A 72,089-nucleotide genomic window follows, 5' to 3' on the forward strand; every position below is an offset into this window, starting at 1 on the left:
ATTTCTCATTTTCCAAGAGAGGTAAAGTAATTTGTCTAAAGCCATATATGTATTAAGCAGCATTGAACCTCATTTCTCTTATGCTCTTTCCATCATAGAAGGCTGATGTGAGGATAAAATTAAATAATAGATTTGGAAAATTAAGAACACTATACAAATGTAAGACATTGTTAATATGGAATTTGTTTCAGTACTCTCACCACTGAATTTGTAACTCTTTTCTATTTTATTACAATGCCCACAAATGGAAGGAACTGTGGCAGTTTAATAGCTTTAAGTGAAATGACAGCACATTACTTTCTCAGTTCTTATTTATTAAATTATAGATTTAATATTAGATTTAATATTTATATAGCTATTTATTAGTACAACTTTCTAGTTTTTAGATGGAGAAACTGAGTACTTATATCGTCAAGGTCATTAGTCAGTGACACAGTTAGAATCTGACTTCAAGTTATCCAATTTCTTTTTCTACTATACTGAAATGATATTTTCCTCATTAAGAGATTTCTTGATCATCTATACTACTTATAATATTTTCAACCTAGGCTCATTTTTAAAGATCACGATTAGCAGGCAATCAGGAAGCTTAGTATGCACAGTGCCTTTTTTCTCAATAATAACATGCTAATAAAATAAATATAAAACAGGCGTTATTTTTTTCTAAACAAAATAATTTTTTTGACTTAGAGTAATTAGGCAGTTTTTGGTTCAAACAATAAGAGTCCTGTCAATGAAAAGATAATTGCCTACACTATCTTATAATTAGACAGAAAAGCAATTATTAGTCATAAGAATAAGAAAATATTTTTATGTGGGCTTGAATGTAGTTTTACATCCTGAAATAAATTTGTCAGAAAACTTGAAAAATATATTCAATAACTGAATAAGTAATAATTTAAATTCATACTTAAAATCAATTTCTCTAAGTTAATAAAGAATAATGTTCCTGATACAAAGGCAGCTGATAATCCTGAAAACATGTGCAGTAGTTTTGAAATGTTTGTAATCTTTTTGGTAATGCTCATATCCTAACATTTCAAATCGAATAAAATGAATTCCTTGATTCATTGTGATCAGTCATCAAAATTTCCTTTAAAGAAAGTTTTATACAATAAAGTACTTTTCTTAAATCAGGGAGAAACAGATTAGTTTGCTTATTCTCCATCTGATTCTATTTCCACCACTATTCATTCCATCTTAGAGATGGAAGAAATCATTTTCAAGAGTGATATATATATATATATATATATATATATATATATATATATATATATATATATATATATATATATATGTAAAATCCTGAGTCACTATCTGTCTGATTTATGCCTTCTCTGCTTAAAACAAAAAAAAATTAAGGGTAGAAATAAAGTTCATTGGTTTGTTTTAAGGCTTTCATTCAATGGGTTTTAGAAATGAAGAAGGAGAGATTTTGTCTTTGGATCAAGAAAACTATAAAATGTTTCAGGATCTTGAGAATTATTACAGGGACAAATTAAAAAAAAACATTTAATAATGTGCTATACTTATATCCATATTATATAATAAAATGTATAACTGAAAAATATATATATGTACATAGTGTTTACACAAATTATTAAAATATCTTATGTATAATTGGACTGTGCCACTATAATAAAAAACGTTGCACTTCTAAATTTATGGGTTTAGGATTCTAACAACCAAATTAATAAAAGACAATTATATACAACTTAATAAAAAATAATCAAATAATTCCTTTGGAAAAACTAAAGGATTGGAATATCAAGTGAAATAGTGAATAATAACAAGAATAAGAGGTTCATAGTAATCCAGGTGCCAAACCAAATTATAGTGCATCAATCATTAAACTCTTTAATACTGGTTAAAACAAATAAAAGTATAACAGTGGAATTGACCAGAAGACAAAAGGCTCCAAAATAGTCAGATACTGCTCCAGTATTGAATTAACATAAAAACACAAACTACTAGCAGAAAGATTCTAATCTGTAAGAATAGTTAAGTACAATTCAGGTTTAGATCAACAATTTATTCCATGTATCATAAAATATTATAATAAGATGTTTTTGGTGAAAACTATTAACAGGACACTTGCCAATGAAAGTCCAGTGCTAATGATTATGCTATGCATACTCTGTTTGACCTAAAATTTGGTAGACCAGAAGTCCAGTGACTTTGTGTCCAATTCTTTGTGTCAACCATTTTGATTTTAAGTTCACTCTCTCCAAATATTGAGTTGGCATGTGAATAGTGTGTCTTTGATTAGGAGGAATGTATTAATATTTCTGTTCTCAATATGTCGTCTTAGGAATTTTTTTGGTAAAAGTTAATTGATGCTAATTTGTTAATGATATTGAGGATGTGGACATAGAGTCCATTAATGTCATGAAGGAGCTACAAAGCAAATGTATAGATATTCTATAAAGTTTTCCTGGCCACTTTCTACATATGTAAAGAGGAGCCTTTTTATTTCCCACTGAGTTAGAACTCGGGATGCAAGTATTAACTAGCCAAATATGTCTTTATTTCCTGCCTTTAGGGAAGATGGAGTTCTTTAATGTTCCATATGGTTTTGAAGCTACATGGAGCTTCTATCAATTATTCCACTGATGTATGCATTTTTATTCCTCTTAGATAAAATAAAAGATATTAGAGATAAAATTATCTTGGAAGATTTGAAAATTTGGAAGACCAGAAGTCCAGTGACTTTGTGTCCAATTCTTTGTGTCAACCATTTTGATTTTAAGTTCACTCTCTCCAAATATTGAGTTGGCATGTGAATAGTGTGTCTTTGATTAGGAGGAATGTATTAATATTTCTGTTCTCAATATGTCGTCTTAGGAATTTTTTTGGTAAAAGTTAATTGATGCTAATTTGTTAATGATATTGAGGATGTGGACATAGAGTCCATTAATGTCATGAAGGAGCTACAAAGCAAATATATCAATGGCATTATAGAAAACCCATAACTTCACAGAGTTACTCTTAGAGCCCTAAGGAAGACATGTAGCCAGCTCTAGTTATCTGGCTCAACATTGGGTGTTCTAGTTCTCCAGAGCACATATAGCCTACATTAGCAAAACAGGGTTCATTATTTAAATATTATTGCAAGGTATCACATAAACATGCCCATATTCAATATTGTTATGACTTGTCTTAGAGTGAAGGCAGGAGGGAAGGAGGAAAGGAAGAAAGGAAGGACGGAAGGAAGGAAGGATCTAGTTTGACTATCATATAATTTCATCAAATTAAGAGGATTTTTAAATTCATATAACTTTTTCTTTAAGAATTTCAATGTCAAGCCATTTGGTTTTTACTCTTGTCATAAGTTTAATATTAATCCTCCTTTGTAATTCATCTTTCATGTGAGATAATTTTTCCCATTCTTTGTCTTCCACCCCCTCCCCTTCTTCCAGGACATCCTTCTTTCTCAGGCTTCTATTTTTCTTTTGAGATCATCACAATGTAATAGAATCATACCTATATATAATCTGTCTAAGTAGCTTCCTTCTAACTACCCCAATAACAATACAATTATTAAAGGTTATATATATAGCATCTTCCCTTTGGGGAATATAAACTGTTTAACATTATCAATTTCCTCATGGTTTTTCTTTTCTTTTTTATGTTTCTCTCAAGTTTTGTATTTGCATGTCAAATTTTCTATTCAGTTCCATTCTTTTCATTAGGAATGCTTGAAATTCTTTTATTCTTTTACTGTAGGGATCATACTCAGTTTTTCTGGGTAGGCCATTTTTTGCTATAATCACTTCTATGCTTCCCTACTTTCTTTTCTTTCTTTCTTTCTTTTTTTTTTTTTTTCTTTTTTCTTTTTGCTGAGGCAATTGGGGTTAAGTGACTTGCCCAGGGTCACACAGTTAGGAAGTATTAAGTGTCTGAGTCCAGATTTGAACTCCTGTCTTCCTGACTTCAGGACTAGTGCTCTATCTACTGTACCACCTAACTGTCCCTTGTTTTTCTACTTTCAAGAATATCATATTTCAAGTCTTCCTTTATTGTGGTAACTGCTAAATCTTGTGTGAGCCTGATGGTTAGCTCCATGGCATTTAAATGGTTTCTTGCTGACTATTTGCAAGATTTTCTATGTGATCTGAGAGCTCTGGAATTTGGTCATGATATTCCTGGCAGTTTTCATTTTGGGATCTCAGGAAATCATTAGTGAATTCTTTCAATTTGTATTTTGTCTTCTGGCTCTGCTATATTTGGGTAGTTTTCATTGACAATTTCTTGAACTTTGATGCTGAGGGTTGTTGCTGTTCTTTTTAATTGTGACTTTTTAATGATTCTTAAATTTTCTCTTCTTGATCTATTTTCCAGGTCAGTTATTTTTCTGATGAGATATTTTATATTTTAGTATTTGTTTTACTGTTTTTTAATGCCTCATGGAGTCATTTGCTTCCATCTGGCCATTTCAATTTTTTAAGAAGTTATTTTCTTCAATTTCTTTTGTATTTATTTTACCAAGCTGTTAATTCTCTTTTTTGCATACTTTTCATCTCTGCCCCAATTTTTCCTGTACCATTCTTATTTACTTTTGAAAAAATTCTTTTAAAAATTGTGTTCTTTAGGCTCCTTTAAGAATTTTTGTTGGGCTTGTATCCAATCTATATTTTCCTTTGAGATTTTGCTTACAAATATTTTTCATGTTTTTGTTTTGCTTCTGAATTTCTGTTCTGAGCATCTCCATCTCTATTAGTTTTTTATGGTCAATTTTTTTTTAAAATTTGCTCATTTTTATTACCTATTTATTAACTTTAAACTTTATGTTAAATTTGGTCTCTGCTTAGGGTGAGGGAGCTCTTACAAGATTTAGACTTTTTTCCCTTCTGTTTCACAGCTAGTTCTGGAAGCCTGTAAGTTTTCAATACTTCCCATGTGGTATGATCTGGGGAGAGCTATGTTCATTGCACTGATTTGCATTATGTTCTCCCTTCAGGATCACAACTCCTCTCCTCCCAGAGACTGCAAACTAAAACCAGATAAATGATTAGTTGAGTTGCCAAATAGTTCCTAGTCCTATTCACAGTGATAGCACAGGGTCTCCTGAAACTTCTTTCTTATCACTATTTAGTCCCCTTACAATCTGTGGACACTTTTGATATTAGCTGCTGCTGCTGCCACCATTACTTTTAAGGACCAGAGTCGTTGCTGCTGCTTCACTTTACTCAAGATCAATCAGCATTTCAGTACCACAAATTTTTCTTTCTAACCTGCTATGTTTGCCTGGGCTTGAAAAATGTCTTGCTTAGTCCTTTTTTGGGGTTTTGCTTAGTTTTCTCACTTCTCTACAAGTTCAAAAGACTTCTACATCTCCCCCCCCCCTACTTTGCACATCATTTTCTCTTCAACACAGATGACAGTAAGGTTCCAATATTAACTCTGTAATTTTACTTAAACCTACACATGCAAGTTTCTGTACCCCAACTAGAATGCTTTAAAACTTTTATAAAATCATAGAAACCAGGCAGAGCCCAGGAATATCTCTTCCTTTTGTTTAACCACAACCCCCTACAAGATAGATACACACCAAATATTAAACAATGAATGGAAATTTGATTAAATTATACTTATATATTGTATTCTCATACCAACCATTTATTCAATTAATGCAAAGAAATAATACAAAACTCACTGTGCTTTCCCCTAATATAAAATAAAATTTAGATATAACTAAACAGTGACACATTGTAATTATAATTAAAATATACAGCTAAGGTTACTTTTCAAATCACTGAAGACATGATAGTTAACACACAAATTGATAGTACTATGATATGATTAACTAACTTAAATGATGAACAAAATTGATCATTGGGGAAGTTTTACATATATAATCACTTTTGATCTTCACAACAACCTATGAGATTTATATTACTCCCATCTTATAGAATAGGAAACTGAGGCTGAAAGAAATTAAGATACATAGATATAGCTATAGATAAATAGATAAATAATTAGGAAATAATTGATAAAGAGAGGATACTAAAATTAAAAGGCATTGGTAAAGGCTTCCTATAAAACAATGAGATTTTAGTTGAGGCTTAAAAAAAGCCAAGGAACATAATAGGTAAGATGAGGAGAGTCTACATGGCCCTGTGTTCAAGATTATATGATGTCTTATGTATTTGAAGCAGGATTTGAAATCCAGTCTTTTTGACTCAACTCTAAAAGTTTATTTATTGAAACCATTTGTTGGCCCAATTAAAAAAAAAAAAAACAACAAATAATTATTGCTCAGTCATGATGACTCTTGATGACCCTAATTGGGTTTTCTTGCCAGAAATAATGGAACTGGTTGCCATTTCCTTCTCCAGTTCATTTTAGAGAAGAGGGACTGAGACAAGCAGAATTAGTGATTTGCTCAAATCACACAGTTAGTAAGTGTCTGAACTTATGAAGATGAATCTTCTTGATTCCAAGCTCAGTTTTCTATCTTACTGTACTTCCTAGAACTATCAATCAGAGCTTAAAATTTGAAGGACTTATTTCTTTCCAGTCTGACCTACTTTGGGACTACAATTATTCCACTAACCTTTTCTGGCTTGGCTTCCCTCATTGGACTGTAAGTTTCTTGAGGGCGGAGTCAGTGAAATCACAAATTCAATCCCCATCTCTATTATTTATCAAAAAACATTTATCTGTTAAGAAATCTTCAATATCTCTATTTGTCATTCAGGTCTAAATTCTCCATATTTTCATTCTGCCCTTCCTATTTTCCATTTTAAAGGAAGGAAAGAGAAAGAAATCAGTATGCATAATCAATCCTTAACTTTCTCAGGAATCACATTCCTAGAAAATAATACAAAAGAAAAAAGAAACATGAGGGGCAGCTAGATGGTACAGTGGATAGAGCATTGGCCTTGAAATTAGGAGGACCTGAGTTCAAATTTGGATTCAGATCCTATTGCTTCCTAGCTGTGTGACCCCAGGCAAATCACTTAACCTCAATTATCTAAGCAAAAAACAAAAACAAAACAAAAAAGAAACAAGAATATTAATATGCTAAACCTGTGGAAAATAAGTTAGGTTCCCATAACTAACTAAAAATGTAATATTTCATTAGAAATTCCAAAAATACACATTTCTACATGTAATTCTTTATAACAAAACATTAACTCTGGTATTATGCACTTTTCCTAATACAGTTACATAAATGAAGTATATACAATAATACTGATAACATTTAAAAGTTTTTTCCCTTGCCAGTGATTCCCTACAATCCTGTGAACTTTTTTGTATCTCAATTTAATAAAATTAATTTCAAAAAATGAATGTTTTCCATTAAATTTAAAGTACTATATTGTACAGAAGAAAAAATTCTTAAAACTGAAACTTTTTTTTTAACCTATTGTGTCAGATGGCAGTGTAAGAACATTGTATGTAAACTTTGGCCACCTTTTGAAAACCAAAGGAGAGGTTGTAGGGTCTTTAGTAGTAGCTTTCAGAGTACAACCAGACTGGCAAGGTCTCAACATCATTTGATACTAAAAACATTAGAAGGTAATGTCCCCATTATCACCATTTTATAAATAAGGAAACTAAAACTAGAAAAGATTAAATGCCATGTCTAGAATCATAGAGCTAATAAGCATCTGAGGCAGGATTTAAATTTAGTCTTTCTGACTCTTAGTCCACCACTCTACATATATGTCAACTGGCATTGATGGAAGAAAAGAAAAAAAGAAGGAAGGAAGAAAGGAAGGAAAAAAACCAGGAAGCAAGGAAGGAAGGAGAGAGGGAGGGAGGGAAAGAAGAAGAATATAATATATGCTAAGAATACAATATATGATATATACAGTATATCATATTATAATAAAGTGTCATGTTATAATCACTGTGGAATTCCTTCCACTATTACAGATCACAATCTAACCAATTAATCAAGGTATAATCATGTATTAAGTGCACACTACTTGCCAAGGTAACATACTAAATTCTAGAAACAGAAATACAAGTTGAAAGAATTCCTGCATTCAGTGACTTAAGCACATACTTGATGTGATGTAATGAAGTGGTCAATCTAGATGGTGTATACTTAGGGTAATGTGGTGATATGATGTTTTACAGCTATACATGCCCAGTGTGGTATAGTAATGGAGTCATGCTGGGGTTTTTAAGGGAATCCCAGTGACAGAGGGTTCTCTCAGCCATAGCAATCTCAGCCATAGAGATCTTTTTCAGGCTCCAGACTCCAGAGTCCAGACTCCATCTTTGACCAGCTACATGGCTGTTCTCCTACCTCCTTCACTTCACTCCCCCATTGAGCCAAGGCCTCAGGCTGATTCTTTTTTTTTCTTTCATTTTTTTAAAAATTAATTTTATAATTATAACATTTTTGATAGTACATATGCATAGGTAATTTTTTATAACATTATCCTTTGTACTCCCTTCTGTTCCGAATTTTTCCCTCTTTCCCTCCATCCCCTTCCCTAGATGGCAGGCATTCCCATACATATTAAATATGTTACAGTATATCCTAGATACAGTATATATGTGCAGAACCAAATTTTGTTGTTGTTGTTGTTGCAAATGAAGAATTGGGTTAGGAAGGTAAAAATAACCTGGGAAGAAAAACAAAAAATGCAAACAGTTTACTCATTTCCCAGTGTTCCTTCTCTGGGTGTAACTGATTCTGTCCATCATTGATCAATTGGAATTGGATTAGCTCTTCTCTATGTTGAAGATATCCACTTCCATCAGAATAAATCCTCATACAATATCATTGTTGAAGTGTATAATGATCTCCTAGTTCTGCTCGGTTCACTCAGCATCAGTTGATGTAAGTCTCTCCAAGCCTCTCTGTATTCCTCCTGCTGATCATTTCTTACAGAACAATAATATTCCATAACATTCATATACTATAATTTACCCAACCATTCTCCAATTGATGGACATCCATTCATTTTCCAGCTTCTAGCCACTATGAAAAGGGCTGCCACAAACATTTTGGCACATACAGGTCCCTTTCCCTTCTTTAGTATTTCCTTGGGATATAAGCCCAGTAGTAGTATGGCTGGGTCAAAGGGTCTGCACATTTTGATAACTTTTTGGGCATAATTCCAGATTGCTCTCCAGAATGGTTGGATTCTTTCACAACTCCACCAACAATGCATCAGTGTTCCAGTTTTCCCACAGCCCCTCCAACATTCATCATTATTTGTTCCTGTCATCTTAGCCAATCTGACAGGGGTGTAATGATATCTCAGAGTTGTCTTAATTTGCATTTCTCTGATCAATAGTGATTTGGAACACTCTTGCATATGAGTAGAAATAGTTTTAATTTCATCATCTAAAAATTGTCTGTTCATATCCTTTGACCATTTATCAATTGGAAAATGGCTTGATTTCTTATAAATTAAAGTCAATTCTCTGTATATTTTGGAGGTGGACCTCAGGCTGAGAGTGTGAATGGATATCTGAGGCCAAGCAGAAGATGTGCTTTGCAATCTTTTATTAATCTGAGCACCAGGGTTTATATACTCTTCAAAATAGTGTTACATTAACAACAGCTACCTCCAGGTGACACTATATACTTTCTAAAATTAATGCATAGACCATACTTTGACATTTCAATTCACCTTAACTAGAAATAACAAGTTATCTATCATAATAAGGTCATTAATATCAGAAATTATCAATGGCAAAGATATTTGTCAAAACAGACTTGTAAATAACAGTTGTGATGCCATGTTCCTACATTCTCCATCAAGATTATTCTAAATGTATCTTGAGTATCACTTTCAAAGATTGTTAAGGATATGGTGAGTCAATAATTTGAATGGCTTGCCCTAACAGAGAGCAGGTCTCAAATAATATCTTGACTGAATTCTTGCTGTTCATCAACTTATTCAACAGTGGCCTTCTATGTCTTCTCCTTTTTTATTCAGGAGATGAAGTCCATGAACTTCAGTTTCCTTAGTTGACAATGATTATAAGACATACTGAAAAGCACAAGGGGCTAAACCAATGAGTATAAGAATAATACATGCCAGAGGAACAAAATGCAAAAACATAAAAGCCAGATTATTTACAAGATTTATTTATTTTTAAACATTCAAAGATTTAGTTTGGTATGCTGTCTAGATCAATTCCAGGGACGTTACTTTTTGCCTTGTTTTTGCTAAAGCAACTGAGATATTACAAATGAGGTTGGAATTTTGTATAGCTTCATGTATTCTGTTCCTAATTCGAAGCCATGTCACATTGGTGGTATCATTATCCCATCTATATGAAAATACATATATATATATATATATATATATATATATGTGAGTGTATCTATAATCATGCTAGTTGTGATAGATTTTCCAAATTGTTTACATGCTACATGAACGGCATTTACATGAACATTTACATGAACAGCAATTTTATCCAGTAAAGCAATTAACATTTATTTAACATTTGTTGTTATGCTAAACACCTTTGCAATTATGTGATCTTCACATAATTTTTTTATACAGGAGATGAAAGCTATGAACTTTAGTTTCCTTAGTTGACAATGATTGTAAAATTTATTTAACTATAGTTCATGATGAATGAGATGAGGTGAGATCTTTCAAGACAGTTGTGAAAATCGAGTAAGGCTTCATCTACTTCAGAGTTCGAGTAGGCCTGAAGGACTCTGAAGGGCATTGCCTTCCCCTCCTATGACATCTCCCTATTTCATCCAAATATGGGCAACTATGTACTTATTGGTCAAGTTCAATTTCATGGGTAGATCTCGCATTTAGAATGTAAGACTCTCAGCCAATGAGGATGAGGGTCAGTGGTGGGAGGGGGCATTTTGCGTTAGGGATTAAAGGTGCTGTCCTGCCCACAGGAGGCGCTTCCTCTCTTCGATAGTCTACTCGAAGAGTGGGACGCCCTTCTCGCGAGAATGTACAATAAACTTTGCTTTTCTCTAGAGCTCTCTCCAGCTTTTTTAATTAAATGGTGTTCCCTCACCATTTCCGTACCACACAGTTTGGGGGCTCGTCCGGGATCCTTTACTCGGTGAGTAAGTGAACTCCTGGGTGCTAGTGGGATGGCGCCCTGCCTTGATTTAGGCAGCCCGCCAGCTTCCAGGGGCTTCTCCTTGCTCCCTGACGTAGAGTGGACCCGAAGTGGAGAAACTCAGAGAAAAGCAACGGAAACTCCGCGGTGAAAATCCCAACCGGTTGGTGGAGGACAGATCAGTCAAGAAATTTGCTGCGCAGCAACCCAGTGGAGGTAAGCGTCCTGTGAAGCCCCTTGAGTCTAGTTATAGGTTCTGGAGGGGGCTGTAGACGGTAGACAGGAAGAGAGCTAGGCCTTCCTGGGTGACTGAGTTAACCGGTGACGGTTAGCGTGTTTGGGCGTTTAGGAGTCTGTTAAACTCCTTCCAAATTCAATGGGTGTGGCCTAGTCCCAGCCAGCCCTCGCGGAGAGAATTGAGAAAAATATCAGAAAATACCGGTAGATATTCCCTTGGGAGATAAATTAAGTAATTGGAACAAACTGCCAAAATATGAGGAAAAATAAAAATTAAGAAAAAGCAAGGTATTGTTGTTTTGTTGCAGACTGGTGGTGCCAAAAGGATTAAATGGTACCTGAAAGGAAGGACCTGAGAGGATTTAATTCCATTAGCCCTTCCAGGGGCCTTCGGGCGGGGAGGAGAAATAAGTCTTTTGAAGCAGGGGTCATTTCAGCTGACCAGAAATAGCTGTTAGTAAATCCCATTTGGGATCAGAAACCCTGTACATGGGGAAGTTTGTGGGATTGAGCCAGTGAAGATGGTGGCTTCCTTCCTCTTCCTCCCACGTGTACTGACTGCAGCAGGGCCACATGGGCCAGGGGAAAGAAACCGCTATTTAGTGAAGTTCATTGTTTTAAATATGATAGCAAAGTAGTTTTATATTATTGGGAATTTAAAGCTGTGATTGGGATTTTAAGTTAAAACATAGGTTTTTAAAACAAAATGCTGGTAACTTACTTAGGGGAGGTTGTGGTTGTATCTCCCTACTTAGATGGTATGTTTGCTAGAGGTATTGGGTAATTTGTAACTGAGCTATGCCTTAAGTGTTTGTCAGCTCTGTTGGGCATGTATTAAGTTTTATGAAATTTGGGTCAGTTACGTGCAAACATTGAAGTGTAAAGTTTAAAAATATATACATATATATTTACTTAAAGACGGGACAGGAAAGATTGATTTGTAAAAGTAATTAATAGTTTAAATGGAGCTATGATATATTGGGTCGGGAAGCATGGTGGTGTGGGGGAAGGGTGACCACGTGGAGAGGTCCCTCCTCCCATTAAGTATAGTGGGTTTTTTTTTTGTTTGTTAGTTTGTTTTTAATAACTGCACCTCCTTGCTGATTTAGATATTAATTATTTCTACTGTTTAAAGGAACAGCCTACATTTAGATAAAATCTTTTGGGACTGAAGCTAATATTTACTTGGAGTTTTGAATTCAGGTATAACTGTTTGCAGAGGTCGTTAAACTCCACCATCTGGAGGTGGGATGGTTAAAATTAGGACAGCTACCTGAAGTAAAACTGCCTTAAATCATGCCCCTGGTTTTTCCTCTTATGTTTGTAGTCAGAGCCAAGTGGTCAGTGAATTAAACAGTGCTAGGACCGCTCCCACTTTGCCTTTCTTTTTGAGACGAAGCTGGCAATCTCTGGAACCCCAATCCCAAGTTCCTGACTATAGATCTATATTCAGATGCGTTTTTCATGTCTTGCATGATCATGGTGGGGAAAGAACTTTTGACACTCAATCCCCTATTAAATATGCAGAGAAGATGAAATGAAGGGGTATTCAAGTTAGAACAATATTAAATCTAGAGGGCTGGGAGATGGCTCACAGATTCCATAGTGTTGAAACATGAGGCAATACTATTAGAAAAGAATGTTCCATAATCCAAGATCACGATTTTAATCCTGCTTCCTTTTTGTCCCCTGGAGAACAGAACTATTGCTGTATAAAACTGTATGACTATTGCTATTTTGGGAAATTTACTAGTCTGTTGTGTATAATCTGATAATTTCTGTAAACAGGGGGGGGAAGGGAAACTGAGATTTCAACTGGTCAGAAAATTGGGAAAAACTGATGTCTTATTTCAGTTCAGGCCGAATTGGAAACTACTTACTCTTTGCTTACCTCATCATTTTGGTTCCCTGATGAAGGACCTCGAAAAATAGACATAATTTGGGTACTGAATGGAACTCTGGAAAAGGTAAAAGATTTTTTTCTTTTTTGCAGCGGAATCCAGGCTGCTTCTGGCCTGGATCGTTGTTAGAGCTCTATGCTCGGCACAATTCTTTTAAGAATTGCTGTGATTGACAAAAGGTCTCCTTTTGTCTCGCTCTCTTGTCTCTACAGATAAGGGAGAGGCTGCAAAAAGTTGAAAAAGCTCTTTACCTGTCCACTAGCTAGACACACCTGATTTTAGCAGATGCTGGGTTTGGAGAAGGCTGCAGAGACAAAAGACCTTTACAGGGGACTCTAGCTGAAAATTTGCTAGACTATGATTGGCTAGCTTATGTTTTAACTTTGAATTATTGTCCTGACTCAGTCTGCCTCAGTTTCCCTGCCTCTTAGTTTTGCAAACCTCCCCCCCTGCTGCCTCTTTATCAGAATACTTGATAAGACCTTATGTTTCAGAATAACAGAATGTCTCTCCCATTACAAGTTAATGGGAATCTCTTATCAAAACTTCTTGAATTCTCTTGTGTGGAATTAGACATTCTGTATATGATTGTATTTGCATTGGGTGTTTTTAAAAACAAACTGATTTGTATGAATAATGTTCACTTATGAAAGATCTACTTGGATATAAACTCATTGGGACAAATTCCTTATTGTTATCAACACAAGGTTATGATAAATATTTGTTTAGAATTTATGTATGGTTCTTCTAGGATGGTAAATGGGAAAAGAAATGGGTTTGTTAGAACTTACACTGTTACCAAGGGCAGTCTACCTGCCCATTGGTCTGCTCAAACTTGTGAATTGCTGTGAATTGTATGCTTTAAATCAAGCATTAAAATTATTGTGTGACCAAGATGGGAATATATATGCTGATTCTAAATATGCCTGGGGTGTGGTGCATGTATTTGGGAGGATTTGGGGGGAAAGAGGATATGTAAACAGTAAAGGTAAAGAACTGGTTCATCATACACTAGTCAGAGAGATACTAGAAAATATTCTGACTCCTAGGAATATAGCAGTAATACATGTAAAGAGACATCAGATGGGAAATTCTTTTGAGACAAGGGGAAATAGATTAGCAGACCGGGAGGCCAAGGGAGCCGGAGATCAGGAAATCTCTCATATAATGGCTTGATACCTGTACTTCCCCCTAGTCTACCCTCTCCCAGTTTTACTCAGGAGGAAAAAGAGAAAGCCTCAACTCTCGGAGCAGTTGAGAACTCGGAAGGACGATGGCTCTTACCTGATGGCAGAGAGGTACTGACCAAAGCAAGTATGAGGCAAGTCCTTCAGCAACTGCACCAGGGCAGTCATTGGGATGTCCAAAACCTGTGTGATGCTATATTGACAAGGTATGTTTCCCCCGGCCTATATACTATGGCTCGACAACTGGTGGATGGTTGTCTTGTTTGTCGAAGGACTAACAGGGCTGCCCAACGCCAGCTTCCAAAAGGGGGACCACCTCCTGGAATCAGACCATTCCAAAGCATCCAGGTGGACTTTACTGAGCTGCCACCAGTGGGTCGCCTTAAGTTCTTGCTGGTCATAGTGGACTATCTGACCTCATGGGTGGAGGCATTCCCGTCAGGCCGAGCAACTGCCTCGACAGTAAGTAAGGTCTTATTAGAACAAATTATTCCTAGATATGGAATGGTGGAGAGGATAGACTCGGATCAGGGAACACATTTTTCTGCCCAGGTATTGCAGAATCTGATTAGGGCCTTAGAAATCACTTGGGATCTCCATACCCCTTGGCATCCTCCCTCTTCTGGGAACGTAGAAAGGATGAACCAAGAAATAAAACGGCAGCTGACTAAGTTATCTTTAGAGACCCAACTACCTTGGACGAAATGCCTTCCTCTCGCTCTGGTTAGAATCAGGACCAAGCCACGTAGAGATATTGGGCTTTCACCTTATGAATTATTGTATGGTCATCCTTTCCAGGCTTATCCTAAGGGAGACTGGGACCCTATTTTAGAAACTAAGGATTTGTTTGTTAAGAGATATGTTAAATCATTGCTGGAACATTTGCAAGGACTTCAACAAAAAGGGCTAATAGCTCAGACTCCTCCTCTAGGTTTCCCTGTTCATAGAATTCAGGTTGGTGATTGGGTGCTGATCCGTTCCTGGAAGGACGAGAAGCTGACTCCGTGCTGGGACGGACCCTACCAAGTGATACTGACTTCAGATACTGCGATACACTCAGATACACTCAGGAATGAGGCTGGACACACCACACCAGGACAAAAGGACCTGTGGCGCCACCTTTATCAGAGTGGACAGTTGAAGACAGGGAAGACCTCCAATTACATAAGAGGAGGGGACCTCCACTGAATGGGAATTGTAACTGTATGACTTTTCTTACTTTGGGTCTCTTTGCCTGTTTGTGATTTGATATATTTTCCTTTGGGAAGTTCACCTTAACAACACGGTGTTATAATAGTTGAACATTATGAGGCTCTCCCTAAGCTTTGGGTTTATCTATTTCCTTATGACCAATTTCTCCTGCTCATGCAGAATATAAGGAGAACATTTAACTTATCGAATTGTTGGATCTGGTGGATCCCAACAATTGAACCAATGGCCATGGGTACCTGTCCCCTTAAGCCCAGCCTGGATCCTTAGCAACAGATCCCAAATTCATAATGGGACTGGTTTCCAGAATTGAGAAGAGAAACATCAGTGGTCATTGACAGAAGATAGGAAAGGGAAATACTGCTTAAATCAGACAGGACAAGGTTTGAAGCTGGGAATTAGTGTATGTGAGTGGACCTATTCGAGAACAGACCTGAGGCCAAAGACAACTGATTGTACAAAAATGTCTAAATATTGGCGTGATACAGGGAGGAATCCTCAATTGAAGTGTGGGAAGGACTAGAAAGACTGTACCTTGGATGTTCTCCCAGAAATAGGAGAGCAGGGATATTGCTATCAACAAGTCACTACTGCTGAAGTAGAATGGGAGTAGAATGGGATGTATTAAGATGTATAAAAGAGAATAAGAGGAAAGGGAACATATACATTGGGTACAGTTACCAATAATGTCACCCCAGGGACACCCGGGCAACATGGGACTCTGTTTTCCACATTTTGGAGTACCTCTAATCTAACAGGCCAGTGGCCAGTTGCCAATTGTAGTTGGAGAAAAGAGCAAGGTTTATGGAAATGACAGTATGACCCCTTTGTGGGGAGAAGCCCCCTAGGGACGAGAGACCAACAATATTACCCTTTTACAAAGAATAGCTCAGACATATTTCCAAGGGAACAACCTGCTCTAAAGGGTCATTATTGGATCTGTGGTTTAACTGCCTATACTCACCTGCCTCTCAATTGGACGGGGAATTATTATATTGGACTAATAAAGCCAAAATTTTTCTTTCTTCGCTTTCGAACAGGCAAACCAATATTTAGGGATTCAGTTGTATAATGATTTGGGAAGGGGGAAACGGAGTTTAGATAACTCCATCACTTGGACTGAAGATGCAAATGGTTGGGGTGAGGCCTGGCCTCCAGAAAGAATAGTCAAAGAGTATGGGCCAGCAACCTGGGCTCAAGATGGAAGTTGGGGATATAGAACTCCAATATACATGTTGAACAGGATAATTAGGCTTCAGACAGTTGTAGAGATTATCACCAATCAGACAGCTGAGGCACTACATCTTTTGGCTGATGAAGCTACTCAAACCAGAGAGGCTATTTTACAACATAGACTTGTGCTGGATTATTTGTTGGCTGAGGAAGGGAGAGTTTGTGCTAAACTAAATTTATCCACGTGTTGTATAAAGATTGATAACAATGGTAATCTAGTGAAGGAAATCACTAAGAACATTAGGAAACTTGCTCATGTTCCTGTACAGACTTGGACCTCACTGTTCAATACTTCTTGATGGTCCTGGTTTGGGAAGCTGGTGGAAGCAGCTCCTTTGGTTTGGCCTTATAGCTCTTAGTGGTGTTATATTATTCCCTATCTACATCCCTTGTTTGATCAGATTAATAACCAGAATTGTCCAAAACTCATCATCTGGAATGATCAGGTTGGAAGAGAAAGCTGAAGGGTCTGTTAAATAGATGCTGTTAAAAGGGTAAAGGTGGAGCCGGTGGCCCAAGGCCAACAGGAATCAGAAGGAAGTGAGGAATTCATAGGGAATGTGAAATTATGTTACAAAAATTTGAAGAGATCTCAGTGTACAAAATAAGAGGAGGGACTGAATGAGATGAGGTGAGATCTTTCAAGACAGTTGTGAAAATCGAGTAAGGCTTCATCTACTTCAGAGTTCGAGTAGGCCTGAAGGACTCTGAAGGGCATTGCCTTCCCCTCCTATGACATCTCCCTATTTCATCCAAATATGGGCAACTATGTACTTATTGGTCAAGTTCAATTTCATGGGTAGATCTCGCGTTTAGAATGTAAGACTCTCAGCCAATGAGGATGAGGGTCAGTGGTGGGAGGGGGCGTTTTGCGTTAGGGATTAAAGGTGCTGTCCTGCCCACAGGAGGCGCTTCCTCTCTTCGATAGTCTACTCGAAGAGTGGGACGCCCTTCTCGCGAGAATGTACAATAAACTTTGCTTTTCTCTAGAGCTCTCTCCAGCTTTTTTAATTAAATGGTGTTCCCTCACCATTTCTGTACCACACAATGAGAATTTCAATTAAATTTTCCAGACAAACTGAATTGCCATTTGGATATTTTCCAATTCACATAAATAATTTCTCTTTTGTGAGCCAGGAAAGAGATAAGATGTCATTTTTTTATGACTGGGCCCTAAGAAGTGTGACTATAGATAACTCCAAAGCACACTGTTTTGTTTTTGTTTTGGGTTGTTTTTTGTTTGTTTGTTTGTTTGTTTTTTGGCAGTTTTTAAAGTAGTGGTGAACTGCTTTTCTGTTTTCCTAAATTTAGTGCAAACAGATTACAATTTACATATCCCTTTAGCAGACTTTGATTAGAGCTCCTTTAAAATATTTTTACTATTGTATCTCAAATAACAAATTTCACTGAATTATGCATATTTTCTTTCTTTCCCTCTTACCTTTTCTTTCAGTCAAGGTAGGGAAGGAGAAAGAAAGAGAAAGAGATTCTATACACTATTTTCCTAGGCCTGGTGAAGCCTTAACTTAGTTGAATTTGCCTAATTTAATTTATATACATTCAAAACTTATTTATCTCAACATTGTCATTGTATGTGGTCACATCTAAAAACTCATATAAAGTTATACAATATAAAGCAATTTTATCCAGTAAAGCAGTTAACATTCATATAACATTTGTTTTGTGCTAAGGATTTTTACAATTATGTGATCTTCACAATTACAATAATTATTAATTATCTTTACAAATCAGAAAACTGGGCAGAGATAAAATAATTTGTCATAAATTACATACCTAATACATATTTGTAACTGAAACAGAATAGTGTGTTTACTGAAAACAAAGGCTAAGTGACTTTCTTGACTCACACTGCTATGCTAGGTGATTCCAAGAGCACCTAGATTCTTCTGTTGGATAGAACCTGACGACTCCTGGAGTAACTGGTGCCAGGATTTTACTTTGATGGTAGTTTTAGGTGCCAGGGCTCTTGGAATGCTGACCATGGAGCCTGGTCCCCACTCTATGTCCATTCTCCCAAGCTGGCTTGGGGAGGTACTTGGGCAAGGTTATGTAGGGTCTTTACAACTTTTGTAGAGCTTTCTCTACAGTACGTTAGCATTCTCTTTTCTTAATCTGATCTGAGATGAGAGAATGTAGGGAACAGAGAGGTTTGGGCTATCAATCTTGTTAGCAATCTTTGCAACTGATATGCATTCTGGACTCCAGGGAATCAAACAGCTGAGTGATTAGGGTTGTAGAGAGAGTCCACCCTTAATCCCATCTGGCATGCTTTCCCAATGGAGTTGAAGGAGACTCTAGGCAAGACAGAAGTCAAAAAAGGGTTAGCAAAAAGTTGCTATTTTCCTAATTGTTGTTTTGACTAGTTGCAAAATTCCTTAATCATTTTCTTTCAAAACCTTGAGAGTCTGCTGTCATTTTCACAACTCTATAATTTTGATTAGCTAATTTATTTTCTGCAGTCCCCATTTTGGCCAGAACTGGAGCCCACAGGTTATTTCCCTTTTTAAAATAGAAATTAAGGATGTTAAATTTTTTCAGGTAATAGAATCTAGCTTGTAGAAGAAACATGACACAAACATTCTGTGCTGAAACATAGACAGACACAAACACAAACTAAAATGACATGGAAGAAGTATCCTTGCTTTGTCAAAGGGCATAAACTTGAAAAATAAAATCAACTATTTAGTTATTAACATTGTGCAGACATAAACCATTCTTTTCAATAATAGAAATGATTAATATTATTTAACCAGCAAGAGGTAACAGGGGCTGTTTCTATGTTATGTGTTAATCACATAAACAGCATGTTTGGTATCTGAAAAAATATTAAGAGGTTAAAAAATATTAAGAGGTTCTTAAGCAGTATACAGTGCAGTAATAATTGCATGTAACTCATTCTGCTATGCTTATTCAAACAGGGTGTTAAAAACATACTTAGCCATAGGTGAAATGTATATAAAGAGATTGTTTATTAACAGCATATGTAAATACCATCTACTGCTTGCAGCTGATCCTCAGACTTCTTTTTGAATTAGTTAGAATCTCCTCTTAAAATTTTGAATAATTTTGTCAATTCATGTGTTTCCAATTTCAAATATGGTTTTATCCAATTAGTATACCTCAACAATTTTTGATAATCATGTAGAATAACTAAATTATTCCTTCTAATTTCTATTTTAAAATTGGCCTGGAATCAGTGTATCTATAATACTTATTTTCCAGTATCTCTAAAATTTTCACCACCCCGAATTTTTAACAATTAAATTAAATTACATTTTTATGCTTATTATTTATTGTTAATAACTTCCTTCCCCCTTCCCCTTTTAAAAATATCAAGGTGAGAAGTGGCATAGGAAAGAATACATATTTTTCCAAAAAATCTACTTAAACCTTAGCAATGCCTGTGAACTGCATCTTAAAATAAGATCTAACATTTCAGGTAAGAAGAGGACCCAAGTGGGTCTCCAATGGGGAGAGAACATATTTCCATATTGTCAGTAATTCTGTATGACACTGAGTGGGACAAATCAAGGCCATCATTTCCTAGAGTAATGTATTAATTATACTTTCAATAAGTCTGGTTTAAGGTATTGTTTTCAGGCACAGCTTGAGAGGGGAATAAGGGAAAGTGCAGCTTCTATTGCATGGCTTCCATACCAAATTACCTTCTCTATCATTCTGAGAGTGATATTCAGAAGCCCAATTTCTTCCTTTCCTGTATTTTGGACTTAAAGTCCAAGGTTTATCTGTTGAATTGTAATGAAATACAATCATTTGAGTAATACAATTTTCTTCTTATGATCCAATTGTCCACAATTATAGCTCTATGAGAATTTGAAAAAAATTTAGATCATAATTTTCCTGATTTAGTGTAGCAGCCATTACTGTTGCTTGAAAAGTAGAAATCACAATATTCTGACAACTTTGAATCATTTCTTCTAAATACATTTTTGGGTTTTCTCCAGCTAATGCTTTCTTACAATCAGCATTAGCTTTTTCAAAAGCTAGTTGTTTCAATAAAATTTAAGTTGCCCCCCCCATGCTGACTGAAGGCTGGATTGCCATCATTTAGCAACAGACAAAATCAGCAAAAGTCTCATTAGGCTCTTGCTACCTGATTGATTTTGCCCTATTCCAATTCAATATGTACACTAGATTGATATTAGGTGGACAAGAATAAATCTTATACATTTTCTTATATTTATATATTATATTTTTGCATCTTATAATTTATATGACATATGATTTTGTATCTGATATCTTATATTCTATAACTCATTTTTATCTGATTTTTAGTATTTTTTTTTTAACACATTTTATCTTATATTTTATATGTGATTTCTTACATCTTATTTCTCATGTCAGCCTGGTGATAAATGACTTCCAGTGATAAATTACTATTGCTGATCATCTCTTACTTACTTTATCTTACTTCTAGTGCAAACTGCTTTCCCCTCTTATCTTAATCATGTTCACCAAGAGGGCATTCTCCTGCCAGGTCATCTAAATGTTACTGTTTGGGTGCCATCTTTTGGAGTCCAGCTCTATTAGACTCTACTGGACTCTACATTCATACTGAGAGTGTAAATGAATATACAAGGCAAGGTGGAAGATATGTTTGCAATCTCCATTTATTAATCTGAGCACCAGGGTTTATATATTCTTTAAACTAGTGTTCCATTAACAATTGCTATCTCCAGGTGACGCTATATACCTTCCAGGGTTAGACTTCCAGGGTTAATGTATATACCATACTTTCACATTTCAATTCACCTTAACTAGCAATAGCAAGATATCTATCCTAACAGAGTCATCAATAACAGAAATGGTTAATAGCGAAGGTATTTGTCAAAACAGACTTGTAAATAACATAGTTGTGATGCCTTGTTCCTGTCACATGCATTTTCCATCAATATTATTCTAAATTTATCCTGAATATATCTTTCAAAGATTGTTAGGGAGATGGTAAGCCGATAATTTGAATGGCTTGCTCTAAGAGAGAGCAGTTCTCAAATAAGACCTTTACTGGATTCTTGCTGTTCATGGACTTATTCATTATTGACCCTCTACACATAGATGTATAAAAACTATAAGATAAAGATCAATGAAAAGTTGTCCTATATAATTCAGAGCCCAAACCATATAGTGGTACTGAAGCATTTTTATTTATTGTTCCTTTGAGATAACAATCATGAAGAATTTTAGCATAAGCTTGCTTCTGTTTTGAAGGAATACTAGCACAGCTCAAGATTACATTAAAAAAAACCATTTTCTCAGTGTTTTACAAAGGGCTTGTGGTTGCAGTGACTCTGTGAGAGAGGGCTTCAAAACAATGATTACTCATTTTCATTTATAATTCCAATGATGCAAATTATTACAATGGTCATAATTAGCTGTCAGAGGGGGTCAAATCAGGTATTTTAGTTGAAACGGGGGAAGGGGGTTCTGACATTTTTCTACTTTATGGAACACATCAAATTCTGATAAATCTAGCAAAGATAATTGCTATTTTCTATACTCAGCTCTGGAGGCTTAGTACAAGATGGGTGCCTAATATAAGTAGTAGAACAGCATGCTCTATTAGTAATAGCAGGGTCCCTTTGGGAAAGTAGGACCAAGAATTAAGGCAATTGTCAGATCCAGATGAGAATGAAAATTTTAAATTGGGCTTCCAGAGGATTTGGAGGTCAGAGGTTAGGATCCAGATAAAACATTCTTGAGATCAAGAGCAAGAGCAAAAACATCAAAGCTACCCAGAGAGTACAAGCTGTGTACAAATGGATCTAGTTGAGTCAGGAAATATTAACACTTTTAGTTCATTTTAATTTGTTTTATGCTCTTGCCAGAAAAATTTCCCAATTTCTTTGGAGAGATATACTTGTTAAACAAGGGGTCTAATGAATATAAGTGAAAAGCAGGAGATTAAATTGAAAGCAAAGATACTAATGATCATGCTAAGAAATGCTTCTCTCATTAATAACAGATTTAGATCTCTAGGGTATGGGTTTGGTTTTTTACAACCTCTCAGGCCCCATTAGGAGTATACTGTTAATGAGCAACAAAGTAGGCCAAATAAGGATAGATAACTAAAACGTTTCACAGGAGAGGGAAGAGTAGAAAAAGAGGGTTTATAGACAAAGGAGAAAAGGGGAGTAAAAGAGTGTGTAGAATAAAAAGAAAGGGGGAGTATTTGGAATGTAACAGGAATGATTTATTATGGGAATAAGAAAATATTCTATCCTTAAGGGGAGGTGAAAAAAAGACATGTCCAAATACTTTTATACTTGTGAATGAAATCCTTTTAGACCAGATTGCCAGAATTTTTGTCAGACTTCAAGTAATTATAATAACAATGAATGAGAAAAGAATAATATTGTGCACAATAACAATAAGCAACTAAGATAGACTTGACTCTTCTCAGCACTACAATGATCCAAGACAATTCTAAAACACTCATGATGGAAAAATGCTATCTACATCCAAAGAAAGAACTATGGGATCTGAATGGAGACCAAAATATACTTTTTTTCATTTTTCTTTGTTTTCCCTATAGTTCCTTACTATTTCTTCTTTTATAACATAACTAATATGTAAATAAATTTAACATGATTGAACATATATAATCTATATCAAATTGCTTGCCATTTTGGGGAGGGGAAAAGAGGGGAAACTTTGAAACTTAAAATCTTATAAAATGAATGTTGAAAATTATTTTTACAAGCAATTGTAAAAATAAAAAAAAAAAAACAGTGAATGAGACCATTAGCTTCATTAGCTTTACCATGTCTTTGCATAGTTTTTAAAGTTTTTATTTCTACTTAAATATGGACTAGGGAAACTTTTAATATTCAGCCTATATGTAGTTGAAAGATTAGTACATTGAGATATGGCAAAAATAATTGTGGTTTCTATTGCCACTACAATACTATTTATGTTTATGGTAAAATATGATGATAAGAATAGAAGAAAGCAATTACACTCCCAAATCATTGATCATTACTAATCATATGATCTAAAGTGCTAAAGGATGGAAGAAAGGGGCAGGTATGCAAAAATGTTTATAGACTTTTGGTATTAACAAGATTTATTGGAAACAAAATGTATGTGCAATTATTGGGGATTGACTAAACAAATTGTAGTATGTGAGTGTAACAAGATATTATTGTGCAGCAATAAATGATTGTTGAATTAAAAGATTTAGGAAGATTTATATGAATTGAGGCAGAGTGAAATTAACAAAACCAGAAGAAAATGTATAGCATAATCACAATAATGTGGAAATCACTATGATGGACTGCATAATTCTAAGCAATGATGTAACAAATTATGATTTGAGAAAATTTGGAATACTAGGTACTTCTTATTTTGTAGACGAGGATTACAGAAAGAGACGTGCATTTGTAGACATGGCCAATAGGTTGATTTCTTTTGCTCAATTTCTTCCCTATTAGAAGACAAGATATTTAAAAGTTATTGTTCCATCCTGTTTACTTGCATACCCAGTGCCCAGTACAGTCCTTGTCATATAGTAGGCAGTTAGTAAATGCTTTCTAAATTCATTGATTAATTAACTATATTATTTGTAATAAAGGAGAGTTTCTTTTTTGAGGAACATGAATTAATATATAATGTTAGAGATGAAAACATTTTTAAAGTAAAGAAGAATAAAACATTATAAAGCAGAAAAATACTAAAAAATCCAAAGAAGGATGTAAACAGATCTAATTTTGTTAATGCCTTGTTAAATATATTATGCTTAAAAACATAAGTAGCAGAAATTAATAATGTTCATATCTTTGGCTACAAATATCATATAGAAGAGGAAGCCATTAAAGTTTCTTGAGCAGAGAAGTAATATGGAAAAACTTATACTTCAAGAATAACAATTCTGTGGTTACATGAGGGATGAATTAGAGAGAGCCACTATGAATGACTTCAGACAGAAGTTATTTGGACTGAAATATCTAACTAAAATCTATGATAACCACAGGTATTAAGAAACTGATAAACATTTGTTTATTTTGTGCTTTGTTATTTTGTTCTTAATTTTCAAAGAGAACCAATTTCATCACAGAGGTGATGTTTTGACTTCTGTAAGAATTGGATTTAAGTGAAGCACAGTTACATAAAGTTGTCATCCTCATTCTCTCTTCTAGAATCATTAAAGTCCATGCTTAAGACAAAGTCAAAATGACTGGTGATGGCCTAGGATTCAATGATATCTTTGATGTCTGAGCAAGCTCTAAGCATTCCACAATGCTTGCTTCAACTGCTCTCTTGGCTATTAAAACAAATTTTTCTCATATTCCCATTCCACCAGGGGGAGTCTTCACATGATTTGAATAGACACTTCTCTAACTTACTGGAGGTTTAAAGTCTGTACCCTTAACCTTGTGTAGCCCATCTACCAAAAAGGTTTACTTGACTGTGGCTACTGGGCAAGCTACAGCCAATTGGAAACATAGATTAGAGGTGAGTACCAGGTAGACACCAATGGCAGATGAGCAGCCCTGAAAAGGGCTTGGCAAGCCATCATACTAGAGATGCTAGTCCTTAAATAATTCATCTATCCTTTGTAGAATAACATACCTCCCACCTTTTGTAGAATTGGCTGAGAACAGCTGATGCCAGAACTTCATAGTACAAAGTGAAATAACATGCCTTGTTTTCTCTTAAACTATTAAAAGAACTTTGGTGAAATGTATTCAAAGATGTTGCTTGAATAATAACCCAAAAATTTTGACTCTCTAGACTTGACTTTGTTAAAAAAAATTAATAATTGTGTATTAATGGACTACCACTATCAATATAAGCTTAAGGTAGACTCCTCAGAATGTGATGGTTTACAGTATACAATGATTAGATCTCTATAAAGTTATGTGAAGTAGTTACTTTTAAAAATCTAGAGTAAAACAGGACTTTGTAGGAGAAACATTGGTAGAATTGTCAGATATATGAATAAATGTAATACTCAAAAAAATGAACAGAAGAGAAGTAGCATTCAGGACAAATCTTGCATGAAGAATGGAAAAAAATAAGCATTACTTAAACACCTTATGTATTTGAGGCACTGTGCCTGATCCAAAAATGCAATATTTGTCATCAAAACTTCTGTTGTCTTTTGACATTTTTCATCATCATTGACAAGATATCCACTTCCTCATCCTCAGTCCCATCATCATCATCATCATTATCATCATCAACATCATCATCGTCATCATCATCATCATTCTTCTCAAACTAATACGTTAAACATAATAAACATCATTTCAAATATCTTTTCCATGTATTAACAATAATAACCACAGCTTATATTTATATGAATTTTATGTCATGAAAGATAATTAATCCTAAAAGTTTTATATTAGTATATGATACGATTTAAAAATCTATTATATAATGTAATGTAGTATTATATACATATATTATATGATAACATAGCACTATAACACAACATATGCTATACTACAGTATATCATATTATAATAAAGTGTCATGTTATAACATTACATATCATCTCACATAATATATCATAATATAACATTATATTATGCCTCTAATATGACACATAATTATTAAAATAATGTCATACTTTATATATTAACATATGCACTGATAGTAGTACTTAATATTTATAAAACAATTTAAGTTTTACAAGTACTTTACAAATATGATATAATTTTATACTTAAAAGCTTAGGAAGTAGGTACTATTATTACCTCCATTGTACAGTTGAGGAAACTAAGGAAATCAGACATTGAATGACTTGTCCAAATTCATAATATCTTTGTTTTTATATTAATTTATATGTCAGATTTATTCCTCTGCCCACATTGTGGTTTTAAAGTTAATTTGCTTTTTTGTAAGAAAATAATTACTTTTGAAGGTGAAAGTTTAATTTGATACAATGTAGATCCTTTTAAAATTTAACTTTAGAAAATACTTAATGTGGCCCAGTGAATTTTCCTAAGAGTTAAAAAAGAAATGTGAAGTTAAAATGATGTTTGAAGGCAATGTATGAATGCAACAAGGCATTTCTTTCAGGTTGATTTATTCTCTAAACTAAATATGTTTTAATAAAAAAAAAAGCTGGAAGAGAAAATAAAAAATTTGACTTGAAATGATTAGAAAAGGAAATTGCTTTTCAGTGGTGGGACATGATAATAGAATATATTTTCACCAAACTTACAGTTCTCGAATAAGTTACAATAAGTGTAGAAATTCATACATTTTAACTAATAATAAAAATAAAATATATGAAGTCTTGGGTTTTGCCTCAAATATTTTTGGACCAAAATGCAGGTTTTATGTTTATTTCTATTGAACTTCATATCATTAGATTTAACCTAATGTTCTAACATATTGATTCTTTTGGATTCTGATCCCATGCTTTATTTGGTCCCATGGTTTAAAGCATATGGGTATGGGATTCCCAGAAAATTTGTACTGAGGAAAATGACACAATTACCAGATTTCTTGTTATATAGTATCCCAAGCAGACAAAAAGACATGTATATTCATTATGGCAATATAAATAGACAGATATTTATCCCCACATACAAATAACTCATCTTAGCCTGAGTGTGAAAAAGATATATTGAGGAACAAACTCACTCACAGTTGGGGTCTAAGAATGCGCATGGTCAAAAATAGATAATCACATATAGATATAAGAAAGGACATCATTAATTAGATCTAGAAGTAGTGGAGATATTTTTGGAGGTCCCTTAATCAATATGAAATTAAGGTAAATCTTATTTAAAACTAATAGAAGACTCTCACATTAACTATGTAAGGCAGTAGAAGGAGAAAGATACAAGGTCAATAATATCAAATTTGATTTTTTGTGGAGAGTATATGGGCTATTATTATTTTGTTTTCTATAATTGTTCTTATTTTCTTGTGAATCCTTTATATCTTTTGCACATTCTCTGGCTCAAAATAAAGGGAACTTTTACTTCTACCCAATATATATTTGTGACTTTAATAGCCTATATGTGAACTTGAGAAAAAAAGTTGGTAAACATACTGTTGAGAAAAAAAACAAACAAAAATAAGGTGCTAGTGAAGACACACATGCATCAATTTTGTTATTACTTTGTTAGTAATGATAACAACACATTTGTACCATTTCTATGATTAGCTCAGTTTAAGCTTAAGGGATAACATAATGTCTCCAAATGGCTATATGATTCCTCCCTCTTATACTTTTAGGAGTTTATTCTAAATGAAAGTTTCTGAATTCTTTCCTATTTGCTATTATGAAATTATAGAGTATATTCTTCTGAAAAACTTTTCAAGGTATTGTCCCTTGAATTGTCCCTATTTTACAGATGAGAAAACTGAGGCTCAAAGAAATTAAATGATTTCCCCAAGATCATTAAAGGAGTGGCCCTTGATTCATATTTGGGTGTTTAATTTCTCTTCTTCCACTCCCTCTCCATATTACTAAATATTTCATCTGTTTGTTCAGATAAATATGGAATGTAATTGGCAAGCTTTTGTTACAATAAATAGAAATCTAGATGCTAGTCATACAAATGAAATTAATAGGAGAAGGAAGAAAAAGTGTCAGAAATTGGCATGCGTGGGTAGGTTGTGGTTTGTATCACTGAGGAGAACATACAAATTTATGAGATCACAGTACCATGGAAGCATCAAATTAGTAGAAATATATTAATGCTGTCAATTTCAAAGAAACATATTGCTATTTAAACTCCCAGATCCTTTCTTAGGCTTCACATTGCATAAGTTAATATTCTTTTATATGTTGTCCACTGATATATCATGTTGTTTTTCCAGTATTTATCTTATCTCCCTTACTTTATTGTGAATCCTTTGAGAACAGATACTATATATATCTTTCCTCTCCCCATATTCCAAACATCACATGTAACACAATACTGAGCACATAATTGATGGACAGCAAATAATCACTTCATAAATGATAGTTGATACAATGATTTCGAACTTAAAAGGTGAAAAATAATTTGAATTAGGAGAAAGGTATTCCATATGAAGCCTATATCCAAACTTCTCTTACAGATGATTCATAAGCCCCAGATAAAAACTATACCCTGAAACGCCCACTTCCAAGTGTTCTAAAGCTATGACAAAAGGTAAGGAATAATTCTATAATGTCATCATCTCAAGTCCAACCTTATATTTTGTTTTCTACCCTCCCCCAATATTATCAATTGAGAATAATTCTACCTATCTATCTTTAAATAGTTTTTGTAAAGTCATATTTCTTAAGCTTAAATTGTCCAATGAGGAGTTTTGCTATAAAACATCTTGGCAGAACTCATTGACATACATACTTTTTAAAAATAATAAGTTTTTATCTTCAAAACATATGTAAAGATAATTTTCAATATTCACCCTTGCAAAACCTTGTGTTTCAAATTTTTCTCTCTCCCTTCCCTCCATCCCATCCCTTAGAGAGCAAGTAATTCAATATATTAAACATGTGCAATTCTTCTATATATATATTTCCACATTTATCATGCTGCACAAGAAAAATAAGATCAAAAAGGAAAAAATTAGAGAGAAAAATAAATCAAGCAAATAACAAAAAAGTGAAAACACTATGTTAGGATCAACATTCAGTCCTCAAAATTCTTTTTTTCTGGATGTAAATGGCTCTTTCCATCCCAAGTTTATTGGAATTGATCTGAATCACATAATTGTTGAAAAGAGCCACATCCATCAGAATTGATCATTTCATAATCTTCTTGTTGCGGTGTACACTGTTCTCTTAATTCTACTCACTTCTTAGCATCAGTTCATGTAAGTCTTTCCAGGCTTTTCTGAAATCATCCTATTGATGATTTTTTGGTGGAACAATAACATTTCACAACATTCATACACCATAAGTTATTCAGCGATTCCCCAAATGATGGGCATCCACTCAGTTTCCAGTTCTTTGCCACTACAAAAAAGGGCTGTGTTATGTGATTTTAAAGAAAAGTTCGGATCCGTTCCTATAAATGACACTCTCCGACCCAATTAAAGTGAAAGTAAGATTTTATTATACAATGCATGGAATAGATTGCTTACAATAACAACTAATACAGCAAATAATACATCAAAGACAAAGAATAATGAGAATCATGATTAAGATAGCAGAGAAGGGAAGAGAATACATCACCAATTCGGAAGAGCAACAACACTAGATCAACCGGCTGGGGAGTCTCAATTTCAACAGCCTCTAGGTTCCGAATGGGAAAAGATGGTCCTAGACAAATCATAAGAATGTGGGAGAAGGCTCAAACTGCCGAATCATCATCCCATATACTACCATCTTCATGGATGAAACTCTGAATAGAGAATGTATTACTCATGTTTTATAGGGATGGAGACAAAGAAGACTTTGAGCCAAGTAAAGGCATCATATAAGATAGTAACGTACCAACAAGGCCTCCAGATGGTTATAGTCAAGTGTTGTTTTGACAAGGGGGCCAGTCCTTATCAACAGCAACAATTCCAAGGAGTGGTGAGTTCCTGGAATCACATATTTGGAGCTAAAACACAGGTGGTACGTTCCCATCTTATAGGTTAAAAATGGTGTGTTGTTATGGGTTAAGGAATGGTCAGATTCTCATAGGAGAAGTCACATCCTACCTCAATTAGGTTCACATGGTTTACGTGGGAATCAGGTTCATATGGAGAAAGTCAGTCAAATGGACATTGGGTTCACATGGGGAAAGTCATGTCCTTACAATGATTTGAAATGAACTTACTAATAATATAGAAATTTCTTATTCAGGCTGATAAAAACATTTTTGCACATGTAGGTCCTTTTAATTTTTTTATGATCTCTTTGGAATACAGACTCAGTAGAGACACTGCTGGATCAAAGGGTATTTACAGTTTAACAGCTATTTGGGCATAGCTCCAAATTAATCTCCAGAATGGTTGGATCAGTTCACAATGTATGTTTCCCAGTTTTCCTCCATTCCTCCAGCATTAATCATTATCTTTTCCTGTTACCAGCCAGTCTGATAGGTTTGTAATGATACTTCAGAATTTTCTTAATTTGCATTTCTCTGATCAATAATGACTTAGAGAATTTTTTTAAATGACTAAAAATGATTTTAATTTCTTCATCTGAAAATTGTTCATATCCTTTCACTATTAGAGAATGGCTTATTTCTTATAAATTTGAATCAATTCTCTATGTATTTTAGAAATGAGGCCTTTATCAGAACTCCTGGATGTTAATGTTTTCCCCAGTTTTCTGCTTTCCTTTTAATCTTGTCTGGATTAGTATGGTTTGTACAAAACCTTTTTAATTTAGTGTAACCAAAATTATCCATTTTGCATTTCATAATGTGCTCTAGTTCTTCTTTGGCCACAAATTCTTCCTTCTCCACAGATCTGAGATATCTACTTTCACTTGTTTTCCTAATCTGCTTATAGTATCACCTTTTTATCTAAATCATCCATTTCAGACTTATATTGGTATAAGATATTAAGTGTTAGTTAATGCCTAGTTTCTGCCTTACTATTTTCCAATTTTCCCAGCAATTTTTGCCAGTGAGTTCTTATCCCGGAAGCTAGAGTCTTTGGGTTTATCATACACAAGATTACTGTAGTCATTGATCTTTATGTCTGGTAACCTAACCTATTTCATTGATCTACTACAGTTAGGCCACCTTCATTTGAATTTTTTTTTCATTAATTCCCTTGAAATTCTCTACCTTTTGTTTTTCCAGATGAACTTTGTTATTATTTTTTCTAGCATGTAAAGTCTTGGAAATTTGATTGATATGATACTGAATAAGTAGATTAAGTAGAAATGTCATTTTTATTATAATTTTTTTATATTATAATTTTATTATATTAGATAGGCCTACCCAAAGCACTTGATATTCTTTCAGTTGTTTAAAGCTGACTTTATTTGTGTGGAAAGTGTTTTGTAATTGTATTCATATAGTTCCTAACTTTTTCTTGGTAGGTAAACTCTCAAATATTTTATATTATCTGCAGTTATTTTAAATGGAATTTCTCTATCTTTTACTACTGGACTTTGTTGGTAACAAATAGAAATACTAATGATTTAAGTGGATGTATTTTGTATCCTGCCTCTTTGCCAAAGTTGTGAATTGTTTCTAGAAGATTTTTAATTTATTCTCTAGGATTCTCTAAGTATACTATCATATCATCTGCAAAGAATCATAATTTGGTTTCCTCATTACCTATTCTAATTCCTTTAATTTTTTCTTCTCTTATCACTAATGCTAACATTTCTAATACAATATTGAATAGTAAGGGTGATAGTGGGCAACTTTTTTTCCACTCTTGATCTTACTGGGAATGATTCTATTTTATCCCCATTATATACGATAATTGCTGATACTTTTAGTTAGATGCTACTGATCATTTTAAGGAAAACTCCATTTATTCCTATACTCTTTAGTGTTTTTAATAGGAACGGGTGCTGGATTTTGTCAAATTGTTTTTCTGCATCTATTGAGATAACCATATGATTTCTGCTGGTTTGCTTATTGATATGGTCTATTATGCTAATAGTTTTCCTAGTATTGAACCAGTCCTGCATTCCTGGTATAAATCCTACTTGGTCATGGTGCATTAGCCTGATGATAGCTTGTTGTAATCTCTTTGCTAATATTTTATTTAAGATTTTTGCATTAATATTTATTGGGGAAATTATTGTATAATTTTCTTTTTCTATTTTGACCCTATATGGTTTATATATCAGCACTATATCTCTGTGTGGCATACATTCTTATATATACATGCATAGACCAGGGAAAAGTTAACTCAAGCTTAAAATGTATATGTTCCTGTTTGTGAAATTCCCTTTCTCTCATCTGTGGGATATATAAGTATGATGTAGCTTATTTGTGGGGTTCCTTATATAACTATGAATTCTTTCTTTGCCTCCCAGTGCAGACATAACTAACAATGTTGTTTTCATCAGAGCTGATAAGGGGATGCAAATGGATGTCCAAAATCATCAGATCCATCAAAATGCTCGAGGTCTTCAGCTGTGACCAAGACTAATGATAAGATCTCTTTTCTCCTCAGGTAATTCCTCCTAAAGAAGTATGACAGAAAACCATATTTATTCCAAGTTCTATAAATCAATCCTTTCTCACTTGAATTTGTCAAGTTTCTTTAACTTATCCAAATGGAATTCTTGACCAACAGTATAGTGCAAATGAATTTTTAGCACTAATGAATAATTTATTGATTAATATGCACTCTCACCTAGGTGTCTATGCTAAATATGATAGAATGGTTTTTAACTCTTCCTTTACACATTGTTGTAAAGTAATGAGAGCCACAGGAATGGGCTCTTAAGCCATAAGTACTTATACTGTGACTTCTAGAAACAAATGTCTACAAATATTAGGCACTTTTTAAACCAGTAGCATTATTAATATGATTGTGTGAAAGTTAAACTTCTAAAATGAGAATCATTGAAATTTAATTCTAAATAGTCAATGAGCAAGAAAATTTCAGGTCTTTAGAGTGACAGTGCAAATCTTTGCTGAAGTCCTAACAGGACCTTGCCCACTAAGAAGACTGTCTTTCTAGTAAGCTGTCCTCTTGCTGTAAATAAATACCATTCTTTGCAACAGACCTCAGCCTGTATTCATTGGGGTTTTTTAATTCTTTCACAAAGCCTTGCCACCAGCCAAGGGGACCCGGCAAGGTCCTGTTGGGACTTCTGCAAAGTTTTGCACTGTCACTCTAAAGACCTGGAATTTTCTTGCTCATTGACTATTTAGAATTAAATGCCAATTTTTAAAGATAAAAGAATTTCCAAGTTCTTTAGGGAAAGAAAATTGCTTTACATCACTATTTTTGTAGTCTCTCATATATAAATAGAAAGTAATGTGGATAATTTGGTAATTGACTAGATAATTATATGTGTGCAATGGGATACAAATTAAATACAGTTAAGATTTAATTGCTAATATATTGTCTTGCTCAAAAAAACTGTCAGTGATTTTGATGAGGTATAAGAATGGATATTAAAAGATCCCCTTACAGCAATGGAATCTCCTTGGATAGTGGCAGGCTTTGTGAAAGAATTCAAAAACCCCAAGGAATACAGGCCTGAGGTTTGTTGCAAAGAATGGTATTTATTTACACCAAGAAGACAGCTTGCTAGGAAGACAGTCTTCTTAGTGGGCAAGTTAGGACTTCTGCAAAGATTTGGGGTTCAGAGTCACCTTTTATTTAGCCTTCTGAGGCTTTTTGGGGGTTTTCCCAGGCCATGAGCTGGGAGCAGTTCTAGGGACTAATCTCCAATTCAATGGGTGGTGGTGATTATGCCCCTGCCTAGGATCTCCAATTGAATGAGACCACTTAACTTGGAAAGGGCTTTGTCTGGTAAAGATGTTTGAGACTCAGGAACACCCTTCCTCCACAGATTAAAGGGGACACAGTTTCTGTTAGGATTACTAGATGAGAACTCAGGTTGTCTGGACAGTGACAAGGTGAGAATTCAGGTTGTCTGGACAATTACAAGGTGAGAACTCAGGTTGACTTGACAGTTCTCTGGCTCAGACCTTTGGTTTGGGCCTTTAAAGGGAGTTTACACCTTAGGAATTCTAAGAGGAGCAAGCTCATTGGTTAGAGTACTTCTTCCCAGAAGCCCTTGCATTATCCCATGCCCATTCTCTGGGAGAATAAAAGAGGATAGCACTCCAGAGATAGGAGAAGTCTCTGTGCTACATTAGGCTTGATGCAGCTCTCTGCAGGAAGGGAAGTCACTTCTCTGGACAAGAGTTAATGGCAACTGTCTGGAGACAACAGTTCTCTACAGGAAGAAGAATCTGTCTGAGAGATTTGAGTTGACACAGCAGATCTCCTCCCAGAGAGCGATCAGCAGCTTCTAGAGACAACAGCACGTTAAGGTTAAGGGGGGGGACACAATTTACATAATTTTCCTCCTCAAGCAGTCCCCCCAAATTCATTTGGGGTAATGAGATGAAGTTCTCATCTTCAGTAGCTGCTTCAAGCTGGCAAGGGGCATATAGCTGGCCCTACCAAATGGGGTCTGGACTGAAGAGAGGATATGAATGAGTTGTAGGCTTGAGGGGGGTTAATCATCAGCAATAATCTTACTCTGAACTTTCATGAGAAAATTGAACTGAACACTTGTTTTTCTTCTTGGGAAGCAATATGGGTTTTCATCAGAATTCCAATTGCCTAAGAATGTTTCAGAAATCTGCTACTGAAACTATCCTTGCCTATACCAATTTAGAGTAATCTTCCCAATGGCTTAGATTGAAACATTATTCTTGACCTTGCCATTATGTTTTTAATGATGGTTTTGTACTCTCAGATACCATAGAATTTATCTTTTGGGAAGAGAATAAATGGAACCTAGTCCCCTATTTGCAGTTAAAACAGTAGCACAATTATTTGGCTTGCTGAGAGATTTAGAAAATTTGAAAAGCAATTAGAAATCAGTATTAACTTACTACTAAAGTGCCATAAAAGTGTCAAATATATAAAACAATAATCACTGATTGGTGCATTACTTAATTAAAAAGATTTTAATTGACTCTATTTCAGACCTTTGTACCCAGGTAGAATAATATAAGAATTTAGTTTACATTCAGTCTGAAAGAAAACATAAAAACAAAATTACCCAATCATTATGAATTGATCTGGGGAGACCAACACACATATACGGGGAACAGTTAGACAAAATTTGCTAAGTTGTACAAGTAAAGAGAACCCTCAGCCTACAAATATCTGTTGCTTCGAATAACAACCTTATTTACAAAGAGCAGGTCTGGGAGTCCAAAGACTAATGTGAATCATGTTTCTGATCTTTGTTCTCTGTGTGGCCCTGGGCAAAGCATTTAACCCCTCTGAGACTCAGTTTCAACATTTGTCAAATGGGGATAATTTTACTAACACTTCCAATATTGGGGTTACTATGAGATTTAAATGAGATAGTCAGTGTAAAGTACTTTTCAGATGTTTACAGAAATGTTAAATATTATTATTTGTGAAACTCAGGTGTATCATAGATTTAGACCCAAAGAGCCTTTAGTAGTTATCTATTCCAAACTTTGAATTTGATTGATCCCAAATGGAAGTCCAGGATGTTAAGTGACTTAACCAAATATAGAAGAACAAAGATTTAATCCAGGTTCCATAGACAAAGAGATGTTATAAATAGATTTCCAGAAGGTTCACAGAATATGTCTGAAAGATAATGCATTTTCTCATGAATGAGTGTAAAAACATTGAAGGGCTTCCTAAATGCAGAGCCTTGTTTTCAGGTGTGGGGATACAAACACAAAATTAAATATAATCCCTGCCTCACCAAAACTTATATACTAATAGAGGAAGACAGCATATTATGGGATAATGCAACATGAGTTCAAAAAGCAAAATAATCAATTTGCTATAGTCTCATATCTTTTGGCCTACTATATAGACAATTTAAGGATATTCTTACAGTTTTCCTGATGGGATATGGGCACTGATTGCTGAGTCATGTTCTGAGGTTTCAAGAGGTAGGAGTAAGAGTCTCTGTCATACTGATAGTGTGAGTAGCAAGAAAAACCTTCCATCAGATGGCCATTTGCAAATAAAGTTAATTAGTAAGGCACATGTTCCTCTTACAGGCTACCTTATTCAATAATATAATACAAAATATATATTTAAGTCATAGGAAACAAAAAGTAAGGAAATGACTATAGCAGAATAGATCTCATCTCAAACTTCCTCCTCCCTAGATTAATAATAACTAATATGAATTTGAGATATAGCCTAAAGTTGTGGTAACTAAGTGGCAATGGATAGATCTGAATTCAAATTCAAACACAGACACTTCTTGGCCTATGTGACCTGAGCAAGTAACAAACCCTATCTGCTTTAGTTTTCTCAATTCGAAAAATGAAGATGATAATAATAGAATCTACCTCCTAGGGTTTGGGGTTTGGTACATAGCAAGCACTTAATAGATGCTTTTTTCCCTGCCTTCTTCAGAGAGCCAAATTCAGAATCAGGAAAACCTGGGTTCAAGTTTCTTCTTGTCTATGAGACCCTAGACAATCATTTACTCTCTCAATATCTCCTGCAGTTTTCTATGTTTATTCAATGAAGAACAGGTGATGACCTGCTAGGGTAAAGGAAGTTTCAGGTTTAGCTTAAAATATAATTAAATTTTAGGGAATACTGTAAAGTACAATTTTTCCATAAAACAACTTTGAATGGCAAGTTTATATATATATATATATATATATATATATATATATATATATATATATATATATATATATATATAATCTCCATTTTATCAAGGAAACATTCTCAGATTACTGGAGGCTATAGAGTTTTTATTTCTTTGTTTTACTTTTTTGGTGAGGCAATAGACAATTCTTAAGTGACTTGTTCAGCATCACACAGCTAGGAATGTTACGTATCTGAGGTCACATTTGAACTTGAGCCCTCCTGATTTCAGGACTGAGGTTTTATCAACAGTGCAATATAGCTGTTCTGAAACTGTAGTTTTTTTAGATCTTGATACTTATGGAAGTTACTGATCAAAGCAGCATTAAAAAAAATCATCCTTAGAACCTGATAAAGAAACAAAAAACAGAAAGTTCATGAAGTGCATGCTTATTATAAACCTACCACCAAATGAAGCTGTCTAAGACAGTGAAGAAGACGATTTGGAATCAGAGGACATAGACTTTCATACCTTAATTATTTCCTGTTTATTCTTCATTAAGCTACTTTAACCCTTTGGGGTTTGTTTCTAAGATTCTTTCTAGCTCTAAATCCATGCATGACACCATGAAAATTTAAAAGAAAATATCATAGCAACTTAAAAAATAATGCAAAACTTCAAAGCCAATTGAGAAGAATTTTAAAGATGAAGTTTGTTTTTCTCTTACTTTCCTTTCTTTCTTCTGCTCCAATTTTTCAAAACCTCTAAGCAAATCTTTCTTAGTTTAACATTTTAAGTTTCATTTACATTTTAAAAGAGAGTGCTGAGAGGATAGGATTACTAATGCCATGAAAGTCCTATTTCAGGTGATGGATGAGGGGGACTTATTTTTAGATAAATGGATATCCCTCAAATTACATAGGGTATTTGACTGCTTATTCTGATTATTTGCAAAGGCAGCTCTCTAAGGCCTATTTTAACAAGTGTTTTATTAATGAATTTTGATTTTATAAGCTATATACTTTCACTTTATTTTCTACCTCTATTATATCTTCCCTTTAAAAAGTGTTTAGGAGTTTTTACTGATATCCATGTCATTTTCTCTAGAATCCTTCTTTTCCCCTTCAATTTAATTATACCATATATCCATGGTAGTTTAAAGACAAAAAAAAGAAAAAAAGGAAAAATCAGCAAAATTTTGGAAATTTTTGGAAAAATTTGGAAAATATATACAATGACTGCACTTCTACTTTCTATTCTATCTCTCCATAAATGTATATGTAATTATGCATTCATTATATACATATATATGTGTGTGTGTGTGTGTGTGTGTGTGTGTGTGTGTGTGTATTTGTGTGTGTGTAAATTCTTAGCTAAGATATTCGCCTGTATCTCTCTACATTATTCTCGCTCTGGAGAGCAATTGCATATAAAAACAGTTCTTACAAAAAAACAAAGCCCATTAATATATTGAAAAAGATATCTGACAATATATGCAATGTTCAATATCTAGAGACCTTTGTCCCTCGTATCTTACAAAGTAGTTGGGGGAAGGAGATGTCTTCTCATTTTTCTTCTTTGGAGCTTGTTCTTTGTAATTTTGCAGTATTTATTTTCAGTTGTTCTATTCTAGTTCATGGTCATTATTGGTTTGATAACTTTTTGGTTTTGAACTTTGCTTCTCAGCTTTTTCACTTTGAATTATTTCATGTAATTTCCATGCTTCTGATTGTATATTTACATATACATGTATGGAGAGAGAGAGAATAGAAAGTAGAAGTGCACAGTCATTGTACATATTTTCCAAATTTTTCCAAAAATTTCCAAAATTTTCAATTTATTGACTGGTTGCACTGATTTTTCCTTTTTTCCTTTCTTTTTTTTTTTTTGTCTTTAAACTACCATGGATATATGGTATAATTTATATTTATGGTATAAATTCATCAATTTATTTAATAATCTTTGATTACTTTCCATTACATTATTATATTTAGACTACAATAGATTGTTTAGTTATTCTTTGGTCTGTAAACATCTATTTGTTTCTAGAATTTTTGCTATCAGTGTTTTGTTGTTACACATATTTTTATGTATATGGGGACTTTTTTCTTATCAATGAATGCTTTGCAGCATGTGGCAAGCATGGCTCAAAAGGTATAGGCATTTTAGTCACTTTATATCATAATTCCAAATGTCATTTCTACCAAAACCCAGTTTCACCAACAATGCCTTACCTGGGTATCTTTCTATAACCATCCTAACGCTTTCCATAACCATTCTAACTGATCCTTTTCCAATTTTTCTTAATTATGGCAATTTTATCTGATTAAAATGACACCTCACCATTACCTTTATTTTCATTCCTGTTATTATTAGTTTTTTGAGAACATTCTTTTATATGGTTGTTAATTTACAGATCTCTTGAGAATTATTTGCGTATAATTTTTTGTCCACTAATACACTGATGAGTAACTTTTTATCTCTTACATTTCCCTTAATTGTCTAAATATCAAACTGCTATCTGAAAAAACTTGATACAGAGATATTTTTCCATTTGACCACTTACCTTATTTGACTTACCTTAGATGGATTTATTCTATTTTTGGAGGAGTTTTTCAATTTCATGTAATCTAATTAGTCTTTTATCTTTCTGCTTTTTTTTTTTTTTTTTTTTTTTTTTTTTTTTTTTTTTTTTTTACAAAATACATCTACCCATAGCTATTGAAAGGTGTATGACTTATTTCTACTCTATTTTGTTTTTTGATATGAACTTTTGTCTTAAAGTTATATCCATTTAAAGTGTATTATGAAATATGACATAAAGTGTTGATCTAAGAGTAACTTCTGTCAGATTGCTTCCCATTTTCCCCAAAAGTTCTTATCTAATAGGTAGTTCTTTTCTACATAATCTATCTTTGAGCTTGATCAAATAAAGATCTATTAAATTCCATTATTTTTGATTTACCTTTGTCTAGTTTATTCCACTGACCTACTCTTTTTAAAACCATTTCCAAGTAGTTTTAATGACTGCAGCTTTATAATAGTTAGACATTTATAAGTACTATTTATCCTTTATTCCTCTTTCTCTCATTATTTTTCTAGACATTCTTGATCTTTTTTGTTATTCAAATGAATTCCGGCATTCTTTTCTTTCTTTTTTTTCTGAGGCAATTGGGGTTAAGTGACTTGTCCAGAGTCACACAGCTAGGAAGTATTAAGTGTCTAAGACCAGATATGAACTCAGGTCCTTCTGACTTCAGGGCCAATGCTCTATCCACTGCGCCACCTAGCTGTTTCCATTATTTTCTTTAAAACATTGGTAGTTAAGCAGTCTGATTGACATAGCATCAAATCTATCTTGGTAAAGATCTTGGTAAAAAATCTATCATCTTTGGTAAACTGAAAATTTTTATTATACTGAAAAGACCCAGACATGAGTACTGAATATCCCTCTAGCTATTTAAATTATACTTTCATATCTTTTTGAAAATGAATTTTTAATTTTGATCATTTTGCAAATGAATTAATTCAAATAATGACTGTACCTTTGAAGATCGACACCAAAATATTTTAAACATCTTGTAGTTTTCAAATAAAATTTCCCTTTCTACGGTTACCTCTTGGATTTTAATATTTTATTGAAGTACTATTTATTGTTATGGTTTGTTTTATAACCTGCATTATTACTAAAACTATTAATTTTCTTAATAAGTTTCTTTGCTGTTTCTTCAATTTCTTTAAGCCATCATCTCTGCTTATATTTATATCTTTAATTTTTTTCTCAGTTGGTTGCTATTTCTAATAATTATAGAACTATATCAGATAACATAAAGAGAATGGCCTCCTTGCTATCTTCCTATATTGAGAAAGCTTGTAGTGAATCTTTGTTGCATATGACACTAGCTTCTGATTTTTAGATAGATTTTTAAATTATCTATTTCTCCTTTAATTTTCAGTATCTATTTGGGATTATTTGGGGTTTATCATTTGTTGGCTTTATAATTAAAAATACATATATTCAATTCATTTCTCCTTTTTTCTATTTTGTTAATGTATTTTTAAAAATATACTTTTTACCCTGAAGACTGGTATAGTTACACTGTAGAAATGTTGGTAGACTTTTTTCATCAATTTTATTTACATTTGAATGATCATTAGTTGTTTCTATAGGAAGGTTTTTTTGACACACTATTGTTGTCTCCATCTGGCTAATAGTAATAATAACTATCATTTATATAGTGCTTACTGTGTGCCAGGAATGGCAATTATTATCTCAATATTATTCTGCAATTATTATCTCATTTAATCCTGACAACAACCCTGGGAGAAAGGTGCTATATTATCTTCATATTATATGTGAAAAACTAATGTTAAATAATTTGCTGAGGGTCATAGATATTAAGTTTCTGGGGCCAGATTTGTGCTTGTCTTCTTTTTTTCTAAGCCTGGCATTTTATGCACTGTGCCACATAGACTGTTCTTGATTTCATATCTTTTGCTCATCTTCTTTGAACTGATTACTATTTTTATTGCATTTTATCGAATTGCAATATTTCTCTTTGTTGAATAGGTTTTTGTTTTTTAAAGTTCCCTGTTGCGCTGAGAAATATAAATATTTTTAGCAGCTTCACTTAGAGCTACCTGGGTGGCAGAATGATAGAGTTCTGGGCTTGAAGTCAGAAAGGCTAAATTAAGATTCTGTCTCATTCACTAGCCATGCTACCTGGGGAAAGTCATGAAACTATTTTCTGTTTCAATTTCCTCATTTGTAAGATGGAGATAATAACATCCCTATTTTATCCTGGTATTGTTGTGATAATCAAATGAGATTTATATATGTAAAATGTATCATAAACACTATATAAATAGTAACTGTTATTATAAATAATGTATTTCTAGTCTTTTCAACAATTTATTCAACTCTATTTTGCTTATTGTTATGTTTTTGGCAGATTTGTCTAAAATTGAGAGAGGAACATTGAAATCTCAAACTTCTATTGCATTACTATGTTTATTTGTAATTCAGCTAATTTTTCCTTTATGAATTTAGGTAGAAAAGCAAAATTATAAATGTTGGAGGAGATATGGGGAAATTGGAGTACTGATGCCTTGTTGATGAAGTTCTGATCCAATCATTCTGGAGAGAAGTTTGGAATCAAACTTTTAATACCCTTTGATCCAATGGTACCACAACTAGATGTGTATCCCAAAGTAATCATAAAATTTGGAAAAACAACCACAGGTAGAAAAATATTTATAATAGCTCTTTTTGTGGTGGCAAAGAATTGAAAATTGAGGGGATGCCCATCAATTGGGGAATGACTAAACAAGTTGTGTTATATGAATGTAATGGAATATTATTATTACTAAGAAATGATGAGCAGAGGGGCAGCTAGTTTGATATAGTGGATAGAGCACCAGCCCTGAAGTCAGGAAGACCTGAGTTCAAATCTGGTCCCAGACACTTTACACTTCCTGGCTGTGTGATCCTGGGCAAGTTATTTAATCCCAAATGCCTTAGCAAAAAAAGAAAAAAAAAATGATGAGCAGGTGGGTTTTAGAAAATGTTAGAAAGACTTACATGAGTTAATGCTGAGTGGTAAGTGAACAGAATCTCTTCAACAAAACAATGCTCCAAGATAAGTCCAAAGGATTATTATAGAAAATGCTATCTATAATATTTTGGCTAGCTTTTTGGAGGTTCTCTGAATGGGCCTTGGTTTCAGCAGAATAATCACCATGTGAATAGTCAGGAATAAAGTCCATCGTCTTTATTATCTTCTTCACAGTCTGCCTCCTTCCCCTGGGGCTGGGCTAGCTTTCTTGGGAACCTTCAGATAGGTATTGTCTTAATGGAAGAATGTAGGAGGCAGGAGAGCCACCAGGATGGTGAGAGATGGAATGTCTCTCTTCCAGTCCTTGTTGGCTCTTATATACCTTATTGAAATTACATAATTACAGCATACTGATTATGTGTGAACTTAGAGAACCATTACATCATCATGCTAAGTACTAAGTATATATGTAAACTAGATAACCATTCTCTCATCAATTCCTCTAAATTAACTTACATTTCATCAAAGTTCAGTCTCTACAGCTATCCACATTCAGAGAAAGAACTATATAAACTGAATGCAGATCAAATTATGTTATTTCCATATGTTTTTAATAGCTTTTCCATTTTGTTCTATTTCTACTTTCACAATGTGACTAATATGGAAATATATATACATGATTGCATATGCACAACCTATATTAGATTGCTTGCTATCTTGGTAAAGGGGATGAGATAAAGGGAAAAAGGGAAAAATTTAAACTCAAAATCTTATTTTATTTTTTATTTTTTTATTAATACTTTTTATTTACAAAACATATTCATGGGTAATTTTTCAACATTGATCCTTGCAAAACCTTCTGTTCCAAATTTCCCCTCCTTCCCCCTCCTCCCTCCCCTACATGAAGGTAGTCCAATACATTAAATATGTTAAAATATATGTTAAATCCAATATGTATATACATTATTTATACAGTTATCTTGCTGCACAAGAAAAATCAGATCAAGAAAGAAGAAAAAACTGTGAAAGAAAACAAATTGTAAACAAACAACAACAGAGAGAGTGAGAATGCTATATTCTGGTCCACACTCAATTCCTACTGTCCTTTCTCTGGTTGTAGATGGCTCTCTTCATCACTGAACAAGAACTGTTTTGAATCATCTCATTGTTGAAGAAAGCCATGTCTATCAGAATTGATCACCATATAGTCTTCTTGTTGCCATGTATAATTTTACTGATATCCATGTCATTTTCTCTAGAATCCTTCTTTTCCCCTTCAATTTAATTATACCATATATCCATGGTAGTTTAAAGACAAAAAAGAAAAAGAGGAAAAAATCAGCACAACCAGTCAATAAATTGAAAATTTTGGAGATCTTTGGTAATATCTAATTTGTGATTATTTTTCTTGGGTAAGTCATACATTCTGCTATTTACTTTTATTTTTAGGTTCTGATTTTTGTCTTAAACTGTTCTGCATAAGCCTGTAACAATTTGTTGTTCTTTTGGGAAGCTATATGAATCTGTGTTTCATCAAGTATGTGTTCAATTTAATTTTTATTATAATATTTATATAGAATATTTGTAGTCTAGTTATTTTTGCTGATATTTCCTTATGATTTTAATATCTACCTTGTTGATTTATTAATTTGTGCTTCATGTTCTTAACTGGGTTTTCTTAGTCCTGAAATATATTATAACTTTAGTCATTTTCTCTCCTTATATTCTTCCTATCATTCACCTTTGACTTCTTCCCCTTTGATTGTTAGTTTACTACAAGGGCCAAAGAATCAGAAACTACCTTAAACTCATTCCACATTGGGAATTTATTTTTCATTAACTTGAGTACCTACTCCAAGTAACTTTTGTAGTTACAGGACTAGACACAGATGTCAGTCCTCTTTCCTTCATGTTTGGTGCAGTACCAAATATTAGCCCCCTGTTTTAATATTCTACTTCTTTAATTCTCTAAGCTGACTCAATGTTGTCTGCTTTCTTTAGGTTTGGTAGACAAAAGAGATCCTCCAGGAATGTGGAATAAGGAAATCTGACACATCACTTCTATATGACTCCCTTCTCCATATATGACTGGGCAGAGTACTATTGCTTATTGCAATAGATATTAGAGTTATGTCAGGAAAGCTAATAGACTGAAGTAGTTGGCAAGCTGTTTTGTGAGGCCCAGAGTATAAGCACAATTGATTTAAGGACTAGAATGCTCCACTCTTAATTATAAAGCTATTACATTATTGGGTTCATTGGTTCCTTTTAATGTGCACATAGATCACAGTTGTAAGTATTCTACCTCTATTAGGTAATTCCTTTTTTTTTGTTTGTTTGTTTGAAAACTAATTAAAATTAAAGAAAATAAATAGATCTCAATTGCTTTGGCCATGTGATTTGGAGTAATTTTTACTCTAAAAGATAGAAAAAAAGATGTCAGACAATCCAATATAGCAGCTGTGAGTTGCAGAATATGTAACATGCACCCATAGTCCACATTTTTTTTTTATTGAGAGGAAAACAATGTGCTACACTATAAATAATGTGGAGTTCCTATTTATCAGTAAGCTTGATCTTAATACTGTTATTTTTTTCAAATGTTAACTTCATTTATATTGTTATAATTATCATATATACTCTACTCTTGTTAGTGCCTTATTTGTTCAGTCTATTTTTTCCCTAAATTTCTTATATTTGTCATTTCTTAAAGCACAATATTACTGCACTTTATTTATATACAGCATTTTAAACATTTAACAAGTTAATGGACATGAGTTAGCAATATCATGCTACTCCCAAAAAAGTGCTATCAATTACTTTTAATATGTGGAACTTTTCTTTTTATGAATATCTTTTCTTACTACATAACTGAAAGGTATACTATATAACAAGAGGTATTCTAGTATGCATGACAAATATTTAATTTTGATTTTCATTATTAACATTTTGTCTATTACTTTCTAAAGTTAAAAAAAATCAAAAAAACAATTAAACAAGTCCTGCTTTGTAAGATTTGATCATTTCCATGGTGTAAATGTGTAAGGGCCCTTTAAATGGGCGGACACAGTGCATCGGGAGATTGAGGCCGGGAAGTAATTTCTGTGGATATTAGGACTGCCCTTGGGCGGGATCCTGGCCATATTGAGATAGTTTCGTAATGGGTGACTCTCTCGCTGATTGGCTGTGTGTGTGACCTCACAGGCCCTATGTAAGCCCACTGCAGGCAGCAACCGCCCTCTTTAACCTCGTGCTGTTCACCCTGGCTCCCCAGCCTGGGTGGCCAAGCCAGGATGGGTAGCCAAAAGAGGTAAGGGTTTTGGTAGTGAACACATGGGTCTTCTGACCAGGTGTTCACTCGGGAACCAACAAGTCAGGGCATCAGTCAGGGCATTATGTGAATAGGTATAATAAAGGCTTTTAAGATTACACGTGGTTGTTCTTGAGTGCGCTACCGGTTATTAAGCTATAGATTCAAGAGATTGAGGCCAGAGACCTTAGAAGGCCTCAGAGGAGGCGAGCCGGGTAGAGCTCACACTGCAAAGGACAGTGGTCAAAGGTGCTCTGGTGGGTCTAGGACAGACTAGTAATTGTAACTGCCAGGAGAGCACGTTACATAAATGCTCATACTAAAAAATGTAAAAATTGGTTCTACTGGACCAATGTAAGCTGGCTCCTTCATATACTTGGCATCCATGATAATGAAGAGTAAAAGAGTATGAGAAATGTAATTGTTTTTTCTCATAAAATCAATAATCAGACATATTTAATATATATACATACTACAAGGGAAGAATTATAAAAACATTTTAGATATTTCTGAATCTACTGAAATAAATAGATGTTATTGTAACTACATATTAGTGAATACTGAACCCATAATACTGGAAAAGATATTTGTATAATAATGGAAATAAAGGAAAACAATATAAGAAAATATGCATAAATAATATTTTGCACCACACTTTGAGCCAATATTCCAAATATAAATTTCTATATTAATAGTGATAACTACAGGTATATTGGTAAGAATTGTAAAAAACTTATTGTTGTGATGAAGTGACCCTGCTTCTTTACCAGTAGACTATAAATTCAAGCAATTCCTATTATTTGGTCCTCCAAAAGACTAAGTCTGATATTTAGATCCAACCAACCCAATTACAAAGAGACATCACCAGAAGGTTATCAAAACCAAAAACCAAAATTGAGCATAACTGCAACAAATACAACTCCTACTATTGATGCTGCTGCTTCTACTACTGCTGCTACTGCTGTTACTACTACTACTAGCATTTATATAGTACTTGAAACTTTGCTAAGCATTTTACATGCATTATTTTATTTAAGACTTTTTGTGTTAGATTAATTCTTTGATACAGATAACTGAGGAAACGTGTGTGGAAGGCTGTATGTGTACATATATAGGCTCTCAGCACTGTGTGGTTCCATTTGACGTCTGTAATATTGAAGAAAGAGTGGTGAAAAGAGAGCCAGATAGTAATGATAGCATAGATTTTAGATTGTTTATATTAGGATCTCAATTACTGGTATACTAAATGTGAGATTCTTGTCCAATGACCAATGAATTGAAAAACTCTGGAATCTAGATCAGTGAATTCAAATTCTAGCACAGGAATCATGAAGCCAACAAAACTCCTGAATGCTGGATAAGCCAAATTTAAATGCAATTGGGAAATAGTTAACACAATAATAAATATTTCAGAGATTGCTGTGATACGGGAGTCACCTGCTAGTGGCTGCTGGAGGCCTAACTCAGACCTCTAGAATGGATCTCTTTATGTGAGAGGATGATGACAATGATACAAGGAGACTGAGAGACAGTTGAATTCTCTGATCTCTCTCCTCTTCCCTCTTGCCTCTAATTTATTTCATTCCCAATCCCAAGGAACATCTGCATTAATAAAGGCTCATTTGCAACTTCCTCAAATTTGTGATTCACAGCTGTGGAGACTCTAGGAGAATTGACCTGCCCCTTTACTTAGGCATGGTCCTTAACAGAGATGATATTAATTTGTGATTTTCTAAGTACATATGTGGTTCATAGGCTCTCTTTTAATTTGTGTTTGATACCACTTTATCTAGCTAACCAATCTATATTGTCAGAAGGATTCTTACCCAGGAAATTTTTATATAAATGAAATCACAGATCTATGCTATATACACAGCTCTTAGCACATGGTTTGGCATAGTAAGTGCTTAGAAAATGTTTTTATTTTTTTTTCATTCACTTACATTCCCAAAGATAACCAAAACATATAATTTTATGGGACATTAAAGTTGTCTCATTTTACAGGCACATGAGTCTAAAGAAGGACCTGCCATAAAGATAGTTGCCCCAAGTGCTAACACCTGTTGCTGATAGAGATAAAAGACATTCTATAACCTTTGAAATATCCTTTCAATTTAAACCAATTAAACAAAACTGAAATTGGGACACTTGACATTGAAAAAAAAAAGTGTGTTGGTAAGTGTTTAAGAAATTAAAGAAGCAAAAACTTTTAGATTACTCTAAATTCCTTCAAACATATCTATAAAATGGAGTCTTTCTGATTCCAGATCTGAAGATATATTCACTGTGCCACTTACCTGCTTTATATAATTCCACCATCCTCTGGGGCAGCTAGGAAATAGAGTAGATAAAGTAACTGGCTCTGAACTCAGGCAGTCCTGAGATCAAATTGAACTTCAAATACTTACTAGCTGTATGATCCAGGGTTAAGTCACTTAATCCTTTTTGCCTCAGGTCATCATCCATAAAAGGAGCTGGACAAGAAAGTAGCAAACAACTCCACTATCTTTGCCAAAAAAAACTCAAATGGAGTTACAAAGAAGTAGACAGGATTGAAACAATTAAATAACAATAACAAAAACTCTACCACCCTCTGAAACTATATTGCAAGTAAACTGGTCCAGTCTCTCAACAGCTTTATATGGAGAAGTAACATTTGCTTTGTCCTTTGATTGCTTAAGTTCTTCAGTGAAAGTCTTTTGTTTTATTGAAGATTTTTATAACAAATATAGTTATTTATTTTATTTTTGCCTCTCAAAATTTGATTATGCATTAAATATATTAGGTTTTGATAAAGCTACAAAGATAAAAATGAGAGTCTCTGACTTCAAGAACCTTATAATATAAATGTGATGAATTTGATTAATTTTTCAAAGGATTCCTTTCAAATTTACATTTCACAATTGAATGAAAAATCTAGATTACTCCTAACAAAATTTTGCATCAAGATATGGAACGCACTGGATATAATTGAAAAGGAGAACAAATTCACTTTGAAGTACTATATTGCACAGTGCTTACAAATTTCAAAGTTACAGACATCAGCCTTTCTAAATTTCTCTTAGTAATAGTGTAGTTGTGAATTATGAACTACTAAAACCCCAGAATTAAATAGCAATCTATAGGCCACAAAAAATAAAACATGTGGATCAAAAAGCTAAAGCATGTTCCCAAAAATGATTTACACACAGGAAATGACAAAAAACATAAAAGACCTGTGTGATCAGAAAAATTGAATTGATCTCATGGCAGGAATAAGAAATAACATAAAGATCAGTGAAAGAGCTGCATTGATAACTCTTCCTCCCTAGGCTCACCTCCAAGATTTTAAAAGCATAAGCACATTGAGTAGATCCTGAGAAAGTTTATGAGAAAACATATAGAAGACTTTTATAGATGATAACATATTGAAAGTATTAGAGTAGGTATCAGTAAAGGGAATAAACTCATAGATCTATTAAAAAAACCTGAGATGTGTACTGCATTGACAATACTGTGCCACCTACTATTTGTGTAACTTTGTACATGTCACTTAAACTTTTCCTACATTTAATTTTCCTCAACTACAAAAAAGGGAGTTGTTCTAGATAACTCTAAGGTAAATTAAAACAACTCTAATTTCTGGATTGAACAAAAGTAGAATAAGTTTCAATCCTAAAGGTCATGTTTTCCTTGAGTGTTGTCAACAGATAGAATTATTTAATTATTATAAAAAACTTTTTAGACATTAATAATGCTATCTTTTCATAACACCATTTCCCTTACAATGATGTAATTAAATGAGCTGAATACTGAATACAAAGATAAGTACCAAAACATTTAGGTTATAATGAACTAGCCTTTTGCACTGTCCAATGATATTATACTTTTATGGAAGCCAATGAGTTCAACCTAAATACCCAGGCAGGTTGCCAAGGCAATTTCTCATTAATAAACACATGAGAACAGCTGGTGGCTCATAGGAATAAAGAAAGGGATTTGAATGATGTGTCTACTTAGTGACTTGATGAAAGTTTACAATAGAGAAAAACACATTCAATGACAAAGTAGTAGCACAAAACCTTTGTACAAGACATAGGATATTCATACCTAGGTTTCTCACTGGGTGAGACATGTGATAAACACCCAGAATGTCATTTTGAGCTGTCAGTATGTCTCCAACTCAAGATCACATTTTTTTGTCATGGAGTTAATAAATGATAAGCATATCTAAGTTCTCTCAAGTAAATGGGAGAGGGTGTAATTAAACTCTTTGCTGGATATTAGAAGCAATAGCAGTGGGTGGAGAATGAAGAGGTTCACAATAAACACAAAGGAAAATATTGTGTTAAAAAAAAAAGATTTGGATTCCAGCATATTAGGTAGATTCATCATACAGGATATATGTGAGAAAACATAGAAGAATATGTGAGAATATGTGAGAATAAATGATGTAAATGGGAGAAAATCATGTGTTAGAAAAAAAATATTACATTGTTTTTCCTGAGATAAATGATAGTTTTATTTCTTCCTGCAATATTCACTTTTTCTTCAAGATATTTGTCACTATCAAGTGATATTTGTCAGCTAGGGATTGATGGATTTTTTCAATTTCTATTTTACACTTTGGTTCTAGAACATCAGCAAATTTTATAATTTCTTCATATATGACGTTTGGATTCTTTAAATATAGCTTTCAAATAGTTTAATAACTTCAAAAATATCACCTCTTGATCTGTTCTCCAGTTCAATTATTTTTTAAGTATTTTCATTTTCTTCTAGTTTCTTTTGGCTATTTTTATTGTTTCTTGACTTGTATTGAAGTATACTTAGTATACTTATACTCTCTTTGTTATCCAATTCTTCCTCACCTACTTTTATTTGATTTTGAAAATTCTTTTTAGCTCTTCTAGAAATTCTTGGGTTTTTGTCAAATGCAATATTTTTCTTTGCAACTTTGCTTACAGCTGTTTGGCATCATTGATATCTTGACATGTGCTCTTCTGTGTTTGTGAATGATTTTACTTGTCACTATAGTAGTATTTTATGGTTAGGGTCCCTTTTTGTTATTTGCTCATTTTCTCAAGCTATTATTTATGGGATATGTACTTTATCTTAAAGTTAAACTCTATTATAAGTGTGGCAAATGGAGGGGAATCTTGAAATTTGGGCTTTTTTTTTTTTTTTTGGCACTGCTGTTTCAGAGTTAGTTCTGGAGTTTTCTGTGCTTCCAAGATTGTGTGATACTGTGATAGGTGTAATAGTTACTTCCGTAACTTTGTAACCATTGTCCTGATTTCAGTTCTAGTCCTCACCCAGGAAGAGCCCCTGGCCCCTTGAAATTACATTCAATATTGCTCCTCAGGGCTGCTTCTCTTGGGATAGCAAGTAATACTGATTCTCAAGGTCCCTGATCACGTTTGTGGAACAAAATACTTTTTTTCATGGTCAAAAATGCTCTTCTCTGCCTTTGAATTGTGATCTGGAAGTGGGTATAGGTAATGAAGTTGCCCAACAGCATGTTTCTACATCCATTAGTGTTTCCTTTAATCTCTTTTTTGACTATTTTCCAGAACCCTTACTAATTCTGGCTTGAGAGCTTCTGCTTCTCTTTTCACCATCAAGTACCACCATTAGCTTTGCATCTACAGAACCTCCAGACCAGCCTTCACCTTCCCCCAAACCCCTATTACAGATCTCTCTTTCCTAATTCTTAAAGTTATCTTAGAAAGAAGAATATCCCACTTTGTCTTTTCATTGACTTTGCCACTCCAGAATTTTATTTGAAGCATCATTTTAATATTTCTTGGAAGGTAATATTGAGAGAGCTTGCCTGAGTGCTTTCTCTCATCTACCATCTTTACTCCATATATTTTACTTACCACTACCACCAGTATTTTTTCCTTCCCAGCAATTTACCCCTGCGTGATGGGTTTCTCCTTATTCCCATCACAGTCTGACACTACTGAAATGATCCAGGTCAGTTCTCCTTCCATTCTGTCCTCAGAATTCTCTATCTTCCTAAATTAGCCTGGGGCAATGACTCACTGTGAAATTGTCTTTCTTTTTCCTTTTGGAATTCATCTTGCTACTTTTTCTATAATTATTGTGGAAGTAGTTCTACCTGTTACTCCATTCTCTTAATTATATTCTCTCCTTCATGGCTATTCAAAGATGTAGATGGGAACTCCAGATTACTTGAATTTTTTACAGCTTTCTTCTAGTTAAAAAAAGAAGAGACAGCCTCTGCTTCTCTTCCTAATCCTTCTTGCCTATTAGAGTTCCTTCACAGTGATTCACTGGAAAACCATGTTCACCATGTAGAATCAATCTCTTATTGACGAGTTTGATAATTTGTAGATGATCCCTGGGCACATAGCCAAATTTCCCCTACCTATTCAAACATAATCCTATTCAACTTAATTCCAATTTTGAATTTAGTACTTTATCATAAGGTTTATTATTATTGATCAATTGACACTTGTCCTCACCAATTAAAATACTGAGGCTTAAATTGTGAAAGTAATTTTCATTTGTTTTTTTCTTAATATATATTAAACTACTTTTGGTGTTTATTTTGGTTGGGGGACTCTGAAAACCACTTTTTGGTTTCTTGAGTAAAGAAGTAGTCAGGAACTGAATGCTTTCCTTCAGATTTTCAATGGAAGACCAGCAGCATTAACAGACAAATGGAAAAGCACCCATTATCTTCTCAATGAATATCTTTTTTTCTTTTCTACATACCCTTCCCCTGTTTAATTTACTTTTTGCTCCAGTCTTAAATCTGCACTACCAAATGGTTAGCTCTGTTCCATGATAAAATCTGTCTCAAATTCATGATTGAGATTAATTACATAAAGTTATCATTTAAAAACATTTGTATTTATAAAAAGCTTGGAGCTTTCCCTTGTAACTGGAATTTTCACCCTTGGCTGATCAAGATTCATGTAAAGTTCTTGATGGCTAAATATATGCCTTTAAAAAAATCTTGGTTTATATAACTATAACCATTTTTGGAGGTCATTGCATTTTATAGTGTGGAGGTATCTTACAACAACAATACAGAAATTGGGTTAAAGGCTAATGGGAAGATAAAGTTTTGGATAGTGAGTCAGAACCACATTCATTGTTGAGTCTTGATCTACCTTAAGAACTTTCTATTTAAGTGAAAAATTACTGGATTAATCTGCAGTTAATAAAAATACATTGCTCTCTTCTCTAATTAAATCTGTTAAAAATCAGCTGTTTTATGGGATATAGGGTAAGGTAATTTTGCTTTGAGGAGGACAATGTCAAATTTAAAATCTGAAAATTAAAATGTTGAAATGCTGGATATTGTTGGCATGGAAATCTATAGAATATATCAAAAAGTATATCTTATCCTTTCTTCAAAACAGTATTTATTGATATGCTTTGTTTTATATCTCCTTCACTTGTGAAAATATCCTTTCCATATCCAATGAGCCATTAAGTAAAGATTTAAAAGAAATAGAAAAAATCAATTAAACGAAACCAATCAATATGTTAAAAATGCGAGATTGTATATTTAATATTCCACATACAATTCTTTGTTTCTGTAATGAAGGATGAAAACTGCATTTTTTCTGAACTCTCTTCTGGAACAGAGCTGGTCATGATAAGTATATAATGTTCAGTTTTGACTTATTTTGTTTTTTTTTCTTTTAATCAATTATTGTGTGTATATTTTCCTTGATTTTATTACTTTACTCTTTATAATTCCATACATCTCTCAATGCTTCTCTGAATTTATATATTAAGATAAATATTATATAATAGCACCTATTTTACCATAAATTGCTATTATGAATATTATGGTATATAGGGAATCTTTCTTTCTTTTATTTCCATAAGATCCATAGTACCTGAGATATATCTGTATTAAAAGATGAACATTTTAATCACTTTTTTCAGAGTTCCAAACTACTTTCCAGAGAAGTTGAGCAAATTCAAAGTTTTGCCAATAATGTATTATTGCCCCTGTTTTTTAAAATGCCACTTCTAACCTTGACTATTTTGGTTATTGATTATCTTTGCTAAGTTGCTTGATTTAAAATAAAATCTCAAAGTTGTTTCTATTTGATTTTCTTCTTTTATTCACTATTTACAGAAATATTTAACATTCTTGTTAATATTTTCTAATTCTTTTGAGGGTTTTTTATCTTCATTAAGTTATTCATATTTATTTGCATCAATTCCTATGAATCTTTAATATCAAACTTTCATCAGAGATATGTGAAGAAATTATATCCCCCAGTTGAAACTAAAAGAAGAAATACATACTGCCAATATCCATTTTAAAAATTCTTCAAAGATTTTACTTCATTTGTATCAGATAGGCAAAGATTATAATGTTCTTGGTCGTCTCTCAATTGTAATCCTTCTCTGGGAGGAGGATTCTTTTCTCTGTGAATCTTTTCCTCTGTGAGCAGGTTTCTTGGGAGGCTTCTGGAGCCTACCCCTCCACGGAATGTCTTCTCTTTGACTCAATCCAGACTGCTCTCCTTCCACACTGCCTTGCAAACAAAGCTAGAGAATTGTTAAGTACCAACTTAGCACTTAGTAAGAACCTAACAAAAAATGATTTTAAAAAACATAAAAAGTGGACAGTTAGTGGATGGTCTAAGGAAAAAAAAAGTACACTAATGTTCTATTGGTAGATATATGATTTAGAGTAACTATTCTAGAAAACAATTGGGAACTATACATAAACAGAAACTAAATTGTGTTTTTGACAACGTCATGAGTGAAGTTTCTTCTATTTCTGACCAATGAGGCCATGCTCAGCTACCATTCCAATTAAGGGCATAGAAGTTTGGGAGAAATTTACTTTGAGACAATTTTAATTGAGGAATTCTCTGTCACATTTTACTTCACTGTTTAGGCAGATATTCTTTTAACTACTTCTTTAAATTTTAATTTTAATTGGCTAGTGAACTTGAACTCCAGATAACCCTAAAGATGTACTCCCTATGATTCAAACTTCTTCTTTTTGCCACTTTCAAAGTACAGAAAAACTCTGAATTTTTCTGAGGGATAAGCAAAAAGTATGCTTCCCCTTATCTAGAAGCAAGTTATGAGCTAACAACTTGTTTGTGAAATGAGATTTATTTGTATCTTTTTTTCCTTTGGTACAGTTTCTTTATCTCTATAAGTATTTGTCTTCCCTTTCTTAGGCACCTGAATGACAGACAAACATCTATTGGAACAGTAACTAAATCAGAAATGCTAAAAATGTATAGATGTGCTAAAAGAGAGAGAGATTACTAGAAGGAAAGAGTGTACTAGGTTTCAGTGATGGAGATGAAATTTAATGTGGTTAATTAGCAAAACAAAAACTAAGTGCCAATGTTCTAGTGAAGCTTGAATATTAGCCTCTCAACCAGTTGTGCTAGTACTGATATTGCTGGATTCTGTCCTAAACAGGATTTTTTAGGAGAATTAGTATTCCTGGTTCTATGTGGAAAGAAATCAACTTGTATAATATTTGGTTCATATTTGTGATTGTTGTTCAACCATATTTGACTCTGTGACTTTATTTGGGATTTTCTTGTCAAAGCTACTGGAGTGGTTGACCATTTCCTTCTCTAGCTCATTTACAGATAAGGAAACTAAGGAAAACAGTATTAAGTGACTTGTCCAAAGCCAATAATTAATAAGTGTGTCAGATTTGAACTCACAAAGATGAGCCTTCCTGACACCATGTCAACCACTTTATTCATTGCACTGCCTAGCTTCCTAAATCTAAATAAGGATTCCTTATTTCTTAGCATTCCCTTTTCTGTGAGAGAAGAAAATTGCTCTTGTCATATTTGATTCATGTTTCTATACTGAGTGCTTTTTATCTCACTCTAATCTCTTAAATTGAGAAAACTTTTAGACTAGAGGCAAAAGTAGAATTCTTTGTTTAGTAGCCAGGTTGTGGACATGGGTCAATAAACATAAAAAGAAAACAAATTCTGCTACTAAGAAGTAGTGAAATATAACCTGATAAATTATAGGCAAAGGTGAAGTACAGGAATGGGCACCAGCTCCAAATCATGGTACCTCAGATGAGGAGTTTCTGCCTACCCATTATGTTAGATGACTACTAGTATTAAATCAAAAGAGATAAAAGAAAGAAGAAAAGAACTCATATGTACACTAGTTATCTATCATACTTATTTTGTTTTGTAGAAAAGAGCTATAAGCAAAGGGGAGTGTCCATCATTTAGGAAGTAACAGGTCAAATTATGGTACATAAATGAAATGTAATATTATATTATAAGAAATAATGAATTTTCAAACAAATTTGGGAACACAAATGAGCTGAACTAATGTAAACTAAGAACTAGAAGAACAATTTATACAATAACATTGCAAAGAAAAAGAGTTTTGAAAGATTTAAGAATTCTGATCAATGTCATAATCAATCATAACTTGAGAATAAAAAGGAGAAATTTAACCACTACCTGACAGGTGGCAGAATGAAACATATAGTTTTGAATATAACAAGTGTATGGATTTGTTCTTACTTGACTATGATTATTTGTTACCATTTTAGTTTTTTTTCTTTTCCCTTCTTTTTTAATTGAGGAGAAGCATTTAGGAGAGGTTAAAGCAAAAATAGTAATAATTTTGCAAAAAAGAAGAATAAGAATCTATGTAATAGAGTTGTGAAGATACTTAATATCTTTTTATATGGCTTTTGTATAAGTTAACTAACACATATATACATATTTATTTTATGTAGCAAAGTACTGATAACATTTTGAGCTTATTATAGTATAATAAGCTAAACCTAATTGCTTACCAGGTTTCCCAGCAGTTGTTATTAATAAGTCAATTTCCTCAAGTTATTTGAACACTTGATTATTGACTTCACTTCCTTTTGAATTTTGGTTATGTAGTCTCCTTTACTCTCTAGTCCTCTCCTTCCACACAACATCTGCCATTTGTGCCATTTACTGGCTGTCCCCAATTCCTGGAAATTTATAATAACTTTTTTGTGCTGGGATTTTTTTTTTGTTCACTCAATCATCCAGCCTATTTCTTGAATTTATATATCATCTTAGGGTCAATTCATACCTTAGGCAAAAGTTTATGGGTCAGTTCTATTGCTAATTTCTTGCAGGTGTTGAATATTGTTATACAGGATTTGAGTGATAATTCAAGCTGGGGACTTGAAGGTTTCAAAATTATATGATGTAAAACAAAATTTAGTAGTTCCACCCTCTACCCTAATTTGAGATTGATGTATTTGTAGTTAGTTTAGTAGACTACTATTGAACTCTGCCATTATCAAATAGTTAAAAAAAAAAAACCTTTCTGGTTCTAAGGGTATAGCCTTGTTTTTTATTTGAAATTCCTACCCTGGTTGTTCCCACACAGATCTAAGACATTCCTGGGAGGTGCAACAGAGAAATCCCTATCTACTTTTTGTTTCTCCAAGACATGTAGCTATTTGTTTCTGAATATGCTCCTTGATCAATAAACTACCAAGATTTGCCACTGCTCCTTTTCCTGGAATGATACTACTGGGTGCAGTTTGTTTCTTCAGTTTACTTAGAATTAGGTTGTGAATAACATAGATTGCAGTTGGCTCATGTTCCCATACTCTATAAAACCTTAGTCTCTCTATATTGGACTTGTGACTTCTTTATGCCCTGATACAAACCTCTCCCTGTGCTAGAATAATAGTTGTTCATATGCCTTTTAAGACTTGGGCTGGAAAAATGATTCAGTGTGATTTTTTTTCTTGGACTTTGTCTCTAGGATTCACTTTGATGGATTGTTTGGGGGAGGTTTTGGGGAAAGATGAGAAGTTGGTGTGAAGAAAGATAGAACTTGCTGTACCTTTTACTTTTAGTTTGTTCTGATTTTTGAAAGAAAATCATTTTTGTGGATCAGGTACTCTAGTGGAGATATTCAAACAAAAATATAAAACAATGAGAACTAATCAAAATAGTCTAATATGTTAACTGAAATTAGTTACAATGTTCACATAAGCTTCAATACTAAAACATTACAGACAATCCATAATCTTTACAGTAAATTTCATAACTGTGGAGTTTTAATTTAATAGATTTTAATTTAGCATTTTAAAAATCTTCATGCTATATAATAAGTGAAAATAGCTTCTTTTGAACACTTTTAGGAAGAAATAGGATCCTTTCTTTTTTTTTTCTCAAACAAATATTTCATTTTTTACTTCCATAATATCTAACATACTATACACACAAAGTACACACGACAGGTTTATCATGCTAAGGGAAAATAATACCAGATGAGTTTCATAGCAATCTGGAAGGTAAATATTATTCTCTTCATTTTAGGGATAAGCAAAAAGAGATGAAATAATTACCCAAGATGTTTAATCCATACTTCTTGAATATTCCACTAAGAGGACAGAACTGGATATAAACAAGTTTTGTCTCTGCACCTACATGAAAGTTGTACAAGTCAGGAAAAAAGAAGCTTAAATAATCTCTCAAAACTTAGAATTGATAGAAATTTTCTTTTTTTCTTTTTAAATTATTTTTATTAAAACTTTTTATGTATAAAACATATGCATAGGTAATTTTTTCAACATTGACCCTTGCAAAAGCTTGTGTTCCAAATTTTCCCCTCCTACATGTTAAATATGTTAAAATACATGTTAAATCCAATATATGTATACATATTTATAGTTATCTTGCTGCACAAGAAAAATCATTTCAAGAAAGAAGAAAAAAAAAACAAAATGCAAGCAAATAACAGAGAGTAAGAATTCTATGTTGTGGTCTATACTCAGTTCCCACAGTTCTCTCTCTGGGTGTAAATGGTTCTCTTCATCACCGAACAAGTGGAACTGGTTTGAATCATCTCATTTTTGAAGAGAACTACATTCATCAGAATTCATCATTGTATAGTCTTCTTGTTGCCATATATAAATGATCTTCTGTTCTGCTCATTTCACTCAACATCAGTTCATGTAGGTCTCTCCAAGCCTCTATGAAATCATGCTGCTGATCGTTTCTTACAGAACAATAATATTCCATAACATTCATATACCATAATTTATTTAGCCATTCTCCAATTGATGGGTATCCAAAAAGTTTCCAGTTTCTTGCCACTACAAAGAGAGCTGCCACAAACATTTTTGCATATGTGGGTACCTTTCCCTCCTTTAAGATCTCTTTGAGATATAATCCCAGTAGAAACACTGCTGGATCAAAGAGTATGCAAGTTTGATAACTTTTTGAGCATAAGTTCCAAATTGCTCTCCAGAATGGTTGGATCCATTCACAGTTCCACCACCAATGTATCAGTGTCCCAGTTTTCCCACAACCCCTCCACCACTGGTCATTATCTTTTCCTGTCATCTTAGCGAATTTGTGTGTAGTGGTATCTCAGAGTTGTCTTAATTTGCAATTCTCTGATCACTATTTTATGTGGTTACAAATAGTTTCAATTTCTTCATCTGAAAATTGTCTTTTCTTATCCTTTGACCATTTATCAATTGGAAAATGGTTTGAACTATTATAAATCTGAGTCAATTCTCTATATATTTTAGAAATGAGGCCTTTATCAGCACCTTTGAATGTAAAAATGTTTTCCCAGTTTATTGCTTCTCTTCTAATCTTGTCTGCATTAGTTTTGTTTGTACAAAAACTTTTTTAACTTAATATAATCAAAATTGTCTATTTTGTGATCAGCAATGATCTCCATTTCTTCTTTGGTCACAAATTCCTTTTTCCTCTACAGATCTGAGAGGTAAACTATCCTATCTTCTAATTTGTTTATAATATCATTCTTTATATCTTGATCATGAACCCATTTCTACCTTATCTAGGTATATATGGTGTTAAGTGTGGATTTATGCCTAACTGCTGCCATACTAGTTTTCAATTTTCCCAGCAATTTTTGTCAAATAGTGAATTCTTATCCCCAAAACTAGGGTCTTTGGATTTGTTAAAAATTAGATTGCTATAATCATTGACTACTTTGTTCTGTGAACCTAACCTATTCCACTGATAAATTTCTCTGTTTCTTAGCCAGTACATTTTGATAAGCACTTCTTTACTACATGATTTTAGATCTGGTATACTTAGGAAAAAATATGATAGTTAAACAGTTTGAAACTATATATTTTTTCTTTATGATGCTCATTTATGCTATATTCACATTGACCAAATGAAATATTATGTTTATAATTTAAGAATTTTGTGTATTCAGTATCCCCATAAACTTCAATTAGGTTTTTATTACTCTGAGTTGAATGACTTTTTACACTATAAACAATATAGGCTTTATAGAGTTCTAATAAATGTGGCAAAATTACATGTTACAAGAAGAAATAGCTACTTTAAGCCATTATGTTAATAATTTAGTCTGGGAACTTGGCAATAAATATCATTTTATTACAAGAGTTGAATGATTATTATAAAATTCTATTTCCTGGTCACCCTGTCCTGTATCATTAATAAGCATTATAGTTAGGGGAAAAAAAAACTTGTCTTGGAGAGACTTTAGGTTAAAGATAAAATTCTAAAAATTGTTTTGCACAAATTGTATCTTACAAATAATACATATATTCTCTCCTGAATAACCAAGGTTGCTTCTGACTAATCGGGAAATCAATTCTACATGAGTAGCCAATCTAACTTTCCCATTTGAGAGCAAGAGAGGCATTGGTGGACAGAAACCAGAAGACAGAGACATATATGTATATAAGTATGTGACTAAGAATATATTGGTAGAGACTTGGTGAGTGATCATCTATGGTCACAGTGAAAAACAAGGAAACCCAAGAAACTGCTGGATGAATTAATCCTGCTAAAGCAAAGTGCCCTAATACTACAAAGCAGTCTACTTCTCTAATATTTTTGCTGTGTGCATATTTATATATAATTCCCCATTCTGTACTTTCCTCAACTAAGACAGAAAAGAGGAAAGGGAAGGAAAAGATTGGTGGGGAGAGACAGAGACTGACACAGAGACAGAAACAGAAAGACAGACAGAGACAGAGACAGAAACAGAGAAACACAGACACAGAGACAGAAAGATAAATACAGAGACAGAGTGAGCAAGTGAGCCAGAGAGGGGGTGGCAGATAAGGAAACAAAGACAGATTGAGCAAGTGAGTCAGAAAGAGAGAGGGAGGGAGACAGAGCAAGCAAGAGAGCAAGATGTAAAAAGAGAGGGAGAGGACAGAGGGGAAGGGAGGTTCAGAGAGACAGAGTAGGGTAAGGAGAGAGAAGGGAAGAGTGAGGGAAGAAGTGAGAGAAAAATTACTTCCAGTTCTCACTGGAACTAACCCTTTTAGTCCTTGGAAAGATAAGAGGTTGGGGGATGAGGAGAAATAGGCATCATCCCCTTTCCTGGATCAGTGCTCTAATACTTAAACTTAACCATATAAATTCTGAATATGCCTCCATTCTCATTCTCCTAGCTGAGTCTCATGTCCTGGAGTAATTCTACTGCTATATGTCTTCTTCAGAATTCTAAGGATATTCCTGAAAAGTCAGAAATGATTCTTTTTTTTAAATCAAAGCTTTTTATTTTCAAAATATATACATGGATAATTTTTGACATTTATCCCTACAAAAACCTGTGTTCTAATTTTTCCCTCCCTTCTCTCCCGCTTATAGTCAGTAAGTGATCCAATATATGTTAAACATGCAATTCCTCTATACATATTTCCACAAATATCATGCTGTATAAGAAAAATAAGATCAAAAAGGGAAAAAGTAGAAAGAAAACAAAATGCAAGCAAACAATAACAAAAAAGTGAAAATACTATGTTGTGGTCCGCATTCATTCCCCACTGTCCTCTCTCTAGGTGCAGATGACTTTCTTCACCATAAGACCATTGGAACTGGCCTGAATCACTTCAGAGATTATTCTTTAATGTCATATGCTCAAATATCTACTGGTAAGTTTTTGCTTCATTTCAACTCCCTGTGATTATCAGTTGATAGTCAATCAGTGGTCCCCAAACTTTTAAAATAGGGGGCCAGTTCACTGTCCCTCACACTGTTGGAGGGCCGAACTATAGTAAAAACAAAACTCATACTCTGTCTCCACCCCTCACCCCATTTGCCATAACCCATCCCAGCGGGCGGCATAAAGGTCCTCAGCTAGACATATCTGGCCCATGGGCTGTAGATTGATAACCCCTGCCCCAATAGTGTTATCCAATCTGAAGAAAAATTTTATTTTTTTTCTTTCTTTTTTATATTAATTTTATAATTATATTTTTTGACAGTATCTATGCATGAGTAATTTTTTTTTATAACATTATCCCTTGTATTCATTTTTCCAAATTTTCTCCTCCCTCCTTCTACTCCCTCCCCTAGATGACAGGCAATCCCATACATTTTACATGTGTTACAGTATAACCTAGATACAATATATGTGTGTAAATCCAATTTTCTTGTTGCATGTTAAGTATTGGATTCCGAAGGTATAAATAACCTGGATAGATAGACAGTAGTGCTAACAGTTTACATTCAATTCCCAGTGTTCCTTCTCTGGGTGTAGTTGTTTCTGTCCATCATTGATCAACTGGAAATGAGTTGGATCTTCTTTATATTGAAGATATCCACTTTCATCAGATACGTTCTCATACAGTATTGCTGTTGAAGTGTATAGTGATCTTCTGGTTCTGCTCATTTCACTCAGCATCAGTTCATGCAAGTCTCTCCAACCATTTCTGAATTCATCCTGCTGGTCATTTCTTACAGAGCAATAATATTCCATAACCTTCACATACCATAATTTACCCAACCATTCTCCAATTGACATCCATTCATCTTCCAGTTTCTAGCCACTACGAAAAGAGCTGCTACAAACATTTTGGCACACACAGGTCCCTTTCCCCTCTTTAGTATTTCTTTGGGATATAAGCCCAGTAGTAGTACTGCTGGATCAAAGGGTATGCACAATTTGATAATTTTTTGGGCATAGTTACCAATTGCTCTCCAGAATGGCTGGATTCTTTCACAATTCCACCAACAACATATTAGTGTCCCAGTTTTCCCACATCCCCTCCAACATTCATCATTATTTTTTCCTATCATCTTAGCCAATCTGACAGGTGTGTAGTGATATCTCAGAGTTGTCTTAATTTGCATTTCTCTGATCAGTAGTGATTTGGAACACTCTTTCATATGAGTGGATATATTTTCAATTTCATTATCTGAGAATTGTCTGTTCATATCCTTTGACCATTTATCAATTGGAGGATGGTTTGATTTCTTATAAATTAGGATCAATTCTCTATATATTTTGGAAATGAGACCTTTATCAGAACCTTTAACTGTAAAAATATTTTCCCAATTTGTTACTTCCCTTCTAAACTTGTTTGCATTAGTATTGTTTGTACAGAAACTTTTTAGTTTGATGTAATCAAAATCTTCTATTTTGTGATCAATAATGATCTCTAGTTCTCCTCTAGTCATAAATTCCTTCCTCCTCCACAGGCCTGAGAGGTAGACTATCCTCTGTTCCTCTAATCTATTTATGATCTCATTCTTTATGCCTAAATCATGGACCCATTTTGATCTTATCTTGGTATATGGTGTTAAGTGTGGATCCATATTTAATTTCTGCCCTACTAATTTCCAGTTTTCCCAACAGTTTTTTTCAAATAATGAATTTTTATCCCTAATGTTGGTATCTTTGGGTTTATCAAACACTAGATTGCTATAGTTGTACCCTTTTTGTTCTTTGTACCTAATCTGCTCCACTGATCAACTGGTCTATAGCCAATACCAAATGGTTTTGGTGACTGCTGCTATATAATATAGCTTTAGATCAGGTATACCTAGAACACCTTCATCTGATTTTTTTTCATTAATTCTCTTGAAATTCTCGACCTTTTATTCTTCCACATGAACTTTGTTGTTATTTTTTTCTAGTTCACTAAAATAGTTTCTTGGGAGTCTGATTGGTATAGCACTAAATAAATAGATTAGATGGGAGTATTGAAGAAAAAATTTTAAAGAGATATTTATTAAAGTGGTGTACTAAGCACAATTGGCACAAGACACCTTTCTTGAAATCTTTGGCACACTCTACAACAAGTATATACAGAGTCCAGGGAAAAGTAAGTTCAAGGTTTTAGAGACCACGCTTGCAAAGGGATATTCATAGCTTCTGCTTTCTGGAAATTTTGTACTTGATCCATTGGAGTCTTAAGGAGTTTCTCATAGGCATAATGGAGTTTCTTTTCTCTAATCCTTGTAGAGAACATAACCTTGGCTCCTGATACAGATACTGTCTCCAGCCACTGCTGTCCTTTGAAGACAATGTTAAGATGCATAAATATGGTAAATCTAAAATTTTTCAGACTTAAAACTCTAGTCATCCTGATCTGTATCTGGCCACTGGACCCAGATGACTTTGGAGGGGAAAGTGAAGCAAGTGATCTTGCACAGCCTTCCCTTATTTAAATCCAATCCATTAGCATGTCATGGCATCACCTCCCTGATGTCATGGTCTTCTTCAAAAATGAAGGTGGAGAGGACATCTGATGAAGAGCTTAAATCTCTCTTTCCCAACCCTCAGGTCTCCTCTGCAGTGGTGTAGTACTCTGTTGTATGGAATAAATCCCATCTCAATTAGCTTGCTAATAATTTATCAATGATCATGATTTGTGATCAAATTTCCTTCTTTCCCTATCTGAACATGATTTTTAAATAAAACTTTGGTAGCAGTTTTGTTCTGATTGGGTTTTGTTTGTTTTTTGCACTAAGCACATAGGTGAGAAGTTGAACATCTTCCAATCCCTAACTTTTCTTTAGTCAATTATTAAAAGAACCAAAAACTTAAGGCCAATAATAATTTTTAATTTACAATTTATTTTCCAATTTAATTTCTAATATATTAATTATAAGCTGGTTTCTTTTTATTTGTACCTTTTATATTTCAGCTTCTCTCTCATCCACTTTAATCCCCAGGTTACATTAATAGCTGAACTATCTTTTTTATAATATGGCTTTAGCTGCCTCTAAGAAATATTTTAGCCTCAAGACAGTTACCCATACAAATTAAATCACCCATATTAGCTTGCTGATCCACATCCAATTTCTAACAGTAGGCTAGAAAAATAATTATGTTCCAGAGTATGGTCACAGATGTTTCTCTTGTATAACTATGTTTTAATTTGTAAATGAAGGTGAAGTCAAATGAATGAGTCAATCATGTATTAGAAATATGCCGGATTTAGATTTGGGTTGAATTCTTATTTCTGCCATTAGATAAATGTTCAAACTTTGACAACATACTTATTATTATCTCTGGGGTTCACAGTTTTCTCATCTATAAAATTAGGGGGGTTGACTAGGTAGGCTCAAATATTGCTCATCATTAGATTCTATGATCCTATGATCTTTAAGGTCACTTTCAAAGCTAACACTTTAGGAGTTTCTAAGTTCAGAATGAAATAGGGAATTCAAGAGAACAGTTCTGAATTCCTTAATGTTATCTGGGAATAAATTCCATAAGAGACAAAAATTATGTGTACTTATTTCTTATCATTTATGAACTCATTGTAAGTGGATTGATATTACTAAATTAGAAATGTCTAAGAGGGAATAAGATTATTTTTTATTTTAAATTTTTACTAAGTGTACTGAATGGTTTTCCAATTAATTTAATAAGGTGAAACTTGACAAGAAACAGATAATTTCTTTCATGTTCAAAAATTAGAAGAAGGAAATAAATGAGTATTCTATTCTTGGTATCATCAATAATAATGTCACAATAGACAAGAGTTGACATTTAGAGTGCTTTTTAACATTTTCAAACTCATTTAATTCTTATACCATTCCTGAAAGGTGAGGTACAGATATATTTAAAATTGTCTTTAGTTTAGGGATGCACCAGAAATACAACTTTGATTTCTAAAGATAATAAGATTTGTACATTACCATGTCTCTTTTCTATCATAAGACCCTATGTAAAATAAGACCACATGATAATGAGATGATAATAATTCCATTTTCATAAATCATTTTAGGTTTATATCACTTTCCTTAGAACAACACTGTAAGGGAAGTAGTAAAAGTATTATTTATATCTTAATGCTGAATGAAATTTAATTTAATTTAATTTAATGCTGAAGAAACTGAAGCTTATACAAGTTTATATAGCTAATAAATAGAATGCACATCTAACTTGACAAAGTCCTGTAATATTTCTACTACACCAAGAGTTCATAACCATTTTTATATTATGGATTCCTTTATGTCCCTTGACAATTCAGTGAAATCTATCATCCCTTTTTGGAATAGTGTTTTATGATAATTGAATGAAATGCTAAATTTTATTTAGAGGTTAATGAAAATAAAGATGTAATTTTTTTCCCATTCAGTTTTAAGGGCTCTCTGAAATCTATCCCTGGAACTTTTGGCAATACATGCACTCCAGGTTAAGGATTCCTTAACTAGTCTATTCTCTTTTTAAAAATTCACGATAGATATTTCTGAAACATACATGAATTGCTTTAGATATGCTTGCTGTCAAACCATCTGTGAGAAACAAATAGCCTTACGTAATATATTCAGCTGGCACAAATTATATGGTACAACTGATTCTGTTCTTGGTAAGTGATCATAGAATTTTCTGCTCTTCTGACTCATCTGCAGAATTGCTTCCATGAGAAAAAAGCAGCCATTTTGAAGAGTAGAAAAGGACCAGGACAGCAAATAAATATATACTCTTTTTTGGGGGACTATAAACTCAATAACCCCCAAACCTGATGTTAGAAAGCAGAGATTATAGAAAAGAGGCATGATTATTTTATAAAAGGATCATTTGTTGTATTCATAAATTTTGTTTGATTAACATTTCAAGAAATTTAAAATAGGATGACACTTACAAAAGTTAAATTTACATGAGTCTTTTAAAAACTTTTTATAATAGATTATTTCCCCCAATTATATATCAAAACAATTTAAAACTTTTTTTTTAAGTTCCGAATTTTATTCTTTCCTCCCTCTACTTCCCCCCCATATCTGAGACAGTAAGCAATCCAATATGGAGAAAACACTTGTGTAGGAAAGAAGACATACAATGTATATAGGCATCCCTGAATGTTAAAATGGAAATTATCAATATATATTCCTGAAAATAACATATTTATACTTTCTCTATCCCCTCTGCCTACTCTAATACAATTCCATTCTATAGTTAATTCTGGCAGACTGAGCAGGCGATAATGTAACTTTGATACTCCCTTGTGATCAGCCTGTATTTTGGGAATCTCAACAAGTCAATTATATCTCTTTTCAGCCACCTCTTCTTCCAGTCTCCTTCAGAGATTACGCATATATAATGTTCACTCTTTCTCTTCCCATTTCCAAGAATCACAGAATCTTAAATTGAAAGGGAACTTAATGTCCAACTTATCTAAACAATAACTCACTGAGAACTCCTTAACAGGTTAACAACTTCGTTTGAATTTTTAAACATTTTTAATTTCATGAATTCCTTTCAATAATAACAAAAAATTTCTATGGATTCTCAAGGTAATTTAATATAAACTTTATGATATTCTTATGATATTCTGATATATATCCATTGTGATTATGGATCACAATTTTTCTGTTTCTCAGTTTCTTTGTATAATATGTAGGTTGGACTAGATGATCTCGAAAGTCTCTGTAGGCTTTAATATTTTGAGTGCTGAAATCTATAATCATAATTTATGGGAAACTGTTCTCAGGAGACAAATTTCTGGTAATCTTATCTCTCTGGCACTACAGTTAAAAAGGAAACCACCCATGAATTAAGTATTACCAATTCTGAAATGTGTTTAATATTCCTGCTTATAAGTTCTCTGAAATAGAGTCTACTTCTTTATATATATATGTATATGTATATATATTACATATATACACTTGCACATATCAAGATATATATTTATAGTAAATTTATTTCACAGAAATATAATATATATGTATAATATAATATATAAAATATAATATATATGTATAATATATTATATGTAAATACACACAAACATGCACACATATTTTATATATATATATACACACATAGACAAGAGACAGAAACAGAAAGAAAGAAACAGGGTGGCTGTTTGGTTGTGTTGGTTATGTATATCTACACGGATCTGTCCAGATGTTACCTTCAAGGAAGCAATGATAGATATTGCTAAGTCTCAAATCTGTCATTCATCCATCTATCTATCTATCTATCTATCTATCTATCTATCTATCTATCTACCTCTTTCCTCCTCTATATCATATGGTTTATTTTAATATATGTATTATATGTGTATGGGTATAGATAGATATAAATATATAAAATATATGTATATGTGTACATAAACAATACATATGAGAATATAGAACAGATTATGAAGAGTAAATGATCAAAGTGCATTCTGTGAGAAGGAAGCAAGGTCAGCTCCACAGGATATCAAAGTCAGATTACAAAATGAGATTAAGAACACAGGAAATTAGATTTAGCAATTGAAGTACCATCCAAATTCAGAGACTCTAAGGAAACACTTCAAATAAATTCATAATTCAAATCATCAAGAACCTATTAGGTGCAAAGAATTGGTTCAGGTGCTGGGATTCTAAAAATTAAAAACTACAGTTCCCTACCTCATGGAATTTATAATCTAATAGAGTGATAACGCATAAATAAAATGTTATATGTAGATTGTAGTTCAAGTAAAGAAGAAGTCCAGGGAATTTTCATTAGAAATTTGAAGAGAAAAATGTTATATTCCCAGTGAATTGGAACCAGGGAATATTCTATGGAAAAAGTTGCACTTGAGCTAGGCCATGATATGTAAAAGAATGCTTTTTGTGGAAAAATGTAAAGGAAGTGCATTCCAAATGAAAGGGACAGACTCTGCAAATGTATAGATTGAAGAGGACAGAACAAGTCTAGAAGCAGTTGGTAATTCAATTTGAGTGGAACACAGAGTAATTACACAGAAATAAGGCTGAAAGGATTGATTTGACACCAGATCAAGGAGAGTCTATTTGTACCAAGAATGCCACCTTCCTCCTACTCACCTCAGCTCCCAGCACAGGGGCCATCCTCACCTCTTTACTCTTCCACATATCTTCCCATTTTATATAAAGTTCTATTGTTTTTACCTTCATAGTATTGCTTGTATATGTTCCCTTCTCACCTTTGACACTGTCAACACATTGGTATAGGCTCTGAACACTTTATACATGGACTATTGCAATAGCTTTCTGGATGCTTTCTTTTGGCATCAACTCTATCCTTTCTCTATGCCATCTTCCACTCAGCTAAAGTTCAGGTCTAACTATGTTCTCTACTGACATATAATAAACATTAATACTCCTATTACTTCTAGGATCAACATATAATCATCAATCTTGCTTGCATTTAAAGCCCTTAATGTCCTGGCTCCTTCAGGCCTGTTCTAGTTTTCTTATGGATGGCTATCATTACCAATGTATTTTACTATCTAATGACCCTGGCTTCTTTACTGTTCCTCACACATCTTCTAACTACTTTTCACTGGCTGACCCCCATTCCTAGGATGCTCTCTACCTTCTGGTTTTTTCCAAGTCCCAGAAAAAATTTTAAAAGAAGCCTTTTTGGATTCCTTTTAATACTAATGTCTTTCTTCTAATGATTAAGCTAATTTATCATACACACATAACACATACATGTTTTATTTGTCCATAGTTGTTTGAATGTTGTCTGTGAGCTCTGTCACAGAATTGACTATTTTGCCTTTTTTTGTTTTATTGTTTGGCACAGTGCCTGTCACACAGAAAAAGCTTAATAAATCATTGTTGACTTGACTTGGCAGTGAGGAAAGAAAACTAAGTGAGAGTTAATGAGGACAATATTATAAGTGGAAAGGCCCTACTTTTGGAAACTGGGGTGCAGTGACCATTCTAAGCACATATCTTTCCCCTCTCACTCTTCTCACTCAATAGAGCTAGTCTTTAGTTACAGTCTTTATTCCACTTACTATGTTCAAGGAAAAAATTATGGAGGAAGAACATATGGTTCAAAAATGTCCACTGTTTTCATTATTATGTCTACCTGGTTTATGATTTTTATCCCAAAGGACAGAAGACAAACTCCATATTTGGGAAGGATGAAATGTATAAATTATTGTAGATATTATTGATAAGGATTGATAATTGATTAGATGTGAGGGTGATTGAGAAAGATGAGTTAAACGTTGTTCACATTTATATCTTTCTTTACCATACAAAAATTTTTTTCTTCTCAACAGTCTGAGAAAGTTAATGCAAATACCATTATGTCTATTTTCCTAGGAAGGAAGCTATTGTTCAGAGAAGTCAGCTGATATAGATAGGAATTAGAACCCATTTTCTCTCTCTCTACCTAAAATATTCTTTCCATCATATCATGTTAACAGGTTCAGTGATTGGAATTAAGGACCACCAAAAGGAATATAAGTTAAAATGGGGTCAATACTTAGTTTTAGATATTTTAAAATTTATATTGCTATCAGGGCATTCAATCAGAGGTATCCAGGTGATGTCTGGAAACATAGTACTGGGTATCAAGGGTGAAATCAAAGCTAGAAGTGATCATTGAAGTCATGGGGATAGAATGAGATCATTAAAAGAGTACACAGAAAGGAGGCGTATCATTGATCCTGATCAGATACCTACACAGAGGGACTGGTGATGAGTATGAACTAGTGAATGACACTGAGATGGAGCATTCTGATAAACAATAGGAGATCCAGAAGAGAACAATGTTATAAAAGCAAAGAAAAAATAGAATATCAAAGAGTCATTATATTTGTCATTGATTTATCTTCATTCAAAAGTTTAATTGGAATGAGAAGTCTGAAGAACCAATCAATCAATATATCAAACATATTAAGGATCTACTATGTGCCATGCATTGTAATAGATTTTGAGGATGCAAGGCAAAAAGAAATAGTCCCTGCCCTCAAAAAGATTATGTATATAAAATAAATAGAATGTTATAGAAAATATTAGCAGCTGAGTCTAAAAAAGATTGCATATAGAAAATTATTATTGAGCTGAATATAAAGAAAACTGTGGAATCTTTGAGGTAGAAAACAGTAAAAATATTTTAAGGCCCAGAAATGAGACATGGAAACTTATGTCTTCTCTTATGGTAGGGCATGAAGAGGCAGCATATGATTATTTATATCTCATTAATCGTTGTCTGATCTTTTCTAAATAAAAGTGCTACCAACCTGTCTTCAGATTTCTCAGATTCTGTCTCATAAATTAATAACAATAACTGCCATTTCTATATAGATTTGAAAAGTGCTTTGCAAATACTATCATAGGTGATCCTCATAATGACTGAATGAGATAGGTACCAAGAGTATTATAACTACTATTTTGTAGATGAAACAAAGCCTAAAATAGATTGTCTTGCTTATGCTCACATGACTAATAAGTCAGATATAGAATTTAAACCCAGATGTCTTCCTAAATTCAGCCTACTGCAACCTACTTGCAACACTGCTTCACTTTGTGTCCCTAGCAGAAAGGAATAAAGTCCACATGCTCAGATTTTCTACTTTCTTACCAAGTCCTGTCAAGCTGCAAAGGTGCCTTTGAGGTTTAATCTCTGAAGTAATCAGAATTTCATAGTATTATTGGTATATTTTCAGGATAGAAAGTGATAAGAATATTCACTAAATGAATAATCTATACATCCTATAGGATGGGAGTTCATTATGGGGAGAATCCCAGAGTTCATTCTAGAATTTCATTTATTTTCACATATTATAGTATATTATAATCTTGGTGCTATCTAACAAAGTTTGAAGATGTAAGATAGAAGGCAAACACCAAAAGGATAAGTCCTTATTTGGATTTGGGGTATAGCAACTATTCTAAAACCTTACCTTTTCCCTCTCATTCCATAGAGGTACTTCTTAATTATGCTTTTGTTCCACAGATCCAGTTTACACTCTGCCTTTTATAAAATAAAAAACTTCAACAATATTCCCTGTCAGAAACTCAGTCTCAAAGTTAGGATTAGAGGGGAAAACACCTTAACTGTTTTAGACTGGGAGGATCAGATCTCTGCCTTTATTTATTTATTTATTTTTTCTTTTTTTTTCCCTATACCCTTCTTAGCGCTGTTCACTATTTTGCTCATTTGCAACATCCACTCCATTCCTATTGAGAGGAGTTCAAATATTGGTAACAAAACAGTTATGATTAAGAATTTCATGTTGAAAAAATAAAATTGTTTTTACATGTAACTGAGGAAAAATAAAATGTTAAATAAAAG

The sequence above is a fragment of the Sminthopsis crassicaudata genome, chromosome 1 (assembly GCF_048593235.1).
Source record: "Sminthopsis crassicaudata isolate SCR6 chromosome 1, ASM4859323v1, whole genome shotgun sequence".
NCBI classification, from domain to species: Eukaryota; Metazoa; Chordata; class Mammalia; order Dasyuromorphia; family Dasyuridae; genus Sminthopsis; species Sminthopsis crassicaudata.